The sequence below is a fragment of the Juglans regia genome, chromosome 12 (assembly GCF_001411555.2).
Source record: "Juglans regia cultivar Chandler chromosome 12, Walnut 2.0, whole genome shotgun sequence".
Classification (NCBI taxonomy): Eukaryota; Viridiplantae; Streptophyta; class Magnoliopsida; order Fagales; family Juglandaceae; genus Juglans; species Juglans regia.
Window position 1 is genome coordinate 6,257,030 of NC_049912.1, and position 72,089 is coordinate 6,329,118.

Sequence of the window (72,089 nt, forward strand, 5' to 3'; positions counted from 1 at the left end):
ACCATGAACAAAAAAGTACTTGACAGTACGATTGAGATCTTCCATGACTATCTCCCAATAATGTTTGTAAGAAAAAACCAGTGAAACCATCCGGGCCAAGGGATTTTGAAGAGGGAATTTGTGTTATAGTTTCAAGGATTTCCTCATTAGTTGGAATTTTGCAAAGATTCAAATTGTCAACTGAGGAGATTTTCTTAGGGAATAAATGCTCAAGGTCCGAGGGGTAAGTTGGAGATGAAGAATTATAGATTTGTCTAAAGTGATCCAAAAACGTAGATTTTATGACTACAAGGTCATGAATCCACTGGTTGGAAGGGCCTTTGAGGAAGGAGATATCATTTCTCCTTCTCCACATTGTGGAGGTCATGTGGAAGAATTTTGTATTAAGGTCTGTGGTTGTCAGCCACTGTAGCCTTGATTTCTACTTCCAAAGAATTTCTTCTCTTTTCAATTGTTCAAAGAGACACATTTTCAAATTCTCCTCTAATCTGAGGGAAGCATCCAGATGATCCATTGATTGAATATGAAGCAGTGGTTGATTCAAATCCTTTATGGAAGTCTGAATGTTGCCGAAACTCATCCTATTCCAAGATTTAAGAGCTTTTCTAACTGCTTTTAGCTTTTGAGAAAGGATGTAGGAAGGTGGACCTGAAAACCTTTTTTTCCAACCATTGTTTATGACATGAAAATAATTTGGATCACGAGCCCAGAATTTCGAGATTTTTTTAAAACCAAAGTGTCCAGATGGACGGGTGCATGGCTGAGGAATGAATTGGCAAATACATTATTTTCGTATTAGGAAAAAGAAGTATCCAATTGGGGTTTGCAACTCCTCTATCTAATCTTTCACGAATATGACTTTTTCCAAATCTGTTGTTGGTCCAAGTATATTTAGAGCCTACAAAGCCTAGGTCCCCTAATCCATGCTTGTTCATAAACTGACTTAGACCTTTCGGGTTAGAGGATGAAGCAAAGGGTTTACCTCCTACTTTCTCAGATTGATTAAGCATAGTGTTGAAGTCTCCTAACCCTAAAACTGGTCCTGGGAAAGCAAAGGCAATAGAGTCACTAAAGTCCAAAACTCTTGTTTTTCTTGAGGTTGTGCAGGACAATAAGCTACTAACAGAAGCAACGGTGAATGAACAAGATCCGAATACACTAACAAAGCCATAACATTACTATTAACAAACACCGGTTCAACATCAACCACAGGACGCCACATACATAACAAACCTCCCCATTTATTCGGAGGAAGGATGTGCAAATACAGGGAGAAACCTAAACTATTCACAACACCAACAATATTAACATCAGGTAACAGAGTCTTTGAAAGGAAAATTAAATCAAGGTGGTGAGTCCTAATTTGTGCCCTTAAGCTACGCATTGCTAGAGGCCGGGCAATGCCTCTGCAATTCCATGAAAGGAGCCTCATTTCTAAGGTGGTGGTAGGTTAGGGCCCGCCACCTCAGCCTCCTTACTGACTTAGATATTTTTCTAAGAAGAGAGAGATTGTTTACCAACATCAGACTTCATCCCTGGAGTCGCATTTTCCTTTTTAATCTGTTTCTTGAACTCCATTCCTTTCTTCATCGCAGCTAGGGTTTGACCCGCGTCTTCGATATTCCTGATATTAGCTTGGAGCTTAGAGCAGTTGATAATTGCACATGGATTTACAGCTCTCTTTTTCGGTGTGATCTCTTCATCAAAAAGTTCCAGACCTCTCTTTGTAACTCGGACATTTGTTTCTGAAAGATTCTTGAGGGATGCAGAGTGGTGGGAAGGATTCGGATTGACTTGGGTTTTGCTTGGTATGGGCTCTATTTGAGGGATACGAAGTTTAGTGATACTGTCATTTTGTTGGAGTTCAGGATGAGGATGCAAGACATTTTCCCGAGAAAATCTTAGAGGCTCAGTGGTAAGGACGAGTTCCAGATTTGAGGATGGGTCAAGCTTATGCGGGGTAGAGTTGATTGAATCCGAGGCAAGTTTTGATTTCTGCTTGAGGAATGGGCTTTGTATTTCAGAAGGGTTGGAGTGTGTTTGTTGGGTTGTTTCCGAAACACAGATATGCTGAAATGGCTCATTGAATTTTGGCTGGATATGGGGGTTCATGATACTGTTGGGCCCATGGGTAGAAGGCTTTTGTGTATTGAAGGTTGGGCCTTTGAGAAAGTCAAAATTTTGAATGATCTGTTCATATACTGAAGGGCCCAAAATGCCTTTTGTATAGGGCTTCAGAGGAAGGCCTCCTGTATTGGGCTCGGGCCTGTTGGATTTGAACAATGTTCTAGGGGCCACGCACGATGGGGAGACTGGCCTGCTGGCTCCCAACACTTCATTACTCAGGCTGCCAAATTCTAGAGGGCCAAGCCTTTCTTGCGTTAATGCATAGGAAGGGCTCGATGTGAGTTTTTTGTCAGAGGGAGTTATGGATGGGCCGGTATATATTAATGAACTTTCAGTACCTGTCTTGGCCCACTGTTCATCTTCTTCAGCATTTATCTTCAACTTGCTTTCAGCCGCCATTAACGATTTGCTTGCAATGGTATTATGCCATGACTCAACGCCTAAAATTCTAGCAAAAATATTGATCCTATTGCCACTGTTTTCTAGCTTCGAAAAACAATTCACCTTCTCTGCAAACATCTTTCCCTTCCCCTTACTAAAAAACGTTTTCTCCATAGATGCTCTGGCTTGTGATGTGTTTATAACTGGTTTTTTGATTCGCACCGATGGAAGAGGTTGACAAGGCAGAGCTTTTAGGGGAGTTGACTTTGAGCTATGAGTAACCTGAGGGACTGTTGCCCTTTGTCTTGGTTGTTCTTGTGCAAGTTCCACCTGTATTGGTTGCATGGTCATTATCGGTTCCATCTCAGCGACCGGTTGATGCACTACTTGAGTTTGTCATGGATGGCGTCTATATTTTGAGCTTTCTGCACGCATCCATGGCCCATATCTTGAGTCCTCTGGTATTGATGCATGAAGAGGGCAAGCTTAAGCCACATGGCCTAGATGACCACAGTCATAGCAAAAGTCAGACAACCTTTCGTACTTGAGAAGGATCGTTTTTGGCATTCTATCAGGTCTATTAAGATCAAATCATTTTGGAAGTGGCTTCTTTATGTCCATCTCAACTCTAATTCTGAAATATCTTCTCAGAGCTACACCGAATATTGATGCTCTATCAACTTCCTTTAATTCCCCCAGTACATTCCTTATCCTTTTGGCATTTTGATTGGTGAGCATTTCCAATGGAAGACCACGAACTTGCACCCAAAATAATGAGGTTTTAAGACTTACCTCCTGGATACTCAGTCCCGGAGGCCAGTTTTTCAACACCATGTGGAATCCTTTGAAATTCCAGGGTTTGTTGGCTAGGACTCTGTCCTTGTCCTGCTGCGGAAAGTACTTATGTCAATATCTTCAATCATGAGGCCCAAGACAAAACTCCAAACTGCTTTGATTGTAGCATGAATGGTATTTTTGTTGAGAGGTTTAGAGGATATCAGCTTCCCTATCAAGGTTAGGTTGGAGTAATGTTTTGCTATGTTGAGCTCTGGTTCCAACTAGAGATCTTCCCATGAAAGAGCTTTTACCTGGATAATCAGCTGATCAATGTCTTCTTTGCTTGCAGACATGATGGTGGTTGATGGTTGTGAGGTCGCAGAAATGGATTTGTGAGTCTGAAGTTGATGGTCATGGGGTCGCAAAAATCTTTTAGGTGGTTGGTACTGAGATTCTAGAAAAGGAAAGGTTGAGGCTAGGTCGGTTGGTTGACTAAAAGTAAACTTTTGGAAACTAATGGACAGAACTACACAGAGGGGTCTGGTTCACTTTTTGTGATGGAGAGACTCATCTAGAGAGAGGATTTTTCTTAAAAAAAAAATGTTACTTTGCTAGAATAATGCAAAAGTGATCATTAAATTCATATTTTATTATCTATTTTTGAGATAGATAGGTGATGAAACGATGAATCCAAACACGACTTTTATCTCTCATTGTAAGATCAAAATCTCACGTATTGAATCAATTTTGCTGGGGAAAGTCTAACACGGAGAAATGTCAAATTAGTGTATTAATTTGATCAAACACAAAAAATTTGAAACCCCTAAATTACAGATTACAGCAAGGGTATCTCGAAAAAAAGGAAAAAATAAACCACGGACAGATTACAGATTCACACACGACTACACAGTACACATCATTCATCAATTATTCAAACCATATGCACAATCAAGTCTCCACAGTACACAATTCACAAAATCTCATCTTTCATTTCCAATTAAACTCCATCCTTCCTCCAGTTTTCATTCCATAAAATATAAATCACATAAAATTAAAGTAGATTTAGGATTTCTTACCTTCGACGATGGAGTCATGAAAGGTGACGATGACGGCAATAGAGATGTAGATTGCAAGAGAGAGAGAGAGAGAGAGAGAGATTCTGATTTCTGGGTAGGGTAAGCTCGTGTGGGGGATCTAAACAAATGACGTCGTTTTTCCATTGACGAAACGGCGATGTTTCGTTATTTGTTATTAAGTAAAAAAAACCAGGCATGAAACGACGTTATTTCATGCCTGGGTTATTTATATATATATACACGTATATATAATTATATATATTTATGTGTGGCGGGGGTCACCCCTATACCGCCCCTGCCTTGGGGGTCAAATGCGGGCGGGGCCACCAACCCCCCCGCATTTGACGGACGGAGGACTCCGCCCTACCACACGGGGGCAGGGCAGAGGGGGCGGTAGAGGAGCCGAAGAGGAGGATGAGAAGAAGATCCGCCCTCTACTCAACCATCATCGGATTCATTTCATCTACATGTAGCTTTCACATGTCGCCACCGTCAAACATGACCACAATACCGCTCATCTCAAGTTGTAGGCCTCTTTTAAACCTTTTTAATAGTCAGCCTTATTTGGGATGTGATCAACCACCATTTTAATTAGAAAAATTAATGGGGATTAACTTCTGTTTTTACCATATCATGGTTGAGGAAAAATGCAAATACTGAAGTAGTTTTACAGATACAAATATGTAAACTAAAAGCCAAGGAATTGAATACCCCTTGTGGGTAAAACTACCAAGGGTACCTTGGGATAACCGACTGTTATGAATTAACAACAAGAGTTCCCTTGTACAGAACTCAACAACAGGCCAAGATTTGATATTACAGCAAACGAAAAATAAACCAACAGGATTCAAGAATAACCAACTCAGAACAGAATCAAAAATAACAATTGAAATACAGAAAATATAAAGAACAATATTAGCAAGAAATAAGAGAGTAAAGAATCAACACAAGAGATTTACGTGGTTCGACCCTAATGGTCTACGTCCACGGCAGGAATGGCCTCAGAGCTTTATTAATAATCAGTCCACCACAGAGAAGTCTCAGTAACCATACATATTCACACAACCTTCATCTCACCCCAAGAAATCGCACAGATTTCTTTCACCAGTGAAACCCTAAGACATGAAAAACAGTATAACCCTCTCTGCTCTCTCTCTCGAAGCCTCTCTCTGACTCAGAAGAAAATGACAACGCCCCCTTAGGGTTCCAGAAGGATAGCTATGAATATATAATACAAAACAGATGTCAACACGTGTCAAGATCCTGCGGCAGGTGAGTGAAACGGCTCTGGAGCATAAAGCAAGTCATGTGCAGACCACGTGAGACACCAGCTCAGAGTAATAAACCGAGAGGCTTTCAGACTTAGCCACTTGTCAACCATTCAGAGGCACAGAGAAGAGGATTAGAGAATAAACCGTCAGATAACAAATAAATGAATTGACATAGCATTTACAAATCTCCACCTTGGCAAAACATTTATTGCCAGGTTTAAACACATTCTCATCATTGGTCATTCCTGCACTGTCCCCCCCTTCTACAGGGGACAGTTCCTAGACTTCCATACTCACTAAGTTCAGATAGTGTCTGAACTTAGAACAAGGGAGAGCTTTTGTCATCATATCTGAGGGGTTGTCCTCAGTTGAGACTTTCTCCACACAAACCAATTTTGAATCTATGACATCCCTAATAAAATGAAGCCTTATATCAATATGCTTAGACCTTTCATGGAAAACTTGATTTTTTGCTAAGTGTAAAGCACTTTGATTATCACAGTGTACTGTGATATCATCACAGTAAATGTTTAATTCACAAGCAATACCTTTTAACCATATGGCCTCTTTTACTGCTTCAGTCAAGGCTATATATTCAGCTTCTGTGGTAGACAAGGCTACCACAGATTGTAGGTGGGACTTCCAGCTGATGGCTCCTCCAAAGGCAATAAACACATATCCCGTTAAGGACTTCCTTGTGTCTACATTCCCTGCAAAATCAGAGTCTACAAAACCAGTTAGTTCATAACCCTTTTCAACATTTTTCCCAAAACTGAGACCTAAACCCGAGGAGCCTGCCAAGTACCTAAGTACCCATTTAATGGCCTACCAATGAGGTTTTCCAGGGTTTCCCATAAACCTACTGACAACACTCACAGCATAAGTCAAATCAGGTCTAGTACAGACCATTGCATACATTATGCTTCCCACCATGCTAGCATAAGGAATTTGTTGCATAAAGCAAATGTCATGTTCTGATGTAGGGGCCTGATCTAAGGACAATTTAAAGTGCTGTCCTAAAGGGGTGTTAACAGATTTTACATGTTCCAAACCAAATCTCTTAAGAATTTTAGAGATATAATTTTTCTGAGACAGGTGTAGCACTTTAGCATCCCTGTCTCTTTCAATTTCCATTCCTAAAATTCTCTTAGCAGGACCCAGCTCCTTCATTTCAAACTCTGACTTAAGCATGCATTTAACTTGATGGATTAAAGCAGTGTCCTTACAAGCAACCAGCATGTCATCAACATACAAAAGAAGATAAATGTAGATTCCTTTTTCTTCTTTGTAATAAACACAGCTATCAAAGCAACTTCTTTTAAAATTGTTACTAATCATGTGTGTATCAAACCTTTTGTACCACTGCCTAGGTGATTGTTTAAGGCCATATAAAAATTTTTTAAGAAAACACACTTGATTATTACCAATATCATGAGTAAAGCCTTCAGGGGGTTGCATGTAAATATTTTCCTCAAGTTCTCCATGCAAAAAAGCAGTTTTGACATCCAATTGTTCAAGATGCAGGTTTTCAAAAGCTGTGTAAGCAAGCAGTAGTCTAATAGAGCTGTGTTTAACCACAGGAGAGAAGATTTCATTAAAGTCAATTCCTTCTCTTTGTGTAAAACCCTTAGCTACTAGCCTAGCTTTATACCTTGTCCCTTCTATCCCTGGTATGCATTCCTTTTTCTTATAGATCCATTTAGACCCAATTAGTTTCACTCCTTGAGGTTTAGTTACAAGAACCCAAGTTTTATTCTTATTAAGAGATTCCATCTCCTCATGCATGGCTAAGATCCATTTAGAGGAGTCTTTGCTTTTCATAGCTTCTTTATAGGACCTAGGTTCTTCATTAATAACCTCATTTGCAACAGTTAGAGCAAACATGGTGAGTTCAGCTTGACCATACCTAATAGGTGGTTTAATAACTCTCTTTTGTCTATCTCTAACTAGGTTATAAGAGCTGGGTCCACCTTGATCCTCAATTCCAGAGACATCATCCTCATGATCATTGTCTACAACAGGTTCAGGTTCAGGTTGAGCATTAACCTGCTCCACCTCAACTTGTAAACCATTTAAAGAGCTGTCAGTATCAGGATTAGAGGTACCATCCTGTACCCGAGCCATATGAGACTCATTAAAGATAACATCTCTGCTTATAATGCATTTGTACCTACCAGGTCCTTCTACCCAAAGTTTGTATCCCTTAACACCTTCAGGATAACCAATAAAAATGCACTTAAGTGCCCTAGGTTCCAATTTATCAGTTTTTGAATGTGCATATGCAATACACCCAAAAACTCTAAGGTGCTCATAAGAGGGGGGTTTTCCAGACCATAATTCTTGAGGAGTTTTAAACCCTATTGCAGAAGAAGGACACTTATTTATAAGGTATACAGCAGTAGTGGCAGCTTCTGCCCAAAAGGTTTTGGGCAGCCCTGCATTAGACAACATGCACCTAACCCTCTCTAAGATAGTCCTATTCATTCTTTCAGCTAATCCATTCTGCTGAGGGGTTTCCCTCACTGTTTTATGCCTAAGAATTCCCTCTTGCTTACAGTACATGTTAAACTCATTTGACAAGAATTCTAAGCCATTATCAGTTCTCAAAACCTTGAGTTTTCTGCCTACTTGGTTCTCTACCAGGGATTTCCACTCTTTGAATCTTTCAAAGGTGTCAGATTTATCCTTTAAGATATAAATCCAGACCTTTCTCGAGTAATCATCTACAATGGATAGGAAATAGCTCCCTCCATTATGAGAACTTACTCTTGCAGGTCCCCACAGGTCAGAATGGACATAGTCCAGGGTTTGTTTTGTGTTATGAGTGGCTGACCTAAAACTGACCCTTTTTGCCTTCCCATAAATGCAATCTTCACAGAAGGGCAAATTGCTTAAGTTTTTATCACTCAGCAGCCCCTGTTTTTGCAACTCTACAAGACCCCTTTGACTCACATGTCCAAGTCTTCTATGCCATAACACTGCTTGGTTCTCAGCAGTGTCCTGGGCAGGGGATGCTTCTCCAACCACAGTTTTTCCAAGAAGAGTGTATAAACCATTTTTGATAACCCCTTTCATAATGACTAAAGAGCCTTTTGTAACTCTAAGAACCCCTGCCTCAGATTTAAAGGTATATCCAGATAAATCAAGAATCCCAAGAGAAATTAAATTTCTCTTTAATTCTGGAATAAATCTGACTTCCCTTAAAACTCTTTCAATATTATCATGAATTTTCAATCTAACTGATCCTATACCGATGATTTTGCAAGACTTATTATTCCCAAGAATTACTTGACCTCCATTTAACTCAGAGAATGTTTCAAACCATTCCCTAATAGGACACATATGAAAGGAACAACCAGAATCCATAATCCATTCTGTTTTTGAGTCTACTTCACTCACAGTGAGTACTTCAGCACCCTCATATCCCTCTAACACCACAGAGGCATCCCCTGCCTCCTTAGATTTATTTTGAAAATTGTTTTTTCTTTCAGGGCAGTCTTTCTTGAAGTGCCCTTCCTTGTGACAATGAAAACATTTAAAATGTTTTCCCTTTGACTTGGATCTAAATTTCCTACCATCATTTTTTCCCTTCTTTCTCTTCTTTCTGTTCTGCCCCTAACAGTTAAACCCTCCCCATGACTCTGTTTAGTATCCCCTCTGTTTTGAAGTTCCCTTGTGTGAAGAACAGATTGAACTTCATCTAAGGTGAGGGAGTCTCTACCAAACATCATAGTTTCTTTTAAGCTTTGGTATGATGAGTCCAGAGAACTCATCAAGAGAATGGCTTGGTCCTCATCCTCCACCTTAATGTCTATGTTTACTAAGTCTAAAATGATTTTGTTAAACTCATCAAGGTGCTGACCTATAGGGGTTCCAGGAATCATTTTAAAGGTATAAAGTTGGGTTTTTTTATGAAGTCTATTAGCTAAAGATTTGGTCATGTACAGATTCTCAAGCTTCAGCCATATACCTGCAGCAGTGTCCTCACTGGCCACCTCTCTCAAGACATTGTCTCCAAGAGAGAGGATTAGAGCACTGTGAGCTTTCTGGAGAATGTCCTTCTGGACAGTCTCCTTGTCATCCTCTTTCGAGGAAGATCCCTTCTTTCTTTCACCAAGGAGGGCATCTTGCAGTCCATGTTGGACTAGCAATGCCCTCATCTTAATCCTCCAAAGCCCAAAATCATTTTCACCCGTGAATTTTTCAATATCAAACCTCATGGTCCCCATCGACCTAGGCTCTAGATACCACTTGTTATGAATTAACAACAAGAGTTCCCTTGTACAGAACTCAACAACAGGCCAAGATTTGATATTACAGCAAACGAAAAATAAACCAACAGGATTCAAGAATAACCAACTCAGAACAGAATCAAAAATAACAATTGAAATACAGAAAATATAAAGAACAATATTAGCAAGAAATAAGAGAGTAAAGAATCAACACAAGAGATTTACGTGGTTCGACCCTAATGGTCTACGTCCACGGCAGGAATGGCCTCAGAGCTTTATTAATAATCAGTCCACCACAGAGAAGTCTCAGTAACCATACATATTCACACAACCTTCATCTCACCCCAAGAAATCGCACAGATTTCTTTCACCAGTGAAACCTTAAGACATGAAAAACAGTATAACCCTCTCTGCTCTCTCTCTCGAAGCCTCTCTCAAACTCAGAAGAAAATGACAACGCCCCCTTAGGGTTCCAGAAGGATAGCTATGAATATATAATACAAAACAGATGTCAACACGTGTCAAGATCCTGCGGCAGGTGAGTGAAACGGCTCTGGAGCATAAAGCAAGTCATGTGCAGACCACGTGAGACACCAGCTCAGAGTAATAAACCGAGAGGCTTTCAGACTTAGCCACTTGTCAACCATTCAGAGGCACAAAGAAGAGGATTAGAGAATAAACCGTCAAATAACAAATAAATGAATTGACATAGCATTTACACCGACTCTAGCCAATCACGAGCTCAGCAACTGCCCAAACAAACCAACCCGCCCTCCCTCTGCCGAAAGACTGGAAAAATAAATTGATCATGACGAGGGCGTCGTGTCAGATAAGCTAATACATGCGTAAGCTACCCACGTCCAGGTAGGTAAGACCATTCACATCCCTGCATCAAATCACCACTTTTTTTATAATTTGAAATTTATTTTAAAGTTTTAATCAAAATACTCCCGATATCTCAATCTTCATTTTAAGAAAAAATTTAAGAGTTAAATAGTAATTTCTTATATTTAGAAAATTATTATTCATCTCTTAAATTATTTTTTATCAATATTTTATTCTAATATATAAAATAAATTATTCTTTTAATCATCTATACTTTCTCTTATACTCATATTAATTATAGTGTTAAATGATAATTTTAAAAATAATTTAATTAATTAAGAAAATATAAAAAATTAATTTTAAAAATATTATTGTAACCACAAAAAAAATAATTTAAATTTTTGTTTAAAATATCATTAGGGTAATAATTCAAAAAAAAATATTATGTAGTTAAGTTTGTAAATAGAAGTGAGAGAAAACGTAATAATAAAATAATAAAAAAATATTATTTTAATAGAATAGATAAATGATAGGGAATGAGATGTAAGAAATTTTTGAAATATGAGTAAAATTTAAAAAAAAAAAATTCAAGAAATTTACTTTTTAGTTAAATTATAAGAAATTTTATAGAAAATAGGATGTGAATAGTCTAAGTGAGTTCTGGCTCGTTTGCTTTTAGAGATGAGATGAGATGAGATGAGTTGAGATTAAAGTTAAAAAGTTGAATAAAATATTGTTAGAATATATTTTTTAATATTATTTTTGTTTTGAGATTTGAAAAAGTTGAATTATTTATTTTATTTTGTGTGAAGATTTAAAAAAGTTATAATAATGATGTGAGATGAGATGAGATAAAATGTTTCCTGAAAACAAACGAGTGGAATTCACCCTCCTTCCTTGATGAACCTTCTATCAAACAAAATTCTCTCTACTTTCTCGCTCTATTTTTCTTAAGAGTCTCCTCGATCTCTTGATCTCTGATTGCGATTATAACTAAGCCAAGGAATTGGCTTGACATCTATCCATCGGATTGGAAACGTTTCAATGATTAGTTGGAATGTGGCATTTTGCCATAAAGAAAATGATAGTATGTTCTTGAGTTTGTTTTTTAATTTGAATGTTCATGTATTTTATTTTATTTTATTTTATTTTATTTTATAATATTTTTTTAATTAATAATTAAGAAAACAATTATTAATATATTTTTATTTTTATTTTTTAAATATTCAAATTTGTTTAAAAAATGTTTAAAATAAAATATAATTTACACCAAAAACATAATAAATAAACAAACTTAAATGAAATAGAAGCACGAAACTATGCCACGATAAGCTGGAAAGACACTGATTGGAGATAAATCATCTTTGTTTTTATTATTTTTATTTTTTTCAGTAGACATCGGCCGCAAAGTTTAAAGGCAATGTTTGCCAGATTGGCGATTGGTAGACATTGAGCTCTGGTTTGGTTGAAAACATCGTGTCAGAATAAAAAAATAAACATGTTAAAATCTCAAGGGTGCCCCAATTTTCTGCATCCAAAGTACAAAGTGGCAATGATTCCCCATGTGAGTTGTGAGCTTTTTACAGCAATCTTCAACTCGTTTTTGTCTCGTTATGTTCCTTCCCCTGCCCCGCTTTCACCTCAATGTGTCTAAGACTCCTAGGGCGTTTTTAGAGATGAGATGAGATGAGTTAAGATTAAGGTTAAAAAGTTAAATAAAATATTGTTAGAATATATTTTTTAATATTATTATTATTTTAGGATTTGAAAAAGTTGAATTGTTTATTTTATTTTATGTGTGGATTTGGGAAAGTTGTAATGATGAGGTGAGATGAGATGAGATATTTTTAGAAAATTCCTCTCAATTTATCAAATTCCTCTCAATTTATCTCATCTCATCATTACAATTTTTTTAAATTTTAACATAAAATATAATAAACAATTCAACTTTTTCAAATTCTAAAATAATAATAATATTAAAAAATAATATTCTAATAATATTTTATCATCTCAACTCAACTCACTTCAACATCCAAACACAATCTAAATACAAATTTAAACATCTTTTGATGTCTTTTTTTTTTTGTTTCCCTAGAGATGTAAGAATCCTGACACTTGAATTGTGTCTATGTTAACCATTGTTCTTTCAAAAAATCTACTCAACCTCCTACTATTCATACAACCTCCACACTCCGCATTATTTTTAATTTTTATTATTTTTTTCTTTTATTAAATATTTATTATATAAATAATGAATAAATAATTTAAAATAATTTAAAAAGAATAAACTCAAAAAAAAATTTTAAAAAAATATTAAAAAATTAAAAAATTTAAAAAAGTGTGGAGTGTAGAATGTGGTGGAGGTTGTGTAGCAAAGCTCTTGTTCTTTGCCTCACAGTATCAGTGGCGTGCTTCTGGGGTCCTCATTACTGTCAAAATAGCTTGTTGCTAAGGTAAGATTTATACAGTAAATTAAGATAAGAAGAGATGAGTTAGACTCCGTTTAGATTTAAAAAGTATTTCATCTCATATTATCTCATTATTATAACTTTTTTAAATTTTTACATAAAATATAAGAAACAATTCAACTTTTTCAAACTTCAATTCATCAAATCTCAAAATAATAATAATATAAAAAAATATTTTAACAATATTATTATTTTCAAAATTTTAATATTATTATTATTTTAAAATTTGAAAATTTTGAATTCTTTATTACATTTTATGTGAAAATTTGTGAAAATTATACTGATGAGATGAGATAGATTAAAAATGTTTCTCAATTCAAACTGAGCCTTAGCATCCCATCGGATGACAAAACTTTTTTTTTTTTAAATTTAGTTAAAAATTATATTTTTTGTATCTTTTTCATAAATTTTATTCATCTTTCAAATTTACATCTGTCACTTTCTATTCTTTCTCTATTCTATAATCTTTCTCTATTATTTTTTTATTATTTTTTCTCTCACTTCCATTTATATTCTTTCTTTATATTCTATTAAAATATAAATTAAAAATTAAAAAAAATATAAATCCGTTTGGATTTAAAGATTAGTTGAGATAGTTTTAAATGAGTTGAATAGAATATTATTTTTAATATTATTATTGTTTTGAGATTTGAAAAAGTTGAATTATTTATTATATTTTATATAAGAATTTGAAAAAATTACAATGATAAGATGAGATAAGTTGATGTGAGTTTCGAATCTAAACGAAAAGGATTACTCCCTAAAGTCAAATCTTATTTTAGAGAATGGGATGTAGCTCCCATTTTTCTACTTTTCATGTATTTTTCTTAAAATTCGGCTAATAATTAGTTATAAGGAATGGGTTGCTGTGCTCTAAGCCACAATTTTGTTTGGCCAATAATCATAAACATCAACTTCAGAAGAAGTTAGTTCTCTAGCACTCAAGATTCAAGAAGAATACCGATTAAAATTAACCGTTGATCTAATAAAAATAATATTAATATCAATGTTCATGCTTTTGGGACAATATATAATTCTCTCCTTGTCATCATCTGAACCTATGAGTGTCGTAGTGGCACATTTTGTCATAAAATATCACATTTAACGATCATTACGCCTAGTTTTGGATAGTGGCTACGAGAGAAAACAGCATATTCATGGTGTTCTTATGGCGCATATATGCAAAATGGTCTTTAAGTCTTTCATCATCTTCATCATCATCATCTTCATCATCATCATCATCATCAATATTAACTTTTCCACCCATTAACATTAACAAAAAAACACATAGCCTAATAAAAAACTCTCACGCGTCATCTATAATTTTTAAACATAATAATTCAAAGCTTTTAACAATAATTAATTTTAATAATAAAAAATAAATTTTATTATTAATATTAAAATTTTTTAAAAAAAAGATACGGACCGTCAACGCCACTAGGGTAGCCAAAATTGGCTAACCTTTACGGTGGTTGGTTCTTGGCCACCATTGGACCACCAAGTGGTGGCCAGATCTCGACCACCACATGGGTGGCTTTGTTTGCGCCACCTTGTGCCTGCCGGTTGGCACCTCGGCTTGTGGAGTGGTCCAAGCTGATATCCACCCACCTTCACATGTTGAGGTGCCACCTCACCAGCCATTAGGCGGCCTGACCACCCTAGTGGGGGTAAGAACATGGCAATCATCGGGTGGCTGTCTTTCTATTTTATTTTTTAATAATAAAATTTTGTTTTTCAATATTGAAATTATTTTTAATAAAAAATTTTATTTATTTATTTATAATAATTATATGATACGCGGCAATTTTTTATTGGGCCACGTGTTTCTCGTTAATGTTGATGAATGAAAAAATTGAAAAGAGAGACCTAAAACCAAAATGTGTTATTTCTCAAAAGAAGAGAAGAGAGGAAGGACGAAAAAAAAAAAAAACCAACAATCTAAACCAAAGTCAGGTATAGCGACCAAATTTTCCTAGTTCTTATTATCTCCAAATGCACCAATTGATATTAATGAGTTTTATATATTAGTGAATCATTTAAATAAAAATTCGTTTAAAATCTAATACATCAACCCATGCGACTAGAAATGATAAAACCCAAAATGAAAGAAAAAAATAATAATCTATAAAAAAAACTATTATGGCCCGCTTAAACTTGCAATTAGGACTATAACCGAATTGAGTTTAAATGAATATGAGTGGAGCTCGAGCTTATTATCAAGTTACATTTTATGTTTACGAACAACTCATTTATTCACGAGTTGCTCCATTTTAATAAATAGATTGTTTATACAATATCTTATAGCTTTACTTGAAAGTTTTAACAAACAAATTTTGAGTTTTTGTAAATAAGTTTTCATAGCTTATATATACCAATGATTATATTTATAAAGACTCAAGCAACATAAATAATATTAAGGGCCGATTTGGGTTGTCGTATGAGTCTTAAAAAGTACTTAAATAGCATTAAAAAATTTTAATAGAAAATTTAGGTCATTTGGATGTTATATATTAAAGTATTTTTAATGTCAAATAAGCTAAAAAATACGTTTGAGGTTCTTTTCCTCCAACATGTTTTTCCTGATAATGCGGAACATAATTCGAATTTTAAAATGACTGTCAATGGAAGAAAATAATCATATAACTTTAAAACAATTACAACTTTCAAACTTTCAAGGAAATAATCATAATCTTTAAAAATTTAATTAATCATCATTTTTACTTCAAAAAGAACTTTTTTAATTTGTTTCCAAACAAATGTAACGTTTTTTAAAGTGTTTTAAACATGAGAAATGATAGTTACAGTCGTGAGTGCGTAAGCGCCGTGCAATCACTTTGAAAAAAAATGAATAAATAGGGAACCTACATGAAAAAATAATAATTTTTTAATAGTGGACCTTACTCTTTTTCAAATCGACTATACGGCGCTTACGCACTCCACGGCTGCATATAGCATTACTCATATAAAATAATAGTAAAAAAATAATAAAAAAGTAATGATAAAATATTGAATAGTAATGAAAAGTAGTGAAAAGTAATAATAAAATAATAAATAGTAATGGAGTCTTCTTAGAACACTCCACTACCCAAACGGAGCTTAATGAACAAATCGAGAGATCAAATTCAAATTCAATTAAGTTGACTTCGAACAACTTGTCCAACAATCTTATTTATTTTGTGCCCTACTTACAGTTGATGTAATGCCTTACTGCACAGTAGAACTATGACTATTCACTCGACTTGACCCGAAAAATATTCCTACCCAACCCGATTTAGACAGCTTCCAATTAAACGGTCACCCGACCCGAAAATGATTTTGGTAAAAAGTAGGCTTTTCGAGCCGACCCCCTTTCTTTTAAATACTAGAAAATTTTGATTTCCATTCTATACAAAAAATAAAAATCCTTCTAACAAATTCTCGCTAGCTTCTTAATGAAACTAGAACTATTCATCCTAGCCGAGTTTTTTTCCAGCCCGAAACAAGTCCGAGTTGGTATCCGCATAGAAAAATTCGGGTACACCCGGTCAGGATACCAACCCGGTACCCTTTTTTTTCGATTGAATGTTTTGATACCTTTTTTTTTTTTTTTTTATTCCTTTCTAGCAACTAAATGGACAAAATCTCAAAAGAAAAATGCATATTATGTCCAATGAATCATCTATTTTATGATTTTTTTTTTTTTTTTACTTTCTTCTCCACGTGGCTTTTTATTAGTGGTCAAGGAATATGAATATGTATTTTGACCCATTGCATGTTTTCTTACTAATTTTCTTTTGAGCATTACATGTATTGTAATGGAACGAGAAGACATTGGTATAACTTGTACTTGATCTTGTGGATGATGGGTTATGGAAGTAACATAATTAAGCTGGATTTGAATTATTTACTAATTGGAATTCTTGGAAATTAAAAATCGGTCATAATGTTAATAGATGATGATCATTTGATTGAAGATTCAAAATGCATATAAACAATGTATAAAAAATGTAATATGTGGTTTTCATATAAACAATGTAATATTATTTTATAAATAATTTTATTTCAAAAAATTAAATAAATAGTTTGAAAGCCGCAAGCGGTATCTGAAAAGATACTCATAATATGTAGACTTTGATTTAAAAAATAAAAGGTATAATCCGGAACCTGGGTTTTAAAAAATCGATTTCAATCCTAGTTCTGGTCCAGATTTGACCTGGGCTAAGCTGGTCTAGATATACCCAAATTTTCGGACCAGAACCGAATATATAATTCTAAGAGCATTCACATCCGATTCCCTAAATTTTTCTCTAAATTTTAGCTAAAAATGACACTCTCTATAATTTTATCCTAAATTTTACTCATTTTTAAAAAACCTTCTACATCCCATTCCCTATCTTTTCTCTATTCTATTAAAATAATATTCTTCTATTATTTCTTTATTACTTTTTTCTCTCACTTCCATTTTCAAACTTCACTACTTAATATTTTTTCTTATGTTTTGAACTATTATTATAGTGAATATTTTAAATAACAATTTAAATTATTTTTTTAAGGGTTTAATAATATTTTTAAAATTATTATTTTTATATTTTAGTAATTATTTAAATTATTTTTAAAAATATTATTTAAAAGTATAATAAATATGAGTATAAGAGAAAATGTAGTTGATTGAAAAAAGAATTTATTTTATTTATTTAAATAAAATATTAATAAAAAATGATTTAGGGGATGAATAGTGATTCCCTATATTTAGGGAACCACTGTTCATTTCCTAAATCAAAATCCTAAAATAGAGAATGGGATGTGAGGGGGTTTTTGAGCTTTTCCCTAAAATTTTCCCTATAATTTAGAGATAATAGTGTTTTAGGCATCCCGATGGGGATGCTCTAAAGGGCACAATCTCAATATGCTACGTCGGACATCTATATCTGCCGTAGTGTTAACAGTGTTGGCCATCACTCAGTTTTGCATCAAGTGATCACATGCCATTATGTACAGTTTATCTGTGCTTAATCAATGATAAAAGCTTTCGATGTAAGTGATCTTGAACACGAATGATCAAAAAATAATTATTATATTTATAACAGGAAAGAACTTAGAAATAAAACTTAAATAACTACAAAGAAATTAATAGCTTAAAATCAAAATGAATTAACTTTGAAAAACTGAAAATTAAAAAAATATAATATAATAAAAGAACAAGAAGCAAAAACTTATTGTAAAAATATATTAAGAAATAAAATAACAAACGAAGCAAAAACTTAAGATTTAGAAAGAAAAACTGGTGGGAGAGGATGAGGGATTACCCTCCCATCTGTCTTTTTTTCAGTTTCTAGTTTTATTTTTAATTTTAGTTGTTGAATTTTTTTTAATTTTTGTTGGCGTTTTTAATTTATTTGTGTTTTTGATTCATTCATTTTTTAATTTAATTTTTAAGTTTTATTTTATTTTTGAAATATTAGCTTACTTTTGTTTGTTATTTCTTTAATTTATACGTTTTAAATGTTTAATTACTTTATTTTAATTGTTTGATAACTTTATACTTATGCCTCAAGGCTCAAATGTCTATTTTTTAAAAAAAAAAATTCTAATGGAAGATAGTATAGCATGGAAAATAAATCGTAATTAAAGTTTAGTTTAGTGAAAAAGTCCTTAAATTAATCTTGATGAGCTAATAAAAAATTAATCTTGATGAGCTAATAAATGAATGAGTTGGTCAATTATTTAGGGCTTGTTTGAAAATAGATCTCATATTATATTCTTTCTAAACATAATTCAAATATAAAATTTTTAAACTAATCATTACAACTTTTTCAAACTAATCATTACAAATTTTTCAAACTTTCAAACAAAAAATAATTCAATCTCTTCAAATTCTTAAACAAAAATTATATTATAAAATTATATTATAACAATATTTTTTATTTCAAAATTTTCTCTCTTCTTTCTCAAAGCTAAAAAAATGCTCAATTCAAATTATCTAATTACTATTTACAAACTATCTTACTACTATTCACAAAATTCTCATTTTATCTTATTCTCCAAACAAGTAGGCTTCGTTTGGTTGATTAACTCATCTCAACTCATCATTATAACTTTTTCAAATTCCAACACAAAATATAATAAACAATTCAACTTTTTCAAATCTCAAAATAATAATAATATTAAAAAATAATATTCTAACAATATTTTATTATCTCAACTCAATTCAACTCAACTCACTTCAACATCCAAACACAACCTTAATCTCATTTGTTCATATTCTAATAAAAGAATTATTCTATTTTCAAGCAGGTGTATAAAATATATTATCTATATTGCTTAAATGATAAATTTAATTTGTGAGATTTAAATTTTAAAATTTATCTTTTAAATTAAATTATGTCACGAAATAATTGTGTATGTTATAAAAGAAATTTTATTTATAGTTTTCACTTCGAAACTGTATATGCAGATTTTTTATTAAATAAAAAAAAAATCTCATTTTAAAAAGAATATTTTTATATTTTAAAAAATAGAATGACCAATTCAATATTAATACTCTTAAAAATTTATTTGGGATTGAGTTAACAGTCTTAAATAATAAAATTTTGAAAAAAAAAACCCAAATAATAATACTAAATTAAAAATTGAGTCGAAAACTCAGGATGAGTTTGGTTGCTAAACTCATCTCAACTCATCATTATAACTTTTTCAAATTCTAATACAAAATATAATAAACAATTTAACTTTTTCAAATCCTAAAATAATAATAATATTAAAAAGTAATATTTTAACAATATTTTATCATCTTAACTCATCTCAACTCAATTCACTTTAACATCCAAACACACGCTCACTATTTTACGTTAGAGGCGACACACTGAGGACAGGTAGAATAAAATATTTATACGGAGAAGATTTGCTGTTAACTTCGCTTTAATTGCGTTTATTGTCAAACTGTCAATCAGTGTTTCATAATAGCAAATCTAATTTAACAGCCTACCTACTCTGCATTTAAACTTCTAGCCCCCATTAAAATCTTTTTCTTGCTTTGGAGGAAATAAAAAACAAGATAACAATCATAAAGCAAGCCTTGTTTATTTATAAAATAAATAAATATGAGATTTATATAAAAAATTATATTTTTAATCATAAATTATATATATTTTTAAAAAAAGTGAATAATATTTGTATAATTTATGATTGTATTTAATATTTTTAACAGTCCCTTGTTGGCCCAAAGTACATAATTCAAGATTCAACTTATTGGATTTGTTGTCCTTTCTTTTTTTTAAAGGATGTTTGGAAAAAGTTTTCATTCCATGTCATTTTATTTTATTTTATCTAATTTTATTTTTAAATATCATTTAAATACAACCACTTCCAAACTAATTATTATAATTTTTTAAAACTTTTAAATAAAAAACAAAAATATTCAATTTTTTAAAATCTCAAAACAAAAATAATATTTTAATTTATAATATTTTTTATTCAATTTTTTTCTCTCATTTTTCATAACTTAAAGAATATTTAACTTAAACTATCTTACTACTATTCACAAGTTATTTTACTACTACTCATAAAATTCTCATCTCATCTCATTCAAGAGCATTCTCAATAGATTAACTAAAAGTTAAATCCATCACATATTTAGCTATTAAACCCCAAAATATCATCACAATGGATTAATTAAAATCTAAATATTCAGACTTCAGTTATAGTGAATACCAAAACTATTTCCAAATTTGCCAGTTAGCGTAGCTATGCCAAATGTATATTTTATCATTTATTTCTCTTTCTGCTTTTATATCTACTTTCAAGTTGAACGAAAGTAATATATATTACTAGGTCATATTTGGGGGGCGCGAATTCAAGTAAATTAACTCTTGAAATATCTATATTTTCTAAGTAATTAGTAATGCACAACTTCAGTTTACTAATAAAATAATACCATTAGTGCACGACTCATGTGTAGGTGTTGCCTCGCACGATACCAAGCATTCTTTTTTTTTTCTTTTTTAAGAATATGATTACTTATTAATATATAATAGGTAGAATGGTAAAATATGATAAAATAAAATAAATTAATAATTAAAAAAATTAATATTTTTTTAATTATTAATTACTTATTATTGTATAATGAATAAATAGATAATTCAATGTGGCGATTTGATGCGAATAGATAAAATCAAATTCATCTTATATTATTTTATTGTTATATAAAGAAAAAATAACTATTTCAATATAGAGATTTATGTGAATGAAATAGTCAAAAATTAAATTTATTTCACATTTATTAAAAATATCTTTTAATTTTAACTAATCCATTAAAGATGCTTGCCATTCATGCTTTTATGTTTACTTGTCTTCTCTTGCAATGAGATTTCTATTGAGTTTCCAGCTTCTATTCCGGTATTTTTATTTTATTTTATTGTTGCCATTGATTAAAAAAATATCAAGCAGCACCGTCCAAGAAAATAATAATTTGAGAAATAAGAATTAAAAAAAAAAAAAAAGGAAACTACAAAAACAAATTGGAAGAGGGAGAGAATCTTGCCTCCCCATGTTGGGCCCCATAAATCCGGACAGCGATAAAATCCAGAAAGAAATAGCCAAAACGACAACCATTATCGTAATTGACCCCAAAACCAAAGCACAAGAACGTCATTCCCAAAGTCCCAAGTCCAAGACGTTGGGCCTATCCGTAATTTGGGCATAAAAATGGTGGACACAAATAAATCAAGAACCCAAAAAAAAAAAAAAAAAAAAATATTGTCAAATTAAATTAGACAAAACAATATATAAATATATTATCTATATGATTTTTAAACCATTTTCTTTCTATTATATTAAGTTATTTTACTTTTTTAGTAAAAGACTTTTCATTTTATTATCTTTATCACCACAATAAACTTATTTGATTTTTTTTTTATATATTAAGATTAAAAAAAAAAGGTATGAAGACAAAATATTTCTTACCATTTATAATTACTAATTCAATAGAAATAAAAAAAAAAACATTTTCATTAATTGTGTAATTGACTATCCTACACTTAACTCTTTTACCATTTTATTATTATTTTTCTAATGAGAAAAAAATACTTCAACTTTTTTGTTGCTATTGATTCATTATTATTTACTCATTTGGCTTCCTTACATGATCATCCTTAACTATTCTAAAAGATGGAAAAAATAGGGATCCTTTATAATAATCTATTCAAATTAAATTATGCAATTGGAAGATAGTATGCATAGAATTATTAATCTTATATATACTTTTTAATTTTCAATCACACATAATGTGATACATTTAAAGTACGAAAAAAATGCTAAGTGACCCCCTAGTTTTACCCTCTCATCTTTACCGGTCGTTTATTTTTATTTTCTTTCTTAATGATTAAAGAATTGACTAGAAGTGAATTTGTATATCTTTTAAAAAAAAGATGTTTGAAAGAAAAACGAAAAAAAAAGTGCAATTGCACTAGTGGTAACTTTGAAAAGGTAAAATGATGGGGACTGAGTAACATCACCCTTAAAGTAGTTACATATACTAACTACTTAAAAAAAAATTATTTAAAATTAAATATAGTAATTGACAAGATTTAGCATATTTAGAGCACTTTCAATAGATTATTCATTTTATCTTTTAAAATACATACCAAAATTCACTTTTTCTATTTTATATACTGATTTTTACAATATATCATACATTAGTTTATCTATTCTTTCTTCATATCATTTAAATATTTTATCTAACTATTAATGATATCTTCAATTCTTTTGATATTTGCAATATCTCTCCATATGCAATCTCATATAATTATATTCTATTTTAAATTAATTCAAATTTATAAACTAAATCAAAATATAAATTAATTTAAAAAGTAAAAAAAAGAGATTATATAATGAAAATAAGAGATTAATTCAGCTTCAAATTTTGTCTTTGACACTGAGCAAAGAAGAAAGCGTGGGAATGAGAGAAAAGATCTGAAATGAAAATAAATGACTTTTGAAGAAATGAGGAAAATCAAATAGCAAGAGAGAGAAACTAATTTAAAATGATGAATAGTTCCCTCTAATGATGTTTACAATGATGAATTTAAAATTAATGTTTACAATGATGAATAGTTCCCTCCACATTTACTATGTTACTGTAGCAGAATGTAAAATGAAGGATGTAATACAAGATTTATTAGAGGGCACTTTTAAGAATTTTTTTTTTTTTTTATATTTTTTAAAAAAATGTATTATAGAGCATTCATTGAGAGTTCTATATATTTAATATTATCCATAAGAGAAGAGCTATAAACACAAAAAAAGTTTTACAAAAACAATCTCGTAAACTTGTATAATTTCATGTGATTAACCTTATATCTTATATTTGTAAGTATTCTAAACAGATGAAACTCTATCTAAATATTTAATAATTTTTTTAGTTAAATCATATAATAGACAAAAATAAATAAAATAAAGGGACGTCAATTCAAAAAATGAACCGCATTTACGGGTATGCCCCCCCCTCTCTCTCTCTCTCTCTATAATATATATATATATATATTAATTATTAAGCTATATATAGAATAGCATCTCCATGTAAGAATCTTCGCTCACACTTCCAATACTTCGTGGCCATATTCATAGATAGATATCAAGTGCCAACAACTACATCTCCGCCTAAAAGGCTAAAAAACTCTCTTTGCATTGAAGTTTGTGAATTGTTAACCTTCGTTTAGATCAAGACTTCATATCTTTACTATCTCTGTAGTCTGCGGCAGTCAGAGGCTCTCAGGCTCAAGAGTACAGTTACAGGTATACATACATACACGCGCGCGCACACGTATACATATATGAGATTTCGAGAGTTTTGTTCTAAAGCTGGATTCTTTTCGATCATTATCAGCTTGAGTGATTTTTCTTTTTGTGGACGAAAGGATTTTTTAAAGCATATTTTGCTCTCATTTTTCCATGTTGACTTTTCCGCTTGCCAAACAGATGAAGTTTAAAGTGGAGCTGTTTTTTGTTTTTTTTTCATTGTCGGGTTGTTCTGGAATAATCTGGATAAGTCTCTGGGTTTTTCCGCCCCGAGTGTAAGCCTCTTTACGCCAATATATGGAAATTTGGGTTTGTACTTTCCGATCTCAACGTCGTTTTCGTTCTCCGAGAGGCCCTCTGTTTTCTATTTGGGAGTAACTTTTTTTTCTCTTTTTAGTTGTTTTTTCTTTAAAATTTGTCATTCGAAGTTGAATTTCTGTTTTTACTGAAGTCTGAAGGTAGAAGTTCGGCTTTAAAGCAATAATTTAATACGTTGTTCAGTTTGATTTCTCACAGATGTAATTGATTCAGCTAATTGTACTTGTTACTTTTAATTGGTGTTTCGTCTTTAGTTTTCTCCTTCTGAGAAAATCTGTTTCCAGGAAGTTTCAGGGCAGTTGACATAGTTGACCATCGTCAAAGTATGGTATGGTTTTGAGCTTTTTGGACACTTCTCTCGGGTTTGGTGAACTTCCTTGATCTTTTTTTGTTTTTCTCTATGCTCCATTTCAATTTTTACTCCCCCACCACTGACATCGTTTAGCAGTTTTTTCCAAGCTGTGTTTCATTTTTCCAACCCGACGAAGATGACCATTCACCTCTGTTTGGTTGCTGAGAAAATCGAGGAAAAGAAAATATAAGAAAAGAGAACCGTTAGTCTTGTGTTCTAAATCTTATATTATTATAATAATAATGAGATTTATTCTAATATTTCACTTTCTGTGTTTTGCAAAAGATGAATCATCCACCTCTATCGTGCCAATGTACTGTTGCTTAGATTTCCCCGAAACATAATTTAAAGTTTTGTCTATGTAAATAAATATTTTTCTTTTGTCTTTTCCTAACATTTTCAGTTATTTGAATTCCTCGTCGATATCTGTTGCATGCGTGAGCATGTGCGCTGGATGTATTCGATTCAATGCATTCTTCTTAAATAAATCATCTTCACACCGTTCCGTGATCGCCTTTTATATAATATTACAAATAGTACTCCTTTGTCAGTTGGGCTGCAGTCAAAGCTTTGTGAGGATGTTGGAGAAGATGGAAGAGTTTGACCCGGAGAAAGTGATAGAGGAATTTGAAGCAATAACCCGAGACGCCGGGAAAGTTCAGAGAGAAACTCTCAAGAAAATTCTGGAGGAGAATGGATCGGCCGAGTACTTACAGAGTCTTGGTCTCAATGGAAGAACTGATCCTGAAAGCTTCAAGACTTGTGTCCCCCTTGTTACTCACAAGGAATTGGAGCCGTATATACACAGAATTGCAGACGGCGATCCTTCTCCAATTCTCACCGGAAAACCAATCACAACCATCTCATTAAGGTTCTTATTTGACTTTTTTTTAATGCTATTTTCTGGATTTTACATGAACTTTGAATTTTTGTGCTGCAGATAGTTTATATGGGTTTTGAGAATTGTTCTGGATTGATTTTCTGCAGTTCTGGTACTACTCAGGGAAAGCCAAAGTTTGTACCTTTCAACGATGAGTTGATGGAATCCACCATGCAGATATATCGGACATCTTTTGCTTTTAGAAACAGGTAAAATGGAACTCTTTATTCAATAAAAAGTGTTTGGATCTGATGTACCCTTTTTTTATCTGCTGACATGGAACCATTTCCCTCATTCTGCAGAGAGTTTCCTATTGGGAATGGAAAGGGTTTGCAGTTTATTTACAGCAGCAAGCAGTTCCAGACCAAAGGGGGTCTGGCAGCTGGAACTGCTACTACTAATGTTTACAGAAATTCGCAGTTCAAGGAGACTATGAAGGCAATTCAATCCCAATCTTGCTGCCCAGATGAAGTAATATTTGGTCCTGATTTCCACCAGTCTTTGTACTGCCATCTCTTATGTGGGCTGATTTTTCGGGATGAAGTTCAGTTTGTATTCTCTACTTTTGCACATAGCATCCTCCACGCATTCAGAACCTTTGAACAAGTTTGGGAAGAATTGTGTACTGATATTAGGGAGGGGGTCCTCAGCAACCGAGTCTCCGCCCCATCGATCCGAGCAGCTATGTCGAAACTGCTCAAACCAAATCCTGAATTGGCTGATTTGGTCTATAAGAAGATTACAGGTTTGAGTAATTGGTATCGATTAATCCCGGAACTTTTTCCCAATGCAAAGTACATCTATGGGATCATGACTGGATCAATGGAGCCTTATTTGAGAAAACTGAGGCACTACGCGGGGGAGCTACCTCTGTTGAGTGCAGATTATGGGTCTTCTGAAGGATGGATTGGAGCAAATGTCAATCCAAAATTGCCACCTGAATCGGCCACTTTTGCCGTTCTTCCTAATATTGGGTTTTTTGAATTCATCCCACTGAAGCATAACATTGAGGATCAGGATCAAAATCAGATGGATCCTAGTTTCTTCCAAATCGAGCACGAGCCAGTGGACTTAACTGAAGTCAAAATTGGTGAAGATTATGAGATCATTGTCACTAATTTTGCAGGTACTAACTTCTTTTTATCCTGATATATAGATTCCTTTGCTGAAATGGAAATTCAGAAATATGGATTGCTTCCCCCATCTGCACAATGCACCACCTAGCCATTGATTTCATTTATTTTGACCTATTGCCTTTTCTTCCGACTGTCCATTAAATGGCCCAAACTTTCCTTGAATGCTCACCATGTGACTGCAGGTGTCTGTGAGAACAGCTCCTATCATTCTGCAGAATTCTTCCTCTCCATACTGTCATCTTGTTTATTTTGATTTTTTGTCTTGTTTAATCCACTAGTTTATATCACTAAAACCAGCTAGCTAAGCTTTTGCTGGCATATTTATTGTCCACATGTAGAGCACGACATTAGGAAACCGAGAGACCCCATGTTTGGAACATGGGGTCTCTTAAAACTGTTTGGTTGTTTTCGAGGTTTGAACATTTAATTGTTTTCTTAATCATGCAACAGTGAGATTTCCTTAGCAGATACAGAGGCATTACACATTTTTTTTGTTTTCTTGTCTAGCCTGCTTACCTCTAATTTATAAGACAACATATAAAAATACTTTCATTTATTTATTAGGATTTTTTTTATATTTTAAAATACTTTCTACTTTGTATCTAGTTTTCAATACTCCTAAACTGTTTGGTTTGTTCTCAAGGAGCAATATGATTGGTCTAGTTGTTCATAAACTCGATGCTCATGCTCCCTCTTGAAAATATTTTACATATTGTAGCTTCCAAACTAATGCTAAATACAGTCTTAGTGTGTAAGTCTCCCGCATGCACTCTTTGAAAGAAGCGTGTAGGGAAAAAAAAGTGGGGTCCATTATTAAACAAGTTATTTTTTTTACGTGGATCTCAGATTTATCCATTTTTTTCAAAGAGAGTGTGCGAGACATGTCAGAAAAATGGTTTTTTTTTTTTTTTAATTTTATAAAAGGTTAAAGCCTGCTTGTCAAAAGAAAGAAAGCAGTGGAAACATGTCAGAAGTCTAATAAGAAAAAGAAGCCAATGCCCTTAAAGATTCTAAATTTCTCTGCCATTGACATGTGGGAAATTGTGAAGTAATACGAAAATGGGGCAGGTAGGTAAATGTTTTGGTCATTTCTTTTCAGCTTATTAATAATCTATTTGTAGGGTGTTTGGTAAGAGTTTGAAATAGAGCTGCATTAATTAAATAAATGAAAATGTCTATGCAATATTTAAAAAAAGTAGATACCTAACTAATCCCATTAATAAAAGGTCTTCTGCTTTAGTTATTAGCCACTGGATCTTGGACTCTGCTAGTTCATATAATTAATTTATGAGCTCGACTAATGAACTGCCAAACTGCTACTTGTCTATCTATCTACACTATTTTATTTTAATATAAGATATTTAATGTATTTGATTTTAAAATATTTTAAAGATGTTTTGGTCATCTCTCTATATTTTTTCTTGGATTTGTTTTCTTCAACAAAAGAAACAAGTTTCTAAGGCAAAAAGACTACTAATATTTATCAAAATTTTATAAACAATGATTGATATATTATTTTTCATTTAATAAGATTAACATAATTGCATATGTTATTTATTTTTCATTTACTAATAAAACAATTAGATATGCATATAATCACAAAGGGATTACACAAAAATAAATCCACAAACTGATTGACTTAATATAGTACGTCAGATTGTAAATTTATTTTTATTATAAAGTAGATCTAACGGATTATATGAAACCACATCAGTTTGTGAGTTTACTTTGTGTAATCTCTTTGTGTCTGTTGCAGTTCTCTTTGTGTAATTGGATATGCAATTTTTTTTAAAGAAATTTATTAAATTATATATATCATATATTGATGCCACAAATGAGAAGTAATGATGTGGTTCTACAGCACTAGCTATTAATTAATAATAATAATATAGTGAGATAGTTGATGATGTGCCTTCACGAGAGAAAGGGTTATGCTCTAAAACTTACATAGCATACAGATTGATAGATAAATAATGCCTCTTTTTCCCCTCAACTACCAAGCACCAAGTATCCAAATATAATTGTTTTGTTACCATTTTTGCTCAAGTTTCTGCATGTTTAGGCCTTTATTTTGGAATTAAACTGCAGGTCTCTACCGCTATAAGCTTGGAGATGTAGTAAAGGTGATGGGATTCCACAACTCCACCCCAGAACTCAAATTTGTCTGCAGGAGGAACCTTCTGCTAACCATCAACATTGACAAGAACACTGAGAAAGATTTGCAGCTTGCTGTGGAAGAAGCATCCAAGTTATTAGGAGAAGAAAAGCTGGAAGTTGTTGATTACTCTAGCCATGTAGACTCATCCACAGATCCTGGACACTATGTGATCTTTTGGGAAATAAGTGGTGAAGCAGGGGAGGAGGTTCTTAAGGAATGCTGCAACTGCTTGGATAGGTCTTTCATTGATGCTGGCTATGTTAGCTCGCGAAAGGTCAATGCCATCGGGGCGCTCGAGCTCCGAGTTGTTCGGAGAGGAACTTTCCAAAAGATTCTAGATCACTATCTAGGATTAGGGTCTGCTCTTAGCCAGTTTAAAACGCCAAGATGTGTAGGTCCAACAAACAATCTGGTGCTGCAAATCTTGTGTGGCAATGTTGTTGAGAGCTACTTTAGTACTGCTTTCTAGTGTTGTGTATATATATGTGTTGTAATTGCAGTTTGATCATTTCCCATATAAACTCAATAGCAATCTCCCTCCCATTTCTAAGGACTAGGAATAAAATCACAAACTAATTTAGCAACATATGAGGTTTAATTGGTTGCGGGAAATAAGAGAAATGTTATTTATCATAAATTTTTTTACGCTCAGTCACAACTGTCGTTATGATTTATTTTAAGTGATTTCATACGTCAACCATTAACATGAACAAATAATTTAAATTATGTCACATCAGCATATGTGACTTAGAATTATAAAATTTAAGAAAGAAAAGAAGAAAAGTAGAAATGTTTAATGGTGGATTTGCAAATGAATCAACCTCCACAGAGCAGACTGAATTATGCCTACAAGAAGTTGGGTATTGCAGATTGATTCCATTCATCTCAAATGGTATATGAAAATCATAATATTTATGAATATAGAGTGCCTGTTTCTTTCTGACACAATTCCCATTATCTGTGAGGATGCTTTAACAAAAAGAAATCTAGAGATCATTATCTAAGTTAGGAAAAATACAAAAAAAACTTTGCATTCTATTTCATAAAGAAATTCTGGATAAAGTGAAAGATGATGCAATTGCCGACAAGAAGAACTACCCACAGAAGCAAAGGTCAATTGTCAATCTGATTTAATTTTTGATCTGGTGTTACCTCCTGCATTCCCAGTGCGAGTGATCAAGATTCCAAATCCAAGAGGGACATGTCTCGTGTAATGGGTGGGGCATATGCCATAATGCCTGGATTCCATAAAAGTCATATTTCGGTGGAAAAATAAATAAAATAAAAGTATATACAAATATAGGGGGTTGTATTGACCAGTTCCAACTGTGAATAGCTGCCCAAAATAAAAATCGCCTGAAAGTCCGATGATCTTTACCATATCCTCTTAAGAGAGATATTTTAATAGGGAAGAAATTATACAAAATAAAATCTACAAACTAATGTAGATTGATGCAGTACGTCAGATTGTAAAGATAATTTTTATATAAAGTAGATTTAACGCATCACATGAAGTCATATCAATTTGTGAGTTTACTTTTGTGTAATTTTTTTTGTGTCTGTAGTAGTTCTCCTATGCTGAAATATCTAATTAATGGTATTTTTATATTTAGATAATTTATATTTAGATAATACTACTCAACCCCTTAGTGCATTTGTATTTTTTTAAAATATATTTAAATATATATAAAAACTACATCAATTTATTAATAGTTATTTTTTTAATTATTAAATAATAAAAAAAAATATATACGGATAATCAAAATGAAAAGACAGAACTACGAGATAAAATAGCATTTTCCTTTATATTTTATCTTAACATGCGCCAAGCAAGACAGACTGCCTTGCTTGGCGCATGTTTTTGTTGATATTCACGAATGATAAACGGCGTGACCAAGACACAACTTGGAAGAGAAAATGCTTCCACAAAAAGAGATCATTACTACATCACTGAGAAAGAAAAAATCATTGCATTATCGAGCATGCGAGAGTTGGTGGGTTTATTTTTTATTTTTTCTCTTTAAAGAATTAATAGGGCAGCACAGAAAATACATGAAAAGGACAAGAAAGAAAAATAAGGCAAGCGCATTTGGACACATTAATATCATTGTGGACAACGATTGGACATAGGGTTCAACTATGAAGTTATATGTGGCATATTAGACTACAAATTCTGTGCCATGGCATTGATTCTCCCTTCACTTTGTAATCCCATATCCGTAAGTATCTGTATGGCCAAGAATTCGTGGGTTGAGATTAGGGTGACCATTTCTGTACTTATGTGGTGTCAAGTTATCAATATTTAATTATACAGATCAATCTGAATTTAATCTCTAAGTTAAACGTGTCAAACTTTTAAATTCTAATTCAACTTATTTAGATAACGGGTAGTGTCATGTCATCTATTTTGACATGTTTAATAATTAATTATAAATAAGTCAACATGACACGACTCATTTAAATCCGTTTTCATGTAACTGTGTTGAACTAACATGCATAATCCATTTGAACTGATTAACATAATTTTACATAAAAGTTAAAATCTATATTTATTAGTAGCTACAATATCTTGAAAAAATATACATCAAATTTTTTCAAATTTTGACATATAATGAAACCAATATTATAATCATACAATAACAAATATGAACATAGGTCCAGAATTATAATTACAATAATAAAAATGATAAAGACATAAGCATACTGAGAAATACTAATATTACAACTTAACAATAATAAAATTGTAATTTTGAAATAAAATCTAAATGGGTCAAAACGGGTTGATTTCGGATTAAGTGGATTGATCCGTTGCGCTGATCTATTTATAAATCGTGTTTTAACGGGTTAACCCGTTTTGACCCAAATCCATTAACATCAAATCCAAACCTACTAATTTTGTGTCGTGTTTGTGTTGAATTTATGAGTTGTATCACATATTGCCATCCTTAGTTGAGATAAGTTGAAACGTTGCTTTCAAATTATTTTGACATATATTTTTATTTTAAAATAAAAATTGCATTAAATTAAAATAGAGATATAAGAGTAGGGAGGGGGATGGGGTGCCATATACAAAAATCCAGTTATAGTAAAGGCAATGCTGGGAGGGAGACTGTATAAAATAAAAAAGAAACAGACAATGAATTATAGATCATGCCCATGTTTCTTGGTTAAGCCAAGGAGGGAACAACAAAAAGTGATTTATTTTTATTCAACAATTGGATCGGTTGATTGTTGTTAAGATATAAAATAAATAATACAATCGACATATTTGGATCAGTTTAAACTTTTGGGACAAGTGGTGATTTCACATGATATCACAGAGCCACACCGATACTCTTCTTTAACCATGTCTACAAATAGCTTAACCACATCCTCCTCTTCTTCCACCATGTCTAGTTTTACCTCCCCTATAAATCCCACCCACCACATAACCCTAAAATTAATTAGATCTCTCTCTTTGAAGGCTCAACTTCTTCCATATCTTCGTGGTTAGAAGTTGTTCGGATATGTTGATGGTAGCATCCCTGCACCTCCAGCCCTTCTTTCTCCTACTTCTCCCACTGATCTTCCTCAACCCAATCCCTATTATGACTTGTGGTATGAACAATAACTTATCCTTATCACCCTCATCTCTTGTACGTCTAAATCGATTCTTAATCACATTGTGGGTCTTGAAACATCTCGTAATGTGTGGAATACCTTGGAATGCATGTTCTTTATTACATCTCGTGCTCATGTCATGAACACCCTATTTCAACTCATCACATTAAAGAAAGGAGGTCTTTCTATTCTGGACTATTTTTAAAAAACCAAAAACTTCTTTGATGTTCTCTTTACAATTGGTCAACCTATTAGTGAACCTGAACTCATACCATACATACTTGATCGCCTTCCTATGGAGTATGAGTCTCTCATTACCTCAATCAACACACGTCTCAAACCTATGGCTCTTGATGAGCTTTTTGGTAATTTTTTGCATCATGAAATGCGACTAGAGCAACTTGCCACTGCTACGGAAGTCACTCTTTCATCTGCTAATATTGCAGCTCAGCAATCCAACAATTATGGCTGAGGTAGTCATCCCTCTAACCACCAAATTCGTGGTGGTTCTTCTAGTAATCGTGGTAGGGGTCGTGGTCGTGGTCACATCAACCCTCTTGCACCTTTATCTGGTTATTCAAGTACTCACCCCCTTTTTTCAAATTTTTCTGAAAGTAGGACATACAGCCACAAAATGCAGGCATTGATTTGATCAAGAATACCAACACCCTCTACTCCACAAGCATATCACACTACTGCTCAACCTCCCTTGAATCCAACCTAGCACCCCAATACAGAAAGTACTCATCACATCACATCTTATCTCCAAAACCTTAACGTTCACACTGGGGATTATTCTTGCCAAGATCAAGTTCTTGTTGGTAATGACAAAGGTCTACAAACTCATCATATCGACAATTCAATAATTTGTTTTGCCTCTAAATCATTCTTTCTCGATCATATTCTTCATGTTCCACAAATCAAAAAGAACTTATTATCTATTTATTAATTCACAAAAGATAATGATGTTTACTTTGAATTTCATCCCTCATTTTTGTGTGTTAAGGATCGATCATCGGGAGTTACACTTCTCAAAGGCAAGAGTGATCAAGGTCTCTACCCACTCCGCAACTTGGTCCAACCCTCTCCACGTCCAGCTACTTTCTTCACCTCTTGGATTCCAGTTGCTCAGTGGCACTCACGTCTTGGGCATCCTTCTGTTTGCATTATTTGCCAAGTTTAGTCCAGCTACAATCTCTCTACTATTTCCAATAAAATTGTGTCCATTTGCTCCTCTTGTCAACCAGGAAAAAGCCATAGGCTGCGGTTTTACTTATCTCCATTTGTTTCAAAGGCACCTTTAGACCTTTTGTTTATGGATGTATGGGGTCATTCCCTTCAGATCTCAAGTAATGGCAATCTATATTATTTAAGTGTTATGGTTGATTTTTTCAAATATGTTTGGCTATTTCCTATGTCTTTCAAATCATGTCTCCTATATTTTTCTTCAATCCAAAACTGAAGTGGAAAAATATTTTGAACGTCCTATTAAATCATTACAATCTAACTGGGGTGGGGAATTTCTCAAACTTCATCCTTTACTCAAATCTTTTGGAATTTCTCTTAGACTTAGCTGCCCTCGTACACATCGTAAAATGGGTCCATTGAGCGTAAACATTGTCACATAGTCAAGATTGGCCTAACGCTCCTTCCTGCCTCCTTTATTCCAAAAAATATTGGGATGGTTCTTTTAGCACTGTTGTTTACCTTATAAATCGGTTACCCTCTCCTGTCACTCAAAATTTAACTCCACTTGAACATCTCTATAAGTGAACACCAGACTACTCTTTCCTTCGTACCTTTAGGTGTGCATGTTGGCCACATCTTTGGCCTTATAATCGTCACAAGCTTGATTATTGTTCCATGTTGTGTATATTCTGTGGCTATAGTGAAAATCATAAAGGTTATAAATGCTTAGACACATCCATTGGTTGTCTATACATTTCTCGGATTGTTGTCTTCAATGAGTCTTTGTTTGCATTTGCTAATTCCTCTTATGTAGGTTCATATACTATTCAGCCCATTTCTTTTGCAGGTTCCAACTTGCCATCTACCCTTCTGATTTCATCCTCTCCTTTACTACATGCATAACCATCACAACCTTCTGTCTTTGATGAAGTCACAGATCAACAACCTATTATTGCACAAGAACCTACATCTAGTACAGATCCATTAGCGGAACCACCACAGAACCTGCAGCCTACTTGTATAGAAACTGCTCCTACACCACAGACCATGCAACATCCCATATAGACTCAATCAAAAGCCAATATTTTCAAACCAAAAAGGTTCTCTAATTGCACATTAGCCTATCTTCCAAAGGCCCGTCTTGTAGAAACTTTAGAACTCACTTCGGAGCCCACGTCATATACAATTGCCTCAAAATTTTCAAAATGGCACAAGGCCATGAACGAGGAATTTTTAGCCTTGCTACAAAATGGCACGTGGGTTCTTGTACCTCCAAAACCCAAGATGAATTTGTTATTAGGTTGTAAATGGGTCTTCAAAATTAAAAGACGGGCCGATGAATCCCTTGAGCGATACAAAGCCCGTCTCATTGCTAAGGGTTATCATCAACAAGAAGGGGTTGATTTTGGCGAAACTTCAGCCCTGTTATTAAGACCGTCACCATCTGGCTCATACTCTTTATGGCTATTTATTCAAGTTGCTCTATTCACCAACTTGATGTAAAAAACACCTTTTTACATGGTGTTATTGATGAGGATGTATTTATGGACTCAACCAGGTTTTAGACATCCTTCATTCCCAAACCACGTCTTTCACTTGAGGAAGTCAACTTGTATGGGCTTGAACAGGCATCACAGGCCTGGTTTTTGAGTTTAAGCTCAAAATTAATTGATATGGGCTTTCGAGTTCCAAGTTAGATACCTCCTTATTTATTTACAAGCGTGGCCCATCTTTTGTCTACAATCTTATTTATGTAGATGATATTTTGATAACAAGACCCGATCCAACTCTAGAGTTGGATCTTATAACCTAACTCATCAGTACACTGCAGACCACATTTTTCCTCAAGGATCTTGGCCCATTACGTTTTTTCATTGGTGTAGAAGCTCACTTCACTGACTCAGGCCTCTTCTTGACCAAGCAACGGTACATCAATGAACTTTTACATAAGCCCAATATGCTTCAAGCCAAGGGAGTCTCCTCTCCAATGTCTTCAACCACCATTCTCACTCAATAGGGAGCCCTATTTTTAGATCCTACTCTTTACAGGACTGTTGTTGGCTCACTTCAATACTCAGCTTCACTCGTCCTGACATTGCCTACTCCGTTAGTCGAGTTTGTCAGTTCATGCACGGGCCAACCACATATCATTGGTGTGCAGTGAAATGAGTTCTAAGGTACCTTCGAGAGTTCTAAGGTACCCTCAGCAAACTACTCATCATGGCATCCTGATCTGTCGCTCTAGTTCCCAAATTCTTCAAGCATTTTCAGATTGATTGGGTTGGATGTCCCAATGATTTCTGGTCATCAATTACTTACTGTCTCTTTGGACCCAACATCATTTAATGGAGTTCCCACAAGCAGAAAACTATTACTTGGTATAGTACAAAGGTTGAATATCAAGCCATTGCGAATACCACTGCATAAGTTATTTGGGTCAAGTCTCTCCTCTCTGAACTGGGTGTAACTCTCTCTCAACCACCAACACTTTGGTGTGACAACATTGGAGCCACCTATCTCACGGCTAATCCCATTTTCCATTCACGCACCAAACATATATCCATTGATTATCACTTTGTCAAGGATCAAGTCGCCTCTAAAGATCTCCATGTTCGATTTATGTCTTCAAAAAATCAAGTAGCAGATGTACTTACCAAGCCTCTACCATCTACTCGGTTTGCTATCTTACGTGACAACCTTACCATCCACGAGCTCCCGCTAAGCTTGCGGGGGCATATTGAGGCAGCAATTGATCAGCTAAAGACTTGATCAAAAGCTCCTGAAGATAAAGCACCTGCAAACCAAATTCAAAGAGATTATCTTATTCATTCAAAACCAAAATTAAAGATAAGAATAGATAGCAAAGTTTTGAAGTATACTTGCTGTAACAAACATGTGGTTTTGAATCATACTTGATTCTATAATTATCTCTATAAATACAACAAGCTCCCATAAGAAATGTACATGAAGCATTTTTTAGAAATCTATTACAGTATCGAAGCAGAGGTTCTAAATTCAAACCCTGACTCTACACTCTACTACATTTAATTAAATATTCTACGTGTTGGGCCACCTATTGAGAGGGAGTTTGACCCACATATGAGGGGGAATGTTAAGATACAATATAAATAGTAAAATCTACATTTTCCTATCAGCTCAAGTTTTTAGAAAAAGTGGTGATTTCACGGTTGTGACATTAAACCATAATTGGTAGAAAGACACTGCAGTCGACTATTTTGTTATAAAAATCCAATTTTATTGTCTTCATATTCTCATTCGGAAAAAATAGTACTAATATATTAGTATAACTAGAGATGGAAGACAACGATTGTTGGCAACCCCAAAAGAGGATCGACCATTGTACTGGTACATGGGCCACATGCGCCAATAGAAAATGGATGAGGTCGGGCACAATTTGGAGATCTCGGCACAAGGAATCCATCGATGCCGCGCGTGTGTTCGTGGAAGTGTTGGAAGAACAACAGCAACAACAACAGTGTGTGGGACTTATGTGCAGCTTGGATGAATTATATTTGTAATGCAATCAAAAAATCAAATTTGGAAGTTGTTGCTGATTTGATAGGAAAGATTAGTTAAAAAATGATTTAAGTTTATTTTACAAATCAGATTTTGATGTGACAGCAATGCCAAATGTCTATACTTTATAAGCCTGCAACTCGAGCAAACCAAACTAGGTTTGGGTCTGACCCGACCCGGCGACCAGGGCAACAAGGAAAAACCCGATCCTACATAAGTCGTGTCAACCCGTTTAATATCTACCTCCATGAAGTTTCCAAGAAAAAAATCTCCAGAAATTTCTTTTGAAGTCCCTTCGAACCCACAACACCAACAACACCAGCAACAACAACGCAGAGAGCACAGGGAGATTTTCTTGATGGATTCAGACTATGGCATTCCTAGGGAACTCTCCGATCTTGAACACGTAATCTCAGCTCTTCAATCTCCTAAATTTCTTTCATTGAAAATTCAAGAAAATCAAATAGAAAGAAAAATATATAGAAATTTACAAAAAAAAAAAAAATAAAAAAATGAAGAGAAGTCCATCAGAGACACACCAAAAGAAAAAAAGGTAGAAAATCATATATCCATGAAAACTAAATCGAGAAAATTATTTCAAGAAGGGAGATGAATTCAGATATGATAAAAGGGATCAGAAATCGGAGATAAGGGAGAGGAAAGTTGAGAGGACGTTACCTTTCAAAGGAAGCCAAAGGAGTTTTTAATGTTGGACGGAAGAATAAGGTGGTAGAAAGGAATCAAAGATAAGGGAGAGGAGATTTTCTTGAAGATCGATCAGCCATCCTCTACATGCAGTCCTCCCTCTAGTTTGCTTTCTCATTCGACCTTCCTTTACCAAGACAAAACGACGACATCATCAAACACTTTACGAGACTAGGAAACTTTTACCCTCAATTACTTCACGTGAGATTGTCGGATCGAAATTGACAGTTAGCGGGTTTGACCCACAAGTTAGTTCAACCCGCTTTTATAAGGCGGGTCCGGTCGGTTCGTACGAACAGACGGTTCAGGTCAGCACCTTTTCTGCACAAGCCTAGTACTTTATATTGACTTCCATGTGAATGTATAAAATGAAGATCATCCTATCTAAGTTTTTGATACGGACATTATATCATTAATTGAGTATTTAATACTGTCTAAAAAACTCACACGAGTAGTAATAAATGCTATAAAATATAATTGATGTGTATATGTCTCTCACTTTACATTCTACAAGGATCTCAAGGGAATATAAATGAAGGGCAATAACTAAAGCAAATTTGACCACTCAAGTGGTTGAAATCCCTAATAAGTATACAAAGCCAGTCTCAACTTGAAATCAAAGGCAAACAATTTCGTTTGTTTATCTATAACTGTCATAATGATGATTCTTAAAGGCAAAGCATTAAAAAGTAAAACAGTATTTATGAACCTTCCTAATTAAATGTAGATCATGCTTTAGGTAGATGCAATAATGAATGTATCGGTGATCAGATCCTCCGAATTAAACTATATAATTACTTATTGTTGAAACCCAATATTTAAACGATTGGATCTGTCATTTTCTTCACCGAACATAAAAAATAATTTGATTTTCTTTGATAATAGGTAGACGATCATGTTTATAAGAATCTCTGTACTGCATGCAAACGAAAACTCTCTCTCTCTCTCTCTCTCTCTCTCTCTCTCTCTGTATGTCTGAAACTCCCAGCTTTGAACAACTAAAATCTGAACCGTTGAAACCCAGAGGATGCAAAAGACATCGAAAGGAAAAGAAGATGATGAAGAAAAAGGAGCATTGGGAATATGGGATTGTGGAAGCCCTTTATATGACTCGTACGAACTGGTTTCAGTTACTCATATCATCGATCGGCATCTGATGTCACTGCCATATATCGGTGGATCAAAGCGTAATTTCTTCCTCGCCCGATCATTCTCTCGAGCAAATGATCAAGCTGTACTTGCCACCACTTCAATTAATGTATCGAACTCGGCCTCCTCCTCCAGAAGAAGAAGTACTACTTGCGAAGGTTCTGCATCTGCTGCCATGGTGGCCAGGTTGGATAAATTTGATGTGAGGAAGCTGTTGAAGAGGAAGGTGAACCTGGGTGGAACTGGCCGAAGGAAGGAACATCCTGAAAAAGCGAAAACATGGCTGTCTGCTTTACTTAAGAGGATTGGTTTCTGGAAGAAGATCTAGAAACGCTTGTATGAGTGAATTAATGAAACAGGTAACTTGATCAGTGTGTGTGTGTATATATATTTATATATATATATATATATATATATATATATATATTTCATGGTTTTTATGGAGGATAATATTGCTGATTATTTTCTCTTCAGATCTTTGTAACATTAATAATGTGTAATTGTATTATTCATCCAAACAAAAAATAATTTTTATTTATTTATCCAGCTCGCAATTTTTCATATCTTATTTATTTATTATTTATTTCCTAATTATGTTGAAATCCATATGAACTCAGGGTAATATTCTTTTTTTATTGGTTCTTCTACTTTTCAAGGTGCTTGATCTCCATGTCACATGTTTTGGTGGCATCATTATCCATTTTGATGAACTTTTTGCTCAATGCAATTGAAACCTAAGTTTTTAGTTCTAACATAATTAACCTAAGTCTTCATATATGTTGGGCTTTTCTATGTTTGGAGTTTGATTATGTAATTTGTGGCGATTAGTTTGATGACTTGATGCCTGTTAATTAGGATTTACTATATATTGTATTAAATATTTGTACGGCCACCACACTATATTTTTTATTATTATATAAATAAAATCTCTTACAACTCCATAGAGGTAGTCATTTAAGAATTTACAAATTAAAAGCAAAATAATAAATCTTGAAGAAATTGTTAATTATGAATTTTAAAAGAATAGTCGATCCTTCCAGGCTAGCCGGGGTCACCCGTGGTTGGGGGCCCCTAGTGCCCAGGTCACCTAGCTAGCTGTTGAGCCACGTATCGTTGGTTACTAGACTTTTGCAGTTGATTCTCGTCCATATAATAATGCAAGTTTCCGTATCAGCTTCTTGCAACGATGAAACTAAAAGGTTTACATAAGTAATTTGCAGGAAGGCTCAATTGCATTGGTATTATCGCATAGCAATATAAACTAAAAGGTTGTGGTTAAATAAGGAATGTATAGCTATAAACGGAATGTACAGTTATAAACGAAAACTATAAACAGAGGATTACAATCCAAATTACGTTAGAGAGAAATCTGGGATGACCATGAATCATGGGATTGACGAGAGTGATGCGTATCATACTGAATCTCTTATACGACCCCTCAAAATTAAAGTGCCATCGGTGACATTGATTTTGCTACGTAGACTTTGAAACCGAGATCGTGCAAGTGGCTTGGTAAGTAAATCAGCAAGCTAATCATCTGTATGAACATGAGCGACGTGCAGCTGGCCTCGGTGAACATAATCCCGAACAAAGTGGAGGTCAATAGCTATGTGCTTCATTCTGGAGTGCATAACTGGATTAAGACTAAGTTGAGTTGCATCGACATTGTCGCATAGAAGCAATGGAGTTTCACGAAGCTTGAGACCAAGTTCATTGAGAAGAGAATGAATCTAGGCCATATCCGAAGTAGCAGTAGCGAGAGCGCGATACTCTGCTTATGTGGATGAACGAGCAACGACCTTTTGTTTTCGAGTACGCTAGCTGATGGGGTTGTTGCCTAGAAAAATAATGTAGGCACTTGTGATCGTCAAGATTACCCCCCCAATTGGCATCAGAGAAACCACGAAGAACAGGATTGGTTTGCCGACGTAGAAGAAGACCAAAATGAATGGTATGTTTGACATATCGCAAGAGCCGCTTGACATGTTGCCAATGAGAGACAGTGGGTTGATGCATGTACTGAGCAAGACGATTGACTGCAAATCCAATGTCTGGACGTGTAAGAGATAGATATTGAAGAGAACCAACAGTGCGACAATATTCAATGGGATCACATTGTGCGGTACCATCATTGAGAAGAAGTGGAGCAGACACGACCATAGGTGTTTGGACTTCTTTGGCACCAGTCATCTTCAACCGAGTGAGTAGATCATGGACATATCGATTCTGAGAGAGAAATAGACCTTACTTCACTGGTTTGATTTCCACCCCTAGGAAGTAATGCAAGTCACTTAATTCTTTCAAGGAAAATTTGTCACCCAAGGACTTGACAACATGCTGCCGAAATTGAGTGTTGTTGCCGGTAGGGGTGTAAACCGGTAGGTCCGGATTGGACCGAACACCCCATAGGGACCGGACCGGATTGGTAGTTATCGGTCCGGTCGGTCCATTCGGTCTGGTCTTTTTTTTTTTTTTTTAAATCAATTAATAAAAAAAATTATTTAAAATACTAAATTAAATTAAGTGACTTATTAATGTGGATTATGTAACAAACTCAATAAAAAAATATTTTATATGGTCAATGATAATAAATTAAATGAAAATTACATTATTAATTTATATAATTACTATATAATTAACTAATTGATATTATATATTAGTTAATTTATAGAATATTAACAAGTGTTAATAACATATTTAAAATTTTATATTGTTAATAGTGAAAGGTTAGATGAAGATATATATAAAATATTGTTAATTTATAGAATATTAACAAGTATTAATAACAAATTATCAAATGTGGTTATTTTTTTAAATGATAATTAAAAAAAAAATTATGGTTTGAAAAATTGATAATTATAATTTATATATATTTGTAATACATTTAAATTTTTAATAGACTATAGTGATTAGTTATAGTGATTAGTATTAGTATTAGTTATAAACTTATATATTAGTATAACTATATTTAATATTAGACTATAGTTATATATTCGTATTAGTTATAAACTTAGTGATTTAATATAGCTATATAATATATTAGACATTATAATAGTATTAATATTATACTATTAGTATACTTATATATTAGTATTAGTTATAAACTTAGTGATTTAGTATAGCTATATAATATATTAGACTATATAATAGTATTAATATTATATTATTAGTATAGTTATATATTAGTATTAGTTATAATGAGCTATTTACAATTTTTTACATTTTGTATATGAAGCAATAACTAATAAGCATAAATAATTTAATTATCCATGATTCCATACATCCATACATGCTTTATATTTACTTGCAAGTTGCAACTTAGGTCATAGTCTTAGACTCTCATAAATGTTGGTGGTCACACATTAGTTAATTATGAATTGATAGGTTAATTGATAATATATGATTAATATAATATTAATTTGTAATTACATATTTAAAATTTTATATTCTAAATGGGGATAGGTTAGATGAAAATTATATAATTTATTTTACAATTATTATATAAAATAATATATTTATAATAAAAAAAAATTCGGTCGGTCCGGTCCGAGAAATCTCCACCCCGGGACCGGATCGAAGACTGAAATTCTACAACTTTATGGACCAGGACCAACCCTATACTTTTTCGGTCCGGACCGGCCACCTTACACCCCTAGTTGCCGGTTAGAATTAAGTCATCGACATAAACCAGAATATAGAAGAGAATATTGTCCCAATTGTAAATGAACAGGGAGTGGTCTAACTTGGAGTTAAAAAATCCCAACTCCAACAAACCAGACCATAGAGCATTATACCATGCTCTAGGGGTCTGCTTGAGACCATAGAGGGATTTTTGAAGTGCACAAACATGTTGACGATGAGATTGATCAACAAAACCAACTGGTTGTTGCATGAAGACTTGCTCGGTGAGTTGGCCATGCAGGAACGCATTATTAACATCAAGTTGATGAAGGCACCAACCATTAGAAAGAGCCAAAGAGAGAATCAGCCGAATGGTGGTCGGTTTAATGACGGGGCTGAAGGCCTCAGTGTAGTCCATGCCCGGACGTTGATTAAATCCTTTGGCAATGAGACGAGCTTTGAACCTGTCCACAGTACTGTCGGGGTGTCGCTTAACGCGAAACACCCATTTACATCCAACTAAGTTAGATGCAGGGGGTTTTGGAACAAGCTTTCAGGTTCCATGGGAAACCAGTGTAGTGAATTCATCGGCCATGGCTTTGCGCCATTGAGGGTCCTTGAGAGCTTGAGAAACACACGTCGGTTCCAAGGTTGAGGCAATGGGATGCTTGGTGGTTACCGATAGCTGCTTGGGACAGAAGATATGGTTCTGAGCTCTAGTAACCATAGGATGGGTTCGACGAGGTAGTGGGGTTTCTGCAGGCAAAGGAGACTCAGTGCTAGAGGAAGAATGAATGGGAGAGGTTGAGGACAATGGAATAGAAGTCAGAGTGACTGGGACAGGCATCTCAACTACAGGAGGTGTGAGAGGCAAGCGATCCGAAGCAGGAAGAGTGACAGGAGGCACTGGTGAAGGAGCTATGGTAATCGCAGGAGAAGAGACAGGAACTGGCTCTGGGACACGAGGAGGTGTATCTTTGAATGGAAACACATGTTCATCAAAGGTAACATGTCTAGAAAGATACAACTTACCTGTGTGGAGATCCAAACACTTGAAGGCATGTTGAGTGAGGGAGTACCCCAGAAAAACACAAGGTTGGGACTTCGGTTGGAGCTTGTTAGTTCGGTAAGGAACAAGCCAAGGATAACATTGACAACCAAACGTCCGTAATTTGTGATAGTCAGGGGCCCAACCAAAGAGTGCTTCAAAAGGACTTTTGCGTACAAGTAAGAGTGTAGGAAGACGGTTAATGAGGTAAACCGCAGTGGCTAGAGCATGAGTCCAGTAATTTGAAGGAGCCGAAGCATGATGAAGTAGAGTCATACCAATTTCAACAATATGGCGATGGCGACGTTCAGCCGTGCCATTTTGTTGAGGAGTATGTGGGGCAGTAGTGTAATGACTAATGCCACGACTACTAAGAAATGATCGGAGTTTGATAAATTCACCACCATTGTCAGAGTACAAATTTTTAAGTTTGCTTGAAAATTGATTTTCAACCATGGAGGTAAATTGCACGAACGTAGCGTGAACATCAGACTTATTTTGCAAGGGGTAAAACCAACAGTACTTAGTGAAGTGATCAACAAGTAACAAATAATATTGATAACCATCAATGGAAGGGATTGGGGAGGGTCCCCACACATCGGCATACATAAATTCAAGAGGAGTAGTGCTCTTAAGAGAAGTAGAACAAAAAGGCAGCTTATGCGACTTATTGCATTGACAGGAAATACATGACATTGGAGAGTTAGAGGGGGAAATAGGTAAGGCATGACTTCAAATAAGAGAAGACAAAATCTTTGGAGTGGGATGCCCCAACCGATGATGGCAGAGAGCAAAGGAGACACGAGTTCCAGCTAGCCGAATGTGATTTGCTTGAGGAAAAGAGGAACTTAATGCCACCAGATAGACCCCATCTTCACACCTACCGCGCATGAGAACTGCCCCCGTCGTTCGATCCTTCACAAGGTAAAAAAGAGGATGAAACTCAATGATAACATTATTGTCATGAGTAAATTTGTGAACAGATATCAAGTTTTTATGAATGAGAGGCACGTGTAAGGTGTCCTTTAATGTGAGGGATCGAGAAGGAGAAGAAATGGTAGCGGAACCAATGTGAGAAATCGACAAACCTATACCATCACCGAGAACCACCTCATCCTGTCCCTCATATTCTGAGTGAATGGAGAGATTGGCTAAATCGGATGTGATATTGTGAGACGCCGCAGAGTCAAGGAGCCATTTGCCTTGGGTTGGAGCTGTCAAAGTGGCACAGTTTGCAGCAGGATGTGGCTGAAGTTTGAAGCATGTTTTGTCAGTGTGTCTAGACTGATCACAGATTTGGCAAATATGAGGCTTCTTTGATCCAGATTTATTATTGAAATTCGGTTTGGATCGAGATTTGTTATTTTTGAATCGGCCATTGGACTATTTCCGTTGAGAAGAGTTTGCTGTGACAACAAGAGCGAAAGTAGGACCTTCCATGCATTTGATGTAGTGCTCATGACCAATGAGCAAATCATGTAATTCAGCAAACGAAAGAGCAGTCTCTTGTGTGCGAATGGGAGCCACCATATCTCGAAATTTCGAGCCAAGACCATTAAGAACATAGAGCGTCAAATCATCATCTGAAACTGGGGCATCAATAAGGGAAAGTTCATCAGCGATCACCTTGACCGCATGAAGAAATTTAGATACCGTGCAAGAACCCCATTGGATAAGGGTTAAATCCTCTTTCAACTGCATGATGCGAGCTTGAGATTTGCTGGCAAACAGACGGGCGAAATGTTGCCAAGCAGCACAACTCATGGTGGTCATTGCGATGAGAGGCATGACGGTTTCAGAAACCGAGGAGAAGATCGCATTGAGCAGCAACTGGTCCTGTCGATACCAGTGTGCATAGCGAGCCAAAGCAGAGGAAGAGGACATCTCAGTAGGTGTAGGAGGACACAGAAGTGTACCATCCAAATAACCCATGAGATCATAGCCAAATAAAATGGTTATGAAAGTTGCACGCCAGGAAGGATAATTTGAGGCAGTAAGCTTATAGGGTAGTTGGCTAGAGGTGTTGATGGTAACCAAAGGTAGGTCTGTGGAAGGATCGGAACCTCCCGAGACAGAGTGGGGATTGGAATGAATGCTAGACGACATAGTGCAAAGAAGGATCGTTGTTCTCGTGAGAGAAGATGACCTTCTGATACCATAAAAGGTTTACACAAGTAATTTGCAGGAAGGCTCAATTGCATTCTCATTATTGCATAGCAATATAAACTGCAAGGCTGTAGTTAAATAAGGAATGTACAACTATAAACGGAATGTACAGTTATAAACGGAAACTATAAATAGAGGATTACAATCCAAATTACGTTAGAGAGAAATCTGGGATGACATGAATCATGGGATTGATGAGAGTGGTGCGTATCATACTGATTCTCTTATAGAAACAAGCTTCTTTTCTTTTTTTTTTGATAATAAAATTTAATTCATAATAAACATTTTACAGATATCTATAAAGCCAAATAGCTTGAGAGAGAAAATCTGGAAAACAATCCCACCACATATCAAGTGAATCAACATTCCAAGCATGTCTAGCTAGTCTATGAGCAACCTCATTTCCTAACCTACGAACATGCATGAATTTAGATTCAGTAAACAAAGATAACAGTTTCCTTGTTTCTAAGAACAAAATACTACGCATAGAGGACAAGCCAGCTTCCTTTTGAAGGTCCTGAATTAACAGCAAATAGTCACTTTCAATTATAATCTTCTAGATTCCCATATTTGCACAAAGTTGAAGGCCTTTGAAAATAGCTAAGAGTTCAATGTCCTCAGGCTCCGCCACCTCATTTTCTGCCTTGCTAGCTGCCATAATGACCTCTCCTTTATCATCTCTTAACACCACCCCAACACCAGCTCTGTGTAGGTCACTAAACATAGCCCCATCTACATTTAATTTTAGAAAATCAGATTCAAGAGGCTTCCAGCTACAGAAACTCCTTAACTCACTGCTCAACATAGATTGCACAGCACAAAACTCCTTTTTCAAGAATAAAGCATGCTCAGTTACTTGTCTCGGCTCCATACAAATTTTCTCATTTACCAACTTGTTCCTCCTAAACCAGAAACCCCATGCTACCAGGAAGAGTACAGCTAGATCATCATCCTTACCATCCTCATGTATCTTTGTTGCCATATCCATGACTGACAATTCATTACCCAATACTCCCACCATAAGCAATAAACTACACCAGTAAGGTCGAATTTGAGTGCAGTAAAATAATGCATGAGGAAGGGTTTCAGTACCTATTTTGCAAAAACAACATACATCCTCCGTTGGCACATTCTTTTTCTTCAAATTTGACAGAGTTGGGAGCCCGTCTTTACACGCCCTCCAAGCAAAGACCTTAACCTTATGAGGTATCTTCATCTTCCACAGAGCCCTCCACAAGGACTACCTTCTGCTAGCTGAAGAGCATTCCCCTGAATTTTCTTGCAACTGCCTTCTAATGAGTCTGTAAGCACTTCTAACACTAAAAATTCCACTCCTTTCCTGAGCCCATACCCACCTATCGGGTTGATCTCCAGGGGCTATCACAATTTTTAAGATATTAGAGGCTACATTTTGATTGAAGAGGGCTTGAATCTTCTCTACATTCCACCATCTTAAACTAGCATTTCCTATATTAGCAAATAGACTATCCACTGTCTCCATATTCTCCCCTAGCCTTATTGCACCAGCACCCCTTAAAAGGTTTGGATGTCCTGAAACCCAGCTTTCAGACCACAACTTAGCAGTTTTGCCATCACATATCGTCCACCTACATCCTTTCCATAACCATTTCTTAGCTATCCATATTCCTCTTTAGGTAAAAGAAAGGTTGTGACCCAACCTGGAGTAAACAAAAGAGCTCTGTGGAAAGTACTTTGCCTTGTATATCCTATGGATTAGTGAGTTTTCTGCCTATAGGATCCTCCAACCCTGCTTAGCAAGCAGAGCCATATTAAAAGATTGCAAGTCCCTGAAACCCAGCCCACCTCTAGCTTTAGGTTCACACATTTTTTCCCAACTAAGCCAATGTATTCTCCTTTCATCCTTCTTTTGACCCCACCAAAACTTCGCCATCATGAATTCCAGCTCTCTACATAAAGTTCTAGGTAATAGAAAGCAGCTCATCGAGTAAGTTGGAATTGAGAGAGCCACTGCTTTTATCAAAATTTCCTTGCCCCCTTGGGATAGAAGTTGGTCTTTCCAGTTTTGCAATTTACTCCAAACTTTCTGCTTTATCTCAGAAAAAACCCTTGTTTTTGATCGACCTACCATGGGAGGAAGGCCTAAGTATTTCTCAAACTATTACACCTCAGTAACCCCCCACACCTGCAGAATTTCGTCCTTTACTGCATCAGTCACATTATTTGAGAAAACCATAGTTGTTTTCTCTTTGTTTATCTTCTGACCCGATGCCTTCTCATAGGTATTAAGAATCCTTTGAACAGTTCTGTTTTCTTCAACATGTGCTTTGCAGAAAATTACACTGTCATCTGCAAATAGCAGATGGTTAACATTAGGAGCCCTTCTACAAACTTTGATTCCCTTAAGCACTTGGTTTCTCTCCGCCTTTTGTAGTAAGGCAGTCAGCCCTTCTGTGCATAATAAAAATAAATAAGGAGAGATGGGGTCTCCTTGCCTCAACCCTCTACTAGGGACAATAGGTCCTTTTGGCTCACCATTTATCAGCACATAAAAGCTTACAGTAGTAACACATTCATCACCATATCAACAAACTTCTTCTCAAACCCCAAAACAACCATTATAGTTTCTAAGAAGCACCACTCAACACGGTCATAGGCTTTACTCATATTGAGTTTAAGAGACATATACCCCTGCTTCCCTGCTGTTTTGTGCCTTAAATAATGAATCAGTTAATAGGCTACGAGTACATTGTCAGTAATAAGTCACCCCGGCACAAAAGCACTCTGTGAATCAGAAATAACATCAGACAATATTTTCTTCAATCTATTAGCAATAACCTTTGAGATTAGCTTATACACCACGTTACATAAGCTGATTGGTCTAAAATCAGAAACTTTTTCAGTGGCTCTTCTTCGGGATCAAAGTAATAAATGTGTGGTTCAAGATAGAAGGGAACTCACCAGTTTGTAAGGCTTTTACGATTGCTGTTGTCACAGCTTTCCCAACTACATGCCAATATTTCTGAAAGAAAATTGGTGCCATTCCTTCTGGCCCTGGGGCCTTGGAGGGATTCATATCTTTCAAAGCATCAGTAACCTCTTTTTCAGTATAGGGCCTGGTCAAATCTTCATTCATTAGAGTGGTCACCCTTCCATCTAAACATTCCAGGAAATCAGTTTGACCCCACTCATCAGTAGCTGAAAATAGATTCTGAAAATACTCCAAAATGATCCTGTCTTTTCTCTCCCCTTCCTGCCATTCTCCATTAGCATCTTTTAATCTCTTAATGCCATTTCTCCTTCTTCTATGAGAAGCTTTTGTGTGGAAGTATTTTGAATTATGATCCCCCTCTTTTAACCATAATGCTTTTGAACGTTGTCTCCACATGGTCTCCTCCCTCCCTAACCAGGTTTGAACCTCTGCTCTTGTTATTAAGTGTGCTTCTCTATCACCATAGGTAGAGCCATTCTCTTGTAAGTATTGAAGCTTTTGCTTAGCTTTTCCTAACTGATATTGGACTCTACCAAAAGACACACGATTCCATATTGCCAGTTTCTGGCTGCAATTGGAAATCATAGTCATCACCTCTCCCATATCATTCCCATCAGCATCATTCTTCCATGAATCTTCAATAATCCTTTCACACTCTTTTTCCCCTACCCACATTGCTTCAAACCGAAACAATCTCTTTCTTGGTCTTGGCATTGCTCCCTCTTCTAACTCTAACCAAATAGGAAAGTGATCAGAGTAAGCTACTGAACCATGAGTAACAGTAGCAAGTGGGAAACCGGTACTCCAATCAGTGTTAGCCAGAAAACGATCTAGTCTTTCACTAATGCACTGCACCCCCTCTCTCCCATTACACCAAGTATATTGTGGCCCTTTAAAGCCCAAGTCTCTTAAGGCACATTGATTAATCATATCCCGAAATTCCCCCATTTGTTTTTCAGACCTCCTCCTGCCACCCTTTTTTTCATTAAGACTAACTATTTCATTAAAGTCCCCAAAAGCTACCCATGGCTCCTCTCTTATGTATAAAAATTTAATCAAATCCCAAACCACATGCCTATGCTTTGTATCAGGATGCCCGTATACCCTTGTGATAAACCAACACTCCTCACCATTTCCACGAGACCCCTCAGTTTTGATACATGCATCAATATGATTCCTAGAGTAACTTAGAATTGTAAGCTTAACATCTTTTTTCCACAACAGAACAATTCCACCACTTTTCCCATCATAGTCAACTGCTAAGCAATTAATGAAACCAACTTTAAACTTACATTTCTCCATAGCACGAGCTTTCAATCTTGTTTCTTGTAAGAAAACTACATCGGGCCCTTCCTTTGTGACCAGCTCTCGAAGAGATTGAATGCCACGTGGGTTCCCCAGCCCTCGGGCATTCCAGCTGAGGAGTTTCATGGCTCCAGGCGGGGCTGAATGTCAGCCACCACTGATATTTGCTCTCTCTCCACCCTTCGATCTTCATCCACCCTCCCTTGTGCCTGGTTCTTCTTCGCCGCTCTTTTCTCTTCTCCTTATATCTCGCCAAGTTCTTTTCTTTTTCTAACAGTAACTTTCTAGATCAAAACAGCATTCTGGGTCAAACCTGGGTTGCTAAAACGGGACAGACGTTTCCACTTTCGGGCTTTCTTTTCATTGGGCTTTTGCATACTTTGTGTTACTGGGCCCTTCACCTCAGTCCCTGGGCTCTTCCCCATATCTATAGCCCGTTTATTTTTTAGCAACGACAGCTCATCTCTCTGCATTGATCCCTCACCTGTTTGCCTGAATTCCGTAACCACCACTTCTTCTGTCCTTTTGTGCCCATGTTCCATTCCTTCCATAACCACCTCATCAGTCTGCATTCCATTGGTCCCCCCACCTTTTGCAAGAATCTTTTCCACGGTTTTGGAACCCTCCATGTCAGCATCTCCTTCCTCCTGCGTTGATTGTACCGGCATATCTGTCGTACCACCATCTTTATCCTCATTTGAAACAGTCCCCGGAGTAGCCATCGGAGCTGCCTCCCTATTGGCAAAAGCTTTCCATCGACGTTCCCTACCTGCAATTCCATAGCCATTTGCTCTCATCCATATGCCATAGAGGAACTCGTATTTCTCATCTCTGCCCTGAGTAGACCTCCCCAACTCACACTCCTTATGCCCATGGCCCAACCGACCACAATAATAGCAAAAATTTGGAAGCCGCTCATATGAGAATCTAATCCATTCTGTAGTCCCCAAACCAAAATTTATCATCTTCCCCCTGAGCAGGGGCTTTGTTATATCTACCTTTACTCTTACCCACATAAATTCTCCCTATACCATTTCCCCTGCCACTAAGTCCACTTCCATGATCTCCCCAATCCTGCTTCCTATCAGCTCACCCATATACTCATTCCTTACTCCAAATGGTAACCCATGTAAGCGAACCCAAAACAGGGCCTCTGTAATTTGTATGTGGTGGACAGGTTGAAGTCCTTCCACCTCTTTCAGCAGCACCAAGTGTTTGTCAAAATACTAAGGACCATCACAGACTACTTGCTCCTTGTCTTTGATATCACCAAATTCAACGAGAGTCAACGTGGTTGTCAAATCCCAAAATCTAATATTCTTCATCAGCCTCCAAATCCTCTTCATCGTCTGTTTAAAAGCTTCTCTATTGTAATGTCGCGCTGTTAATACTTGTGTAATCAAGCTTAAACCTCCACCCCTGAACGCATCTTCCAGCTTATGAGTCTCCACTTGAATCTCCTCTTGTTCCAGATCCGTAAGGGCTAATCGTTTATATAGTTCCTCTAGATTCTCCTCCATTACGAGAATCGAGGTCCAACAGTATAGAAAATAAGGGTTCAGGCCACCTGAACAGAGCCAAGAGGGAAAAACCTCTACTCGGATCAGAGACCTAGAGAGGACGCATGCAATGTTTGTTGTTTTCTTTAAGTTCTTTGCAGTGTTAGAGAGGATGCATGCAATGTTTTGCATGAGATGAAACAAGCTTCTTAAATACATGCAAAACTTGTAAAGCGAACTTAATTTGCTCGTTGTTACGCAGGTTTGGATCTTTTTTTTTTTTAAGAAAAAAAAACAGGATACTTTATTGCTCATAACAATGCTTACAAAATCTCACTGAGTACAATATTTTGAATACAATCAGGAACTTCCTCTAATTCATACAAATCTTCAATAAGATTAGGAGCATCTTTGGCTAGTAAATGAGCAGCCATGTTAGCATCCCTCTTGGGGTGGACAACATTCCAATAAGCAAATGAGTTCAAAACTTGTCTGGCATCTGCAATCAGTAGTCCTCCTTGACTCTAGTCTGAGCTTGGTTTCTTCAGCTTGTTAACCACCTGCAAAGCATCTCCATCAAGTATGAATTTGTTAACACCCACTTCTTTACAAAAAAAAAAATAAAAAAAAAAAATAAAAAATAGCTAATATCATGGCATATGCTTCTGCTGTGAAAGGGTTAGCTTTCAACAATTTTCGAGCTCTAAGAGTCCCAATAACCAATCCCTTGTAGTCCTTAGGATGGCTCCAACACTAATTTGTCAACGTGCATCATCAATAGCTTCATCCCAATTAAGCTTATAGTTCCCATCAAGAGGATTCTTCCAAGTATTAATACTCAAAGTGACTTTCTGAGTTTGTGAGTTGAGTCTGTTTTGTGCTTCTAAACAATTGCAGATCCTCTCGAGCTATTTTGAGGACTGAATTGGGATGTCTAAATTCTTTCCCATGTACAAACTCATTTCTTCTAGTCCAGATATGCCTTGCAACCATGGCTGCCTCTTCAAGTTCATCTTGCTGTAAATTTTTGACAAGTTGATCCCATATACCCAAAAAGTTCATACTATGGACTGACATCTTCTGTATTTTTTTGCAACCTTGATCCCAAATGTCTCTAGCTGCACCACAACCCCATAACACATGGCTTGAGGTTTCTATATTAGTCATGCATACAGGGCAATGGCTATCTTCCACTACTTTCCTCTTCTGCAAATTAGAAAGGGTAGGTAGTGCTTCACTGCAAGCTCTCCATATAAACATCTTCACTGCATTAGGGACCTGAAGCTTCCAAATATTTTTCCAGACCTCAATTTGGGATCTTTATGATGATGGGCCTCCTTCATGTCTGGTCATTAATTCCCTGTGTAAATGGTAGGCACTCTTAATAGAAAATACCCCATTGTTTGTGCAGCTCCAAATCAGCTTATCCTCTCTACCACCAAGACTAATTTGGATGGATTTAATAAGTTCAACATCATGATGGGAAAACATACTATGAATCAAGTTATCCTTTCATATTCGCATGTCAGAGTCTATAACGTAAGCCACCATCTCACAAGGTTCAAATTCACATATTCTTGACTCCACTCTAAAAGAATGGAGACTTGGAAGCCATTTATCTTCCTATATTCTGACCTTTTGACCATTTCCAATTCTCCATAGTAAGCCTTCTTTTAACAGTTTCAAACTAGCTATTATGCTTCTCCATGTAAGAGAGGGTTTGTGCCCAAGTTTGGCATCTATGAGATCAACCATTGGGAAGTATTTTTGCTTTACAAGCTGAGCTAGAAGGGTGTCAAGATTTTTCACCATACACCAACTTTGTTTAGAGAGCAAAGCAATATTGAAGCTTCTAAAATCCCTGAACCCCAAACCACCTCTTTCCTTAGATTGGCTCAGTTTGCTCCACTTTATCCACTAAGTTTTAGAATGGTCTTCATTGTAGCCCTACCAAAACTTCTTCTGAAGCTGATTGAGCCTTTGAGTTATGGAATGAGGGAGCAGAAAAATTCCCATAGCGTAGGTGGGAATTGCTTGTAGGACAGACTTTAGGAGAATTTCTTTTCCAGCAGCTGAAAGACACCTAGTTTTTCAATTAGAAATTCGAGACCAAGTCCTATCAATAAGGGAATGAAAAGTAGCAGTCTTTGTTCTACCCACCACAGTAGGTAAACCCAAGTATTTCTCTAATGAGCCTGTTGACTTTACTCCAGCTATTCTTAAGATAGTTCTTTGATTCTCAGTAGGGGCATTTTTGCTAAAGAAGATGGAAGTTTTTTTTGTTTATTGAGGACCTAACCTGAAGCTTGCTCATAGACCTCCATAATTCAAATTATTCTACTCCATTCCAAAGAGTTGGCTTTGCAAAACAGAAGACAATCATCTGCAAAAAAGAGGTGACTGATTCTTATGGGGCCCTTGCCAATAGGTACACTTGAAATGCTTCCAATTGCTTTAGCTTGATTCAAAAGGCAGGTTAAAGCTTCTGCACACAGAATGAACAGGTATGGGGAAAGAGGGTCCCCTTGCCCGAGACCTTTACTAGATGTGAATGAAGCTTGAGGCTCTCCATCAAAATGATTGAATAAGAAACAAAGGTGAGACAATTCATGATTAAGGAGATCCATCTTTGATCAAAACCAAGACTGCTCATAATTGAGGTAAGAAAGTTCTATTCTACTTGATCATAGGCTTTACTCATATCAAGCTTAAGTGCCATGCAGCCACACTTTTCCTGCATTCAAGAGGTCATAGATTGAAGAGTTTCATATGCAACCAGAATGTTGTCAGTAATGATCCTTCTTCGAACAAATGCACTTTGGTTTAAAGAGATTATATCAGGCAAGATAGATTTAAGCCTATTAGACAACACATTTGCAACAATTTTGTAAATAACATTACATAAGCTAATAGGCCTAAAATCAAAGACTCTTTTTGGTTCCTTAATCTTGGGAATGAGAGTAATAAAAGTTTCATTGACACCCTTCAAAGAGCCTCCCTGGTTAAGAATGATGAGAGCAAACTTATAGACCTCCCTCCCAATGGTATCCCAGTTAACTTGATAAAAGTGAGCTGGAAAACCATCAGGGCCCAGAGAGCCTAAAGAATTCATTTGGAATGCAGCATATGTGATTTCCTCTTCGATAAACTTTACCAGCAATCTAGAATTCATATTAGTGGTCACCTTTTGCTTCATTCCTTGAAGGCAATCACAAATACTAGAGGGATTAGAAGTAGAAAATAAAGTAGAGAAGTAATTTGTGAAAATATCAGCTATTTGCTCCTTCTCAATAACCATACACCCTTGCTGATCAATGATCTGGTGAATAATATTGTTTTTTCTTCTTTGGTTAGCATGCATGTGATAAAACTAGGTATTCTGATCACTATGTTGCAACCAATGCTACTTTGCTCTTTGATTACATTTCAGATCATCTTCAACCAAGACTTGTTCTACTTCTTGTTGGAGTTGCAACATAGTATCCAAGTGATCCCCTCTTCTTGAGTCTTGTAGAGCAGCAATCCTATTCATCTTCCTCCTTATATCAGTGGGAGCTTTTCTATTTTTTTCCAAATTCCATTTCTTGAGAGCCATTTTATAGTTCATCAGCTTCTTACTAATGGCTGTGGAAGCATCATCTCCTATAGAAATTTTGTCCCAAGCTTCTTTAATAGTGCTAGAGCAATATTCTCTCAAGGCCCAAGCTGCTTCATACCTGAGAATAAGGTGTTTTCTATTGTTGTTCATGGTGGGATTGCTCAGGTGAATATGTAAAGGAGAATGGTAAGACTTAGGGCAGGTTTGGGGGGTGAGATGAGAATTTTGTGTTTTGTTTTAGTGTTTAAAATATTATGTTTTAGTATTATTATTGTATTGAGATTTGAAAAAGTTGAATTGAGATTTGAAAAAGTTGAATTGTTTATTATATTTTGTATGGGGATTTGAAAAAGGTGTAATGATGAGATGAGATGAGATGAGATGAGAATTCTGTGTCTCATCCCACCTCTCAAACCTGCCATTAATAGCAGGCAACACATAACAACAAGCTTTAGGAAACAGGTACTGCCAGTTTGAGTTGACCATGGCCCTATCAATTCTCTCCTTTGTTAAACCCTTGCCCCTCCTATTGTTAGACCACGTTAACTTTTGCCCTTTGGTATTTAAAGTACTAAATGAACATAATTCAATAGCCTCTCTGAATGATTCCATCTATTTGTAAGGTCTGGAAGCTGCCCCCACTTTCTCATTTTGACATATTATTTCATTAAAATCGCCCATATAGAGCCATGCCATAGGAAGACCTGGCTTCAGAAACTTGAGTAAATCCCAACTCAAGTTCCTCTTTGATGTTTCAGGGTTGCCATAAAAACCAGTGAGCAACCAGGGTGTACGATCTCTTATGTCTTTAACAAAGGCACTTATATGCCGTCTTGAAAAGTTGTGAGTTTCTACTTCAACATTGTTTTTCCACATCAAGGCTAAGCCTCCACTACTACCACTACTATCTACTGCTAGGCAACAATCAGATTTTAATAGTCTCTTAACTTCTTCAATACGAATCTTTGAGTACTTAGTTTCCATGAGGAAGACCATGTTTGGGCACTTCTCCTCTGTCAAAAGACTAAGGATTCAAACTATCCGAGGGCTCCCAAGCCCTCGACAATTCCAGCTGACCATATTCATTTGGGTTGGCAAGGCTGGTGACCAGCCTCTGCTAATACATTGTGATCTGGGGACTCTTCCAACAATACATCCTTACCTCTTTTCAAAGTCATTCTGTCTTCATTAATAAATCTTTTCTCTGCATTTCCATTGAAATGATAGAGATCTTTTCTGGGTTCCACTCCTAGTAGACATAATCTCAATTGCATGGGACTGTTTAGTCTTGGCCCTTCTTTTCCATTTAGTACTAATCTTACTCTTTAATGTTGCACTACCTTGCTCAACCTTGTCCTTAACTTTAGTGAACTTTGCATTAGGAAACACCTCATTATTCAGTTGGACTTCACTTGATTGCCACTTGCCATCCCCTAGTTCAAGCTGACTTGGGGGCTTAACTGCTATATTCTCCATAATGTCAGTCGCTGGATTAATAATCGAGAGATCACGAATATCAATCAGGTTATTAGCTTCTTTTCTACCACCTGGTTCCACCAAGATTTCCTCAATCTGATTGCCAAATCCCACAATGTGATCATCTAGCTCCTTTGATAGTGCCACAATGGAAGGCCTCATTTCCATATCTTATCCTTGAATTGTGAATTCCTCACTTCTCCTTGAAAGGAAAGTTGCCTGATTAACTTCTTGATTCTTGCAGCCACCTCTTCGGATTTCCTTGAAATCTTGCCATTTAGAGACTTTGATCCCTCCACGTCATCATCTTCAACCTTCTGTTTTGTTTTGAGTCATGGTCGATTTTCCCTTCTCTTGCTCCACTACCAGTTTGAGTAACCCTTGCCTTCTCTCGTGATTGATCCACGAAGCCATGCACCATACTGTGAGTCATGACTACCATACAGGGATCTCGTAGAGGAATCTTTCGGCCATCCTGCACCACCATACTTAATAATACCACAGCTAAAACAGAAGTTAGGAAGTCTTTCATAAAAGAAAGAAATCCAGACTTTGGTACCATGCATATTAAGTAGAATAGCTCTCATTAGAGGCTTTGTAACACTAACGACAACTTTAACACGTAGATAGGGCCCCCAACCATCCCTTCTTCATCAACATTGACTTCCACCACCTCACCAATCATTCTTCTTATTTTTTCACCAATATTTCTCATTCCACCAAGAGGAAGATTATGGAACTGTATCCAAATGTACTATTTATCAAAGACAATATCTTTTGGTGTAGATAAACCATTAAACAAGTTAAGGCATAACAAGTTTCGGTCAAACGTCCACGATCTTCCTCTTTTCACCCTCTCGATGTCTTGATCTCTCTGGAACTCAATCAAGAAAATGTTGTCACCAACACCCTAGATCTGTATTCCTCCTTTTGGTTTCCAAACCTTCAACATCGTGCTTTTGAAAGCTTATTTGTTTACAAGATTTTTAGAAACGACGAGGCCTATGAGACAAAGTTTTCCCCGCCTGGTTATCACATCATCTGTGGAGATGTCAAGTTGAATCTCATTATACTCTATCTCAATTAAATTGAATTTACCCCACTTCTTTATGATCTCCTCTGCCATCCTGCAACACCTCTCTTAGACACTCTAGAAAAATGGTAAAAACCTCCACAATTTTGGAAACTAGGAGACAGCCCTGCCCACAACAAGAAATTATCCTCAGTGCAAGCTAGGAGACCCTGTCATTAGATCGATGATAGGTGTGTGTTAATGAGGTTTTGGTCTATTTCATGGGATGGCTAATGTGGTCTCTATTTATGAAATAGGTTAGATATACAAATCTCCCTATATTTTATCTGTCATCCGATTCTAGTTAGCTAGTTAAGTTCGACATTCCTTAATCAAGAATTTAGAAAAAAAAAATAAAAGAATTTAAAATCTCATTCAACAATTTCAGAATGACTTACTATAATGCCTCCTTCCCAAATGCGGACCACAACTGTATTAGACGAATCTACTAGTTGGATTATAAAGCCGCTAATTTAGCAGACATTTCATTGGCTCACCGAAGAAACATGGACCCGACTCTAATTTATTTGACCGATTTTCTCTTTTATTGTTTTGCATGCACTGCATTTTTTAATGGAGTTATTGTTGGGGGTCCTTCACCTTCTCCTCTTGTATCATTCATTCTCTTTTACTTTTAATGCAAGTTTGATCAGGAAAAAATAAAAAAAATAAAAAAATAAACGACATACAAAAACCTCCCTTAAATTACCACCTAATCTATAATCATCTCTCAAACAATCTGTAAGGGGATTTTCGCCCACTAAACTCAAGAAGTTTGTGGATGAAAGAGAAGCAAGATCAAAAGCTCAGCCTAAGGCAAATAGTCCCTAACCTAGCCCATGGGAAAGCTCCTCTAGACACAACCTGCATGAGGGATGGTGCTGCAGGGGATGAGACTCGTTGATTTGAGGACCCCTCGAGTAGTGACCAGTCCTCAAGTACCCGCTCGAACAGTAGGCGTGATATACTGGGAACCATTGATCTACTGATAGAAATGGCATAAACGGACCAGAGGGAAGACAGACTGAGAGAAGGAGGTCAGAGGACCACGCCGCATTAATGGCTCCACCACTCGGGCAACACGCTACATTAATGAAGTCGTTATAGAGTCACGTCGCATTAAAATATACTGACACAAGGATTAGTACTGGAAACATGGACTTCATGGGAGTAGGCACAATCTGTTCCCCAGGCATATAGTATAAATAGTTTATCTCAGGTACGAGAATGACTCTCTCTTATCCCTAGACTCCATTACCTATATACAAACTTCCAAAAATATTTACTAATTTTGGCATCGGAGGTTATTCGGCCCTTAGGCCGCCCTCTCAAAGCCGCAGTATTTTCTATCTTTTGCAGACTGATTTTCGAAAACTTGAGTTGTCAGAGCTTGGCCTAAAGGTGTGTGAAATACGACGTTGTGATATTACCTTGTGGGTCCAGTGCCAGCTTGGCCTAAAATATTACCTTCCCCTGTGATGTCAACGAGCAGGAGAGGGTCTAGTAACAAGCTGCCTGAATGAATTACCTCTTTGCAGGACCCCAACCTTATCCCTCCTGCAGAAGAGAATGGGTCCTGCCCTCGAGGTGGCCCAAGAAAAAATTTACCCCGACTCCAATCACAACGGAAAAGTGGACTGTCCCAACGGCTGTCCGAAGAAGTTACCTCATTGGAAAACCAAAAGGGGCAGGCTAATTTGAGGTAGCCCTCTCCCCGATAGAGTGCGGGCTTAGTCTCTCGACTATCCGAAGTAAGAAGGATCTCCAGAAGGGAAATGGTGTCCCATAGAAAGCTGCACAAGCGTCGACAAGCAAAAAGTGGGTCGAGGTTGTAAACTCCACAAATACCAAGACAAAAGATACAAAAGTCAATAGTAGAGGCCGCAACGACACACTTGGAGGAGTATAAGCATAAAACGATGTGAACGGAAGAACTCAGGTTTGCGATATTAACTACTGTCCTCGAAAAGAATAATGACAACCCCTGTTTGGCAAGCAGGAGAAATATAAATATGCGAACAAAGAAGGGCAATTGTGGCTCCAAACTGCCAAAACAACTCTCCGTCAACACGTGTGGAAAGACGAAGGAAAGAAGCCAATATGAAAAATGGGCATAAATGGTACGAACAAAAGACTAACAGCTAGTAGGGTTGGAAGAGTTAAACCGGATGCTAGCGTGGTGGGCCGAGAATCCGTGAACTCAACCACGGGCCATAGTTGTCTGAATAACAATAATAAAAAAATATAACGAAGAAAGCACGGTCAGGCATGGTCGTTCAAAACAACAAAATATGGTGTAGTTAAAAGCAAGCAAGTGCATCCGAATTGGGAAAGCATTGACCGTAAAATTGGTGGCCGTATCCCGAGAACAATTGTCCAGAAAAGAGAAACAAGCACAATGCAACTGGCCAGCGGGGTGGTTAAGAGCCCTACAAACCCCTTCACCAAAATTCCCTAAGTCGGCCGCCAAAGCAAAGAAGAAACAAAGAATAGACATAAAGAACGAGGTATGTCTACTAGTCAATATATATATACAAGTCGCTGGGCAACAAAGTGCAGGTACATATGGGCGATAAAAAGAAAAGGAGAAGGGAGTAGAACAAAAGTATAAAGCCTCTAAGTTTTGACGTCAGGTACATCAACTTCAACAGCAGTGAGAACAGGATTGTCCGGCTCCACAACAATTGGTACGAGAACAGCCAGACCGGGGAAAGCATCGGGCAACTCTTTCCTTCCTAGATTACGGTTGGTTTGAAAGGCTGCCTCGCTGGTCGGAATCTCAGCAAGCACAAGCCTCTGAAGATACCTAGTAAAAGATCTCGAACACAACTCCAGACTCTCCAAAAGGAATGCTCGCGTCAACCTGCGGCCCTTGACGACCCCACGTTCCCATGCTTCATCATGAAGTCTCGGGAACAACTTTGGCTACCTTTGTAGAGAGAGGGTGACGTCCCGAAGACTTTGGTTGAACTGCTCTAGTTGCTCATTCTCCTTCTGCGCTCGAGATAAGTGATCCAGAAGACTTTGGTGAAGCCGCTCCAATTGCACCTTCTCCTCCTGCGACTTCTACTTATGTTTCCTCTGGCTATACTCCAGCTTCCTCACTCTCCAGCTCGCACATCAACAATTCCTTCTCCTCCCATTCGCCACTAGCACAATCAAGGGAGGTTTTAGTCGCTGAGCGAAGATCCAAGTTCTCCTGCACAGCTGCCTCTTGATCATCCATGATAAAAGTTGCAAGCTAGGAAGTACCCTGGCGACAAAAATGAAAGCCTAAAAAAAAGGAAAGAAAGAGAAAGAATAACGGAAAAGAAAAAAAAGAAACGGTTGAACCTAGCTTTCGACGACCCGACCAATGGCCTTCTCTCGGCTCCCCTCTGTGGCCAACTGGGATAAAGAAGGGAGAACTTCTGTAGGGCCTTCAGATTTAGGTAGTTCCGCGGTAACTACAGGGGGAGTAGGTGGGCCTCCACTCAAACCCCTCGGACTAGGGCCGATTGCAATATCCGAGAAGGAATCACCCCTAGCTTACTCAGCCTGGGTGGACGTTCATTGTGCGGACATTCGCCGACTATAACATCCGCAGAACCACCCCCTCGGGAAACTCAGCCTGGACAAGTGGGTCGATGACCATGCTCCTCGAACCTTTGCCGGCTAAGACATTCGGAAAGGAATTCCCCCTCTCTAGGTGTTCGGCCTGGACGAAAGGGTCCACTGTTGGACTCTTTGAACCCCCATAGATTGCAACGTCTGAAGGGGACTGGCCTCCTATACGATCCTCTATCTACACGCGGTTGCTAGAAGTAGCCATCGTCGCCCCTTCATCAGTAGCCTCAAGAGAATGACTACCAATGGCCGAAAGAGATAAAAATGGAGGTGAGATCCATGAAGAAGAATGCTGCCCCTCGTCAGGAGTAGTGGTCGCAAAAATACTTTGGAGGAGGATGTCCATCTCAACCTCACCCCCTGACGCCTCAATACTTTAAAGGCGTGCGGGAAGATTACTCCCCAGTTCACCCGCCTGCGCTAGAATTGGACTCGCCACAGCAATGGAACAGCTGGCCTTCAAGATAGCCGATCCCCACGATAAGGTATCCCGAACCCCGGGAGGAGGCCTATCCTCGGACGGGGCACTCTCCCGATGGGTTTTCTTCCCTTTGTCTGGCGGGGGGAAGTCCGAGGAATGCTTTCGAGCCAGTGCAACTTGGGGTCGGGCACCGACCACTCTATCATCAGAAGGAAGGTATCCCAGAAGAGGCAGAGAGCTTCTTAAACTCTCTTCGAAAAGGAGTATTTCAGAGAAAGCGCCGTCAGGATTGTTCTACACCCATTCTCGTACAATTGTGATACGTCGTGCTTCTTAAGAGGTAGCTGATGGACGCATAACTTTGTCTACCGAGATCTTTCCCCAGTCCGTCCTTATTGGGAACTCCTGTGGTTCACCTAGCCTATCTGAAACTACCGTCCATGGCCATACACAAAGAAGAATTTGGGAGACTAATCTTTTACTTTGCGATACCTTGGCTCCAGGGTGACTAGAGCATGTATCGCTCTGAAACTGCATACATTCCCATTTTGCCGTAGCACCTCATGAGCATGGAGAAACTGATCCGGGAAAGATTCCAACAAAGCCTGCCATCAGATAATGTTGCAGCACATCAGCAATCTCCAAGCATTTGGGTGCAGTTGGGAAGGAGCCAAGCCTAGGTGGTCTAGAAGGTCATGAATGGGGCGAGGGAATGGCAGCCTCAGGCCACATGACAACAGAGGGAGTACACGTCGCTTTGAATCCTGGGAATGTAGTCTACAAAGCAACGCAAACACGAAAAGTTGCCTGATACCCCCTCATTAATGGACTTGAAAGACATTATGAAAATGTGAGCCCATCAAGGAAGAGAGGAACGTCGCCAGAAACACCAACTAGCAGGAGTCTCCTTAAGCTTCAGATCAACATAATAAGGATCCCGGCCTTAATGGTAGGGCGGGCTCGGCTAATGAAAGGATTCTCACCGTATTCGTTTGATGAGAATTAGCGGGGTAACTGTAAGAAGATATTCTACCACTAAACCAGAGAAGCCTGTGGATAAAAGAGAAGCAAGATCAAAAGCATAGCCCAGGGTAAATAGTCCCTAACCAGGCCCACGAGAAAACTCCTCTAAACACAATCTGCAGGAGGGATGGTGCTGCAGGGGATGTGACTCGTCGATCTGAGGACCCCTTGAGTAGTGACCTGTCCTCAAGTACCTGCCCGCACAACAGACATGATATACGGGGAACTATTGATCTACTGACAGAAAAGGCATAAACGAACCAAAGGGAAGACAGATTGAGAGAAGGAGGTCGGAGGACCACGCTGCATTAATGGCTTCACCACCCGGGCAACGCGCTACATTAATGACGCCCTCGTAGAGTCACGCCGTATTAAAAGATTCTGATACTAGGAACAATACGGGAAACACAAACTTAATGGTAGCAGGCACAATCTGTTCCCCAGGCATATAGTATAAATAGCATATCTCAAGTACGAGAATGACTCTGTCTGATCTCTAGACTCCATTACTTATATACAAACTTCCAAAAATATTTACTAACTTTAACATCAAAGGTTACCCGATCCCTAGGCTGCCATCTCAAAGCCGTCGTCTTTTCTACCTTTTGCAAGTTGGTTTTCGAAGGCCTGAGTTGTAGGAACTTGGTCCAAAAGTATACGAAACACGACATTAATACTATCAATTACGACTATTATTCTCCAAAATAATATGAAATTATAATATACCATGTTTCCTTTTAAAAAGTAGAGGGCTTGTCTGTGTAGAAAGATCGTTTCAAAAGTCAAAGATCATTCTAAAAACTGGTTTTGTTGTCAAACTAATGAGTCCCACCATTTTTAAAACCTATATCAAACCATAATTTTAAAACGTTATAATCAATTTTTACGCTTTCACACTACTCGTCAAACCATCCTATATCCAAACAAGCCTCAAAGAATTTTGTAGCTCTTTTGTTTTTTATTTTTGTGTTCTATTTTAATTACTTTTTGATATTTTTATGTTGAAATGATATGCTGCATGTGATTGGTCATTCAGTGGAAGAGAAATGATAGAGTTACATCTGTATAACAACTTGTTTATAATTATATAATAAAATTATATTATTTTAAAATTTATTTTGACTTTGACTTTTGATTTGATGGATTTAAATTTAATAATAAATTATTATTATATTTAAAGTCGCTTATAAATTATGAATATGTTATTTGTTAGCCTATCATTCTGAAAATACTCTACTATCCAAATTAGCTCTAAAATTAAATAGAATCCTAAGATGCAAATCACGCACAATTCATTTGAAGTGGAGGCCCCCCCTTGAAAAAATGAATTTATTTTTTCTAAAGAAATGGATTTCAAGTGTCCCACTTTTTCTAAAGAAAAAATGATTTACTTACATTTATAATTTCTTTACAACTCTATATAAAATGAAGGGTGATTTTGTAATATTGAAATTTATTTTTAATGGAATGGAATGACATGATTGTATTAGTTGATTGAAAATGAATTGTAAAATAATTATAAAAAAATTGTAAGTGTATCATTACCCTTTTCTAAAGGGATTACATGGACTTGCGTATCCTAAATATGCAGAAATATTTTTTACAAGTGAAAAACGAATACCACACAGTAATTTTATCAATAAATTAACAGAACTTTTGGATGGAGGGGTAGTTTGATATATGTGTCTTATCCATATGATAATTTTGATACTATTTTTTTTTTTTTTGAGTAAAATGAAAGTAACTTCATTACGTATAAGTTGAAACAACACTACATAGTTTATCAGTCAGTACTAAACTCGTAATTGCTATAGGACCCTCTTCAAACCAACAATGGGATCCCTCATTACATAAAGCCATCTTGGCTAACTTATGTGCTACCATATTCCCTTCTCTATATGTAATAACAATTGACCAATCAATATAGTAATTGTCAATTGAAAACCATTTTTGCATCTTTTATACTCTGTCCATAAGTAGACCAATCATCTTCAGTATTCTGTACAACTTTTATAATCTTCTATGCATCACCTTCAAACAAAACTCTTTGGAAACCTAATTTTGAACACATCTCCATATCCCTCTATAGGGTCATGCACTCTATTGCATCAAATCTTTATATCCCCTGTCTTTGTTCATGCAAGGCAGCTAATATTTTACCATTACAATCTCTAATAATCACACCTATACCCATTATCTAGTTTTTATTATCAATTGCTGCATCAAAACTTGCTTTGCAGCATTCTTTCTCGGGTCTCTTCCAGTTTTGAGTTGTTCTTTCGATTACCCTATTGTATTGCTTCTTCTTTTGAACCATTTGGGCCTGATGAAATTCTTCCAAACTATCCATAGCTGCAATCAACACCCTCTGAGGTGCTGAGAACTTTGTCTTCAAAGATGAATAAGTTTATTTTGTGCCATATGCTTCTCATTATGACTACAGTAGCGTCAAGTTGATCGTTCTTTAATTCTCTACACAAATCCTCCCATAGATTTAAGAAATTCTCCTCATAGCTTAACCATTTCTAAAGTGGACTACCCTTTTCCCACCATACATTAGAAGCTGCTGGACAGCTCCACAACACATGAATAATTGTTTCAATTCCATCCAAGCAAATAGGGCATGTATCACAATCAATAATCTTCCTTTTTCAACGATTATACTTGGTTGAGAGAAGGTCATTTCTTGCCCTCTAGATAAAATTCTTTGCAACTTCGGGGATATTTAAACCCCCAACTTCTTCCACATGTCTTCCTTCTGCCCCTCTCTAGAAGTGTGACCCTCATTTTGTCTCCTAATTCCTTGTGCCAAATGATAGGCACTTCTCATAGTCAATCTACCATCTTTTGTGTAACCCAAATAAGTTTATTTTCAGCCCCCAGCCTACTTCTAGGAATATTTTTTATCTGTATTGCTTCTTCCTTAACAAATGTCTCATCCACCAAAGCCCCATTCCACTCCTTGGTTTCCTAATGCAGCAGTTCACTTACTGTTGAATCTGGTCCTAAGACTTTAACAGAGGATTGAACACAATATGTGGTAGAATTAGACAGCCATTTGTTCCCTCATATCTTGACCTTCTTCCCATTCCCCACCCTCCATATCAGGCCGTCTTTCAACAGTTCAATAGAAGACTATATACTTCTCCAAATAAGAGAAGGAGAAGTAGCCAACTTAGCCACCAAAATCTGTGAATTTTTATCATACTTCCCTTCGTACACTCTTGCCACCAGGGAGTGAGGCTCTTGTAGGAGTCTCCAGCTTTGTTTAGCCAAAAGAGCCCTGTTAAAATTTTCTATATCTCGGAAACCTAGCCTCCACTTAGTTTTGAATCCCCTAACCTGCTCCACTTCCACTAGTGAATACTAGTCCCCTTATGTTGATTATCCCACCAAAAGATAGCTAACTTAGTAGAGAGTTCATTACACAACTTCTTGGGGATTAGAAATACAATCATAGAATGAGTGGGGATGGCTTTCAACATAGTCTTTATCAAAACTTCCTTCCCAGCCTTTGATAGGAAGTTATTATTCCAGTTGTTGATTTTCAGTTAAAGTCTATCCTTAATACCTCGAAAAACATTGTACTTTGACTTCCCTACCAGTCCTGGAAATCCCAAATATTTTTCAAAGCTTCCACATGCTATAACTCATGCCATCCTTATATTTTGATCCTTTATAATTGAGTCAGTATTTGTGCTGAAAAACACTGAGGTCTTTTATTTATTTATTATTATTCAGAACATGTCTTGTATTTAAGATGGCTTGTAGGTTAGACTAGTCAAGTAACTTAGCCTTACAAAAAACCATACAATCATCTGCAAATATTAAATGGCTAATTTTTGGCCCCTTTTGCCACTACCACATCTGAAATTTTCTTCATTCTCTCAGATTGTTGTAACAAACAACTCAATCATTCAACAAAAATGATAAAAAGATATGGAAAAAGTGGATCTTCCTGCCTTAAACCTCTACTTGGAGTGAAGCATTCCCCTAGTTTCCCATTGACCAGTTCATAATAAGTAATTGATATAACACATTTCATTACCAATTAAACCCATTTCTCATCAAATCCAAACTTCCTCATCATAGCCTCTAAAAAATTCCACTCAATCTTGTCAAGTATTAAGGCCATGCTACCACTACCTCCTCTCATTTTAGTTTTCATAGTGTGGAGCACTTCATACTCTATCATAATATTATCAACCTCCCGAGAATGAAAGCAATTTGATAACTTGATATGATTTTATTAAGAACCCCATTGAGTCTATTAGCTACCATAGAAATGATCTTATATAAGACACTACATAAGTTGATGGGTCTAAACTTAGTAACAACAAATGGGTCCTTTACTTTGGGTGATTAAAACTATATAGGTGAGGTTCAAAGAATGGGAGCTAACCTCACTATTCAGAAAATCTAGCACTACCTTACATACTTCCTCCCCCACCAGACTCCAGTGTTGTTGATAAAACTCTACACCAAAACCATCTGGTCTAGGAGATTTAAAGGGTGACATCTGATTAGAGTTGTCTCAACTTCTATCTTGGTGAAAGTCTGTCCGAGAGTTTTATTCACTCTTCCGAGACTCTGGCCTTCACAGGCTGTAGACAATTTGAAATATCCTCTATTGTGGGAGAATTTAAATTAAACAGATCCTCAAAATAAGACCTAAAAGCCCCTACTATTTCTAATTCCTCTCTCAATATTCTATTTTGAGGATCCATTATTTGCTTGATACAGTTCTTCCTTCTTCTTTGGTTGGCACATGTATGGAAATACTTAGTATTTTTGTCACCCATTTTATTCCAATGCCTTTTAGCACTTTGTCTCCATCTTAGCTCCTATTCTTCTAACTTTTTGCAAAGGTCATCCTGAATTCTCCTTATCTCCTCCATTGTCTCGGGTCCGTACACTTCTTGTAAAAATCTCTGATGATCTGATTCTTCCTTGATAGCTTTATTGCTATCCCTGAAGACACTCCTACTCCAACTAACCGAGGCATTTCTACATAGCTTAAGACCTTCTTGCACCCTAGTCAAAGGATTAATAGACAAACTGACCTTCTTTCAATCTTCTTCAATCAATTGTCCACAGTCCTCCTCAAGAGCCCATCACGCTTCATACTTACAATTTTTGAACTCTCATTTGATGGGTATAATCCTTGTTGAAATGGATTACCAAATGTTTATCATCCGAGCTTCTAGCTGCCAATGTTTCAACCCAGACTTTATTATATAATTATTTCTAGCTTGTGTTAGCAACCCTTATCCAATCTCCTTGGTAAAAGTATCATCACCTTGATTATTGCTCCACATATATTTATTCTCATTCCCTCCCAAATCATGTAGATCACACCATTCTAATGTCAACTTGAAATTCTCCATCTGGGACTCCCCTCTTGGCCTTCCACCCTGTTTTTCTTCTTGTATGAAAATGCCATTGAAGTCCCCAAAAGCACACCCCATCCTTGACCCCCCACAAGCTTAAAACTTTTGAACAGGTTCCATCCCTTTGCCTCTTACACGTTTTTGGATGGCCATAAAAGCCAATAAGTAACTAGCTTAGGTTGTTTTTCGAATTTGACACCATAGCATTGATGTGCCTTTGTGAATAATTCACAATTTCTATACCTACATCTTGCCTCCAGAACAAGATAAGCCCACCACTTCTTCCCACAAGATCCACCACAAAAATCTTCCATCCCCAATCTTTTCTTTAGAAACTACACCTTTTCAGCTTTAATTTTAGTCTCCATAAAAAATACTAATTTGGGTAACTTATCCTTTTCTATCAAGCAAAGGTCAGATAGTGTTTGGGGGTTCCCAAGCCCCTGACAGTTCCAACTTAAAGTTTTCATGATGATTGGTAAGAGTGACTAGCAGCCACCACCAATAACTCAGTATTGAAATCCCCACTGTCATCTACCTCCACTCTACCCTTTTTTGACCCCTTATTTTGCTGACCTTCTGTAACAAAATTAGACAGGGCCGTTTTTCTATCTAGATTGCTAATGATTGGATAAGAGAAATTACCTAATCCACGTGCCCTCCTATTCTAATTTCCTTCACTCTGGTTCTGCTTGTTTGTTTGTACCACCTCCTTGTTTGTCTGGATCTCATCAACCCTTGCCCTCTCCAGTTCAAAGTTATCACTATCCTGCATAGGCTTTGGGTCCATCGGTCCATCAAGAGAACTCATGGGCCTCTCATTTTGCAAGCCCACACAACCTTCCCCCTATCCGATACCACAGCTCCACTGACCATCGTCAGATCCTGGTTTCCCAAAGCCTTCCACCCCCGTCCCTGTTATACTTCTTGAATCTTCGACAAATTCCTTCATCTTCCCTTCTATGGTCCCATGCATCTTCTTCTCACCCCTCCCTCCTACCATATTTTATTCCATCCCTGCTTCGTTGGTGTTATTAGATCCATAGCGTGCTTTTGAATTAATTCCTCCCTGCTTCCCCCCTCACCCCTCCTAGGTTGGCTTTTATTATTCCCGTCCACCTCTTTTGCATCAAAATTGGCCATGTTTTTCCTTAAAAACCAAATACTCCTCTCGAGTTCTCTGTCTTAAGCCATGACCCAAACTGGTTTCCCCTGCCTTCCTCCTTAAAGCTCCGATTCCATGTGCATCCCAAAGCATCATGAACAATTTGTCGATAGGTAAAACACATTCTCAGCAACTTCTCATACTTCAAAGGCACCCACACCTTACTTCCATTTACATTCATTGTTCTCCCTCTAGCTATTTGCTTCTTCAGATCCAGCTCCACCATCACCGGTAAATAATTCCCCCACCCTACCCCATCTTCTTGCACATCTACATCCATAGCCTTACCTATCGTGTTGCCAATTTGCAACCCTACTTCACTGGACATGCAAACAAAGGGCAAATTGTGAACTTGAACCAAGAACTCTTCCTGATTGGACTTCATCTTGCTTGGTTGGGTAAACCCATTGAATGCCTTAATGTAGAATAGGTTATTATCAAATAAACACGATCTATCACTTTCAATTATCTGTTTATCTGCGTGTTTGGTGAAGGAGATAATGAAGATATTTTGCCCCACCTCCTAGAATACAGGTAGTTTGCTCACCCTCCACACCTTTGACATTGTGGAAGAAAAAGCCTCTCTAATGAGTAAATATTATAAGATTTAGAATATGCAAGAATTATAAACTTTATGAAGTCATATGAATTGCATTGACAATATAATATTTTACTTCAAAGAGTATCACATTAAATAGATGTTATAGCATCATTTAAAAATATGAACATACCATAATGATTATAAAATGATATTATAAAATTGTGGAATGACTTACAGTGATCAAAGCAATCTCACAGATAGCTTTCAGCATCAAATAACACTATAATTGGCTAGAGTCTCGTGCTGATAACGTGTTGTAAAACTAAAGAAAAGTAGCAATAGAATTGAAAGACCACAATATCTAGAATTAGTTCTTTAGGAACTAAATATTATTTCTCTCAACTTCCTTAGTATAAGTCTACTACAAATGCTCATCAAGACATCATTTTATAGGCATAGAGGATACATGATATTAAATTAGTACATGAACTTAGAGAATGGCAATACATAAATCAAAGGGATACATGAAGATGGGAAATAGGGATACATAAACATGAAGAATTCTAATGATCATCCATCAAATACATTCTATGAATTTATAGCAGTTTAAATATATTTTTTTAATATTATTTTTGTTTTGAAATTTTAAAAAAATTGAATTATTTATTTTATTTTGTATGATAATTTAAAAATGTTGTAATAATTAGATAAGTTGAGATGAGTTATGAAAATAATCGAGGCTATAAGGCACAACTTTTCTCATTTTAAACTCATGAATCACTTCATACGAAAGAGTGAAATCTTGTTTCTCTTCATGATCCGAGAGTTTGAAAGTCTCCCATAATTTGGATAATTCTTCCACCACACTCAATCCTCTGCATATTATAGTCTTAGAGACAAACTCTTTGCTAAACAATGAACCTCTCACCCTACCCTTCATAGAAGGAAGGGACCTAGAACTCGATCAGGAGCTTATCGAGTAGTAACTAAGAGAGATAAAATTAAAGATAAAGCTCCATTTCAATGTAAGAAATTCTCATCTCATCTCAACATCCAAACACTATAAATACAAATAATTTTAAATTTTAAATTTTTTTTATCTAATCATTATAATTTTTCCAAACTTCTTAGCAATATACAAAAAAAAAAAAAAAAAATCAACTTTTTCAAATAAAAAAAATTATATTAATCTAATAATATATTAATTTTATAATATTTTTATTCAATTTTTTCTCTCTCATTTTTTAAAACTTCATAAACTATTAATTCAAACTATTTTACTATTATTTACAAATTATTTTATTATTATTTATAGATTTTTCATATCATCTCATCTCAACTCAATTCAACATCTAAACGAATAGTACTGTTCTTAAGTTATAGTGTCAAGAGTATTGGTATAAAGTCAAACCTCCATTCGACTCAATCATTGTTGAAGGGTACGTATTGCTTTATGGGATTAGTTTATTGGACATTGTATATGATAGTCTTAGTTTTTCTTCAAAAAATAATTTGAAAACTCATGTACTTAATATATTTGTTCAAAGTATCAAATAATTAAAAGAGATCATTAATTGATTTTATAAAAGAAAAATTCTATCTCAAGTCAGTATTGTAATCATATATAGTAAAGTATTTATGTAACATAATTTAATTTAAAAGATAAATTTTAAAATTTAAATCTTACAAATCAAATCTTAACATTTAAATAATGTATATATTATATTCTACATATCGACTTGAGAATATAATAACTGATTATAAAATGTTATAATTGCAAGTTATACAAAAAGTGGTGAGTAGTATTCTACATACTACTCTGCTGCCCAACATGTACTGCTAGGCAATTTTTTTAGATATCTTTAAACATTTAAAAAAAAGATTTTGCTATATATCAATTACTATTTACCTCCACACCCTATACCTGATAATTTTATTTTAATTTTTTTTATAAGATGTAGGGTATGAGGTGTTGAATAGTAAATAGTGACTAATGAAAAGAATTCTTTAAAAAAAACAAATTCACTAAGAATTGTTTTCTTAACCATTAAAAAAAGAACTAAAATACATGATCGGCAAATCCAAGAGGCAAAATCAGGGAGCAATCTAACATTTTCCTTTGGAGATATTTCACATCATAAAACCTTTATGTTGATTAATTATACTTAAGTGTTTCTTTCAATCAAATCACGAACCATTAAAAATACCCTTTATGGTAAGTAAAAGTTTACTAT

At 36.0% G+C, this 72,089-nt stretch overlaps 2 protein-coding genes across 5 annotated transcripts; both read left to right on the top strand.

Annotated features, from left to right (window-relative positions):
• The first annotated feature begins 23,695 nt into the window (after positions 1 to 23,695).
• LOC108985239 (jasmonoyl--L-amino acid synthetase JAR4-like) lies at positions 23,696 to 29,419 on the top strand. 4 transcript variants are annotated; one of them, XM_018957450.2, is made up of 6 exons: positions 23,711 to 23,927; positions 24,533 to 24,576; positions 25,152 to 25,471; positions 25,588 to 25,689; positions 25,783 to 26,606; positions 28,705 to 29,283. In XM_018957450.2, the coding sequence occupies exons 2-6, from the start codon at positions 24,574 to 24,576 to the stop codon at positions 29,241 to 29,243; spliced, it is 1,788 nt and encodes a 595-aa protein (XP_018812995.1). In that variant the 5' UTR covers positions 23,711 to 23,927; positions 24,533 to 24,573; the 3' UTR covers positions 29,244 to 29,283. The 4 variants fall into 4 exon arrangements, with proteins under 4 accessions (XP_018812997.1, XP_018812995.1, XP_018812996.1 ...); XM_018957451.2 differs by lacking the exon at positions 23,711 to 23,927 and adding an exon at positions 24,227 to 24,388 and having other exon boundaries at positions 24,503 to 24,576; positions 28,705 to 29,411; XM_018957452.2 differs by lacking the exon at positions 24,533 to 24,576 and having other exon boundaries at positions 23,696 to 23,927; positions 28,705 to 29,419.
• A 9,272-nt stretch (positions 29,420 to 38,691) lies between these two features.
• LOC108985238 lies at positions 38,692 to 39,330 on the top strand. Its single transcript, XM_018957448.2, has one exon. The coding sequence runs from the start codon at positions 38,832 to 38,834 to the stop codon at positions 39,279 to 39,281; it is 450 nt and encodes a 149-aa protein (XP_018812993.1). The 5' UTR covers positions 38,692 to 38,831; the 3' UTR covers positions 39,282 to 39,330.
• Positions 39,331 to 72,089: the final 32,759 nt, after the last annotated feature.

Bases quoted from the DNA above. Each gene is read 5' to 3' on its own strand.
- LOC108985239 (XM_035683489.1), top strand. From the start codon at position 25,044: ATGTGCGCTGGATGTATTCGATTCAATGCATTCTTCTTAAATAAATCA. The intron at 25,690-25,782 runs GTAAAATGGAAC...CTCATTCTGCAG, and splicing joins TCTTTTGCTTTTAGAAACAG to AGAGTTTCCTATTGGGAATG. The intron at 26,607-28,704 runs GTACTAACTTCT...ATTAAACTGCAG, and splicing joins CATTGTCACTAATTTTGCAG to GTCTCTACCGCTATAAGCTT.
- LOC108985238 (XM_018957448.2), top strand. From the start codon at position 38,832: ATGCAAAAGACATCGAAAGGAAAAGAAGATGATGAAGAAAAAGGAGCA.